At 44.0% G+C, this 67,040-nt stretch overlaps 1 protein-coding gene across 1 annotated transcript; it reads left to right on the top strand.

Annotated features, from left to right (window-relative positions):
- Positions 1-17,138: 17,138 nt before the first annotated feature.
- Positions 17,139-60,549, top strand: LOC109880613 (AP-1 complex subunit sigma-2-like). The gene is made up of 4 exons (XM_031817030.1): positions 17,139-17,252; positions 21,988-22,166; positions 39,241-39,349; positions 58,377-60,549. The coding sequence occupies exons 2-4, from the start codon at positions 21,988-21,990 to the stop codon at positions 58,671-58,673; spliced, it is 585 nt and encodes a 194-aa protein (XP_031672890.1). The 5' UTR covers positions 17,139-17,252; the 3' UTR covers positions 58,674-60,549.
- Positions 60,550-67,040: the final 6,491 nt, after the last annotated feature.

The raw sequence follows: 67,040 nt of genomic DNA on the forward strand, positions 1-67,040 counted from the left end.
GTTCCGCGGGTGATGTGGAGGTAAACCCAGGCCCTGCATGTCCCCAGGCACCCTCATTTGTTGACTTCTGTGTTCGAAAAAGCCTTGGTTTCATGCATGTCAACATCAGAAGCCTCCTCCCTAAGTTTGTCTTACTCACTGCTTTAGCACACTCTGCTAACCCTGATGTCCTTGCTGTGTCTGAATCCTGGCTCAGGAAGGCCACCAAAAATTCAGAGATTTCCATACCCAACTATAACATCTTCCGTCAAGATAGAACCGCCAAAGGGGGAGGAGTTGCAGTTTACTGCAGAGATGGCCTGCAAAGTAATGTCATACTTTCCAGGTCCATACCCAAACAGTTCGAACTACTAATTTTGAAAATTACTCTCTCCAGAAATAAGTCTCTCACGGTTGCCGCCTGCTACCGACCCCCCTCAGCTCCCAGCTGTGCCCTGGACACAATTTGTGAATTGATCGCCCCCCATCTAGCTTCAGAGTTTGTTCTGTTAGGTGACCTAAACTGGGATATGCTTAACACCCCGCCAGTCCTACAATCTAAGCTAGATGCCCTCAATCTCACACAAATCATCAAGGAACCCACCAGGTACAACCCTAACTCTGTAAACAAGGGCACCCTCATAGACGTCATCCTGACCAACTGGCCCTCCAAATACACCTCCGCTGTCTTCAACCAGGATCTCAGCGATCACTGCCTCATTGCCTGTATCCGCTACGGAGCCGCAGTCAAACGACCACCCCTCATCACTGTCAAGCGCTCCCTAAAACACTTCTGTGAGCAGGCCTTTCTAATCGACCTGGCCCGGGTATCCTGGAAGGACATTGACCTCATCCCGTCAGTTGAGGATGACTGGTCATTCTTTAAAAGTAACTTCCTCACCATTTTAGATAAGCATGCTCCGTTCAAAAAATGCAGAACTAAGAACAGATACAGCCCTTGGTTCACCCCAGACCTGACTGCCCTCGACCAGCACAAAAACATCCTGTGGCGGACTGCAATAGCATCGAATAGTCCCCGTGATATGCAACTGTTCAGGGAAGTCCGGAACCAATACACGCAGTCAGTCAGGAAAGCTAAGGCCAGCTTCTTCAGGCAGAAGTTTGCATCCTGTAGCTCCAACTCCAAAAAGTTCTGGGACACTGTGAAGTCCATGGAGAACAAGAGCACCTCCTCCCAGCTGCCCACTGCACTGAGGCTAGGTAACACGGTCACCACTGATAAATCCATGATTATCGAAAACTTCAATAAGCATTTCTCAACGGCTGGCCATGCCTTCCGCCTGGCTACTTCAACCTCGGCCAACAGCTCCGCCCCCCCCGCAGCTCCTCGCCCAAGCCTCTCCAGGTTCTCCTTTACCCAAATCCAGATAGCAGATGTTCTGAAAGAGCTGCAAAACCTGGACCCGTACAAATCAGCTGGGCTTGACAATCTGGACCCTCTATTTCTGAAACTATCTGCCACCATTGTCGCAACCCCTATTACCAGCCTGTTCAACCTCTCTTTCATCTCGTCTGAGATCCCCAAGGATTGGAAAGCTGCCGCAGTCATCCCCCTCTTCAAAGGGGGAGACACCCTGGACCCAAACTGTTACAGACCTATATCCATCCTACCCTGCCTATCTAAGGTCTTCGAAAGCCAAGTCAACAAACAGGTCACTGACCATCTCGAATCCCACCGTACCTTCTCCGCTGTGCAATCTGGTTTCCGAGCCGGTCATGGGTGCACCTCAGCCACACTCAAGGTACTAAACGACATCATAACCGCCATCGATAAAAGACAGTACTGTGCAGCCGTCTTCATCGACCTCGCCAAGGCTTTCGACTCTGTCAATCACCATATTCTTATCGGCAGACTCAGTAGCCTCGGTTTTTCGGATGACTGCCTCGCCTGGTTCACCAATTACTTTGCAGACAGAGTTCAGTGTGTCAAATCGGAGGGCATGCTGTCCGGTCCTCTGGCAGTCTCTATGGGGGTGCCACAGGGTTCAATTCTCGGGCCGACTCTTTTCTCTGTGTATATCAATGATGTTGCTCTTGCTGCGGGCGATTCCCTGATCCACCTCTACGCAGACGACACCATTCTATATACTTTCGGCCCGTCTTTGGACACTGTGCTATCTAACCTCCAAACAAGCTTCAATGCCATACAACACTCCTTCCGTGGCCTCCAACTGCTCTTAAACGCTAGTAAGACCAAATGCATGCTTTTCAACCGGTCGCTGCCTGCACCTGCATGCCCGACTAGCATCACCACCCTGGATGGTTCCGACCTAGAATATGTGGACGTCTATAAGTACCTAGGTGTCTGGCTAGACTGCAAACTCTCCTTCCAGACTCATATCAAACATCTCCAATCGAAAATCAAATCAAGAGTCGGCTTTCTATTCCGCAACAAAGCCTCCTTCACTCAAGCCGCCAAGCTTACCCTAGTAAAACTGACTATCCTACCGATCCTCGACTTCGGCGATGTCATCTACAAAATGGCTTCCAACACTCTACTCAGCAAACTGGATGCAGTCTATCACAGTGCCATCCGTTTTGTCACTAAAGCACCTTATACTACCCACCACTGCGACTTGTATGCTCTAGTCGGCTGGCCCTCGCTACATATTCGTCGCCAGACCCACTGGCTCCAGGTCATCTACAAGTCTATGCTAGGTAAAGCTCCGCCTTATCTCAGCTCACTGGTCACGATGGCAACACCCATCCGTAGCACGCGCTCCAGCAGGTGTATCTCACTGATCATCCCTAAAGACAACACCTCATTTGGCCGCCTTTCGTTCCAGTACTCTGCTGCCTGTGACTGGAACGAATTGCAAAAATCGCTGAAGTTGGAGACTTTTATCTCCCTCACCAACTTCAAACATCAGCTATCTGAGCAGCTAACCGATCGCTGCAGCTGTACATAGTCTATTGGTAAATAGCCCACCCTTTTCACCTACCTCATCCCCGTACTGTTTCTATTTATTTACTTTTCTGCTCTTCTGCACACCAATATCTCTACCTGTACATGACCATCTGATCTTTTATCACTCCAGTGTTAATCTGCAAAATTGTAATTATTTGCCTACCTCCTCATGCCTTTTGCACACATTGTATATAGACCCCCCCTTCGTTTTCTACTGTGTTATTGACTTGTTAATTGTTTACTCCATGTGTAACTCTTTGTTGTATGCTCACACTGCTATGCTTTATCTTGGCCAGGTCGCAGTTGCAAATGAGAACTTGTTCTCAACTAGCCTACCTGGTTAAATAAAGGTGTTCTCAACTAGCCTACCTGGTTAAATAAAGGTGTTCTCAACTAGCCTACCTGGTTAAATAAAGGTGAAATAAAAAATAAAAAATAAAAAAGTACTGAACCTTTCTATTCTCATAGTTTCTACAGATTGTAAATTAAAGATTTTTTTTTGCTAAAGTAATTATTACATTATTGATCGATTGACTATTACTTTTTAAAATCACCCAGCATTGCTGCAGTGTTAGTTCTAGGCAAATGTTGCAATTCTTCAGCCATTCCTGGACCTGTGACCAAAAACGAGCTACATATGGACAGTACCAAAATATCTAATGACTCTGCCTCCTTACAGCAAAATCTGCAGAGCTTTTTAGTCACTCGTAACAGGCCTGTGTTGACAGTGAATATCAAACTTGCTTCTGGAATTAATCACTTTCATATTCAAAGTCAGGACTTGGATGTATGCCCAGCTAATATTCCTCACTACGTCTGTTGATATTCCAGAGTGTGTGAGTGAGAAAGTGCCTAAGGGAAGGAGCTTAGGGATGGAACTAAGGGAATGAGCTAAGGGAATGAGCTAAGGGAAGGAGCTAAGAGAAGGAGCTAAGGGATAGAGCTGAAGGGACTAGGGGTCCAGTTGGTATTGGGCAGGTACTACCACAGGGATGCATGCAAACAGTAATTGCCTAATGAGGAAACCTGGTGCACACTATTTTATTTATTGAGTGGTGAGGGAGTAGGTAAGTATATATGGAATATGGTGTAGGAAGTGTCCCAAAGAACAATGTGTACATGTTTAAGTCTTTTTAGAAATACAGTGACAAATCCTGGCATTCCAGTGGTTAAGAAGGTAAAGAAGTAATGTGGACAGCAGTAGAGTCCAGGCTTATTCAACCTACATCTACAGGCTTCAGAAACATTGATGATCATTCACTGATTCATCATAGTTGGATGCTGTTTCGACCTATTGACGTTCCTTCCTTGAAGTAGGCCTGATCAGATCACTGATTAGGAATGAGTGGGCAGGTGAAAGCTGTGTGGTGGAGCCCTTGAGATCACCTGTCCAATGTCGAATCACTAATTACTTGCATGGAGGAAAGATACACGGAAGGAATTCCAACAGGGCCCATGTTTGTCTCAAATGGCACCCTATTCCCTATATAGTGCACTGATTTTGACCAGGGCCCATAAGGTAGGGCGCCATTTGGAACACACACACACACGTCTGTTTGATCCTGAGCAGATTGGCCCCATCCCGCTGTGCCTCGCCCTCTACCCAGAGGGGAGAGACACTCCAGGTGGGATCAGAGGCAGCATGACTCCGGGATAAACAGACACAGACACAGACACATCACCAGGCTGGCGTTCATTCTGCCCTGAAGATCATGGCCTTGTCAGCATGCTGGGGGAGCCTGAGCTTGAACACGACAACCTGTTTTAAGATTTATATAGCCATTTTTAAATATGATCGTATTTATTATTTTTTGTGCTTCAGTGCATTTTTAGCTGCAAAAGTGGGTTAGCCTAAGCTTTTCTAGTAGGCTCCAGTAGTGCGATTATGGCCTGAAATTTTGGGCATTTCTTTACGTGGTTGATTAAACAGCATGATCATTGCAAAGGTGCACCTTGAGCTGGGGACAAAAGGCCACTCTAAAATGCGCAGTTTGTCACACAACACAATGCCACAGAAGTCTGAAGTTGAGGGAGCATCATATTAGCATGCTGACTGCAGGAGTGTCTACCAGAGTACACGCCAGAGAACTGAACTCAAGCATTTCGCTACACTCGCATTAACATCTGCTAACCATGTGTATGTGACAAATAAAATTTGATTTGATTTGATTTGAATGTTCATATCTACCATAAGCCGCCTCCAACGTCATTTTATAAACCCAGCAAAAAAAGAAACATCCTCTCACTGTCAACTGCATTTATTTTCGGCACACTTAATGTGTAAATATTTGTATGAACATATGATTCAACAACTGAGACATAAACTGAACAAGTTCCACAGACATGTAACTAACAGAAATTGAATAATGTGTCCCTGAACAAAGGGGGGGTCAAGATCAAAAGTAACAGTCAGTATCAGGTGTGGCCACCAGCTGCATTAAGTACTGCAGTGCATCTCCTCCTTATGGACTGCACTAGATTTACCAGTTCTTGCTGTGAGATGTTACCCCACTCTTCCACCAAAGCAACTGCAAGTTATAGGACATTTCTGGGGGGGAATGGCCCTAGACCTCACCCTCCGATCCAACAGGTCCCAGACGTGCTCAATGGGATTGAGATCCGGGCTCTTCGCTGGCCATGGCAGAACACTGTCTTGCAGGAAATCACGCACAGACCGAGCAGTATGGCTGGTGGCATTGTCATGCTGAAGCGTAAGCATGAGATTGCCTGCAATGACAACAAGCTCAGTCCGATGATGCCGTGACACACCGCCCCAGACCATGATGGACCCTCCACCTCCAAATCGATCCCACTCCAGAGTACAGGCCTCGGTGTAATTCCTTAAACGCGAATCCAACCATCACCCCTGGTAAGACAAAACCACGACTTGTCAGTGAAGAGCACTTTTTGCCAGTCCTGTCTGGTCCAGCGACGGTGGGTTTGTGCCCATAGGCGACATTGTTGCCAGAGATGTCTGGTGAGGACCTGCCTTCAGCCCTCAGTCCAGCCTCTCTCAGCCTAATGCGGACAGTATGAGCACTGATGGAGGGATTGTGCGTTCCTGGTGTAACTCGGGCAGTTGTTGTTGCCATGCTGTACCTGTCTCGGAAGTGTGATTTTTGGATGTACCGATCCTGTGCAGGTGTTGTTACACGTGGTCTGCCACTGCGAGGACAATCAGCTGTCCGTCCTGTCTCCCTGTAGCGCTGTCTTAGGCATCTCACCGTACGGACATTGCAATTTATTGCCCTGGCCACATCTGCAGTCCTAATGCCTCCTTGCAGCATGCCTAAGGCACGTTCACGCAGATGAGCAGGGACCCTGGACATCTTTCTTTTGGTGTTAGGGTTAGGGTTAACCCTAACCCTAACCCTAAAGGCCTCTTTAGTGTACTAAGTTTTCATAACTGTGACCTTAATTGCCTACCGTCTGTAAGCTGTTAGTGCCTTTGCGACCGTTCCACAGGTGCATGTTCATTATTTGTTATGGTTCATTGAACAAGCATGGGAAACAGTGTTTAAACCCTTTACAATGAAGATCTGTGAAGTTATCTGGATTTTTACAAATTATCTTTGAAACACAGGGCCCTGAAAAAGGGATGTTTCTTTTTTTGCTGAGTTTAGAATTTGTCAGTATGTGCAACCAGCCTCACAACTGCAGACCACGTGTAACCACGCCAACCCAGGACCTCCACATCCGGCAAGTCAAATCTTATTGGTCGCATACACATATTTAGCAGATGTTATTGTGGGTGTGGTGAAATGCTTGTGTTCCTAGCTCCAGTAGTGCAGTAACATCTAACAATTCACAACAAGAAAAATAAACATAAGGAATATATAAATATTAGGATGAGCAATGTCAGAGTGGCATAGACTAAAATACAGTAGAATAGAATACAGTATATACATGTGAGATGAATAAAGCAAAAATGTAAACATTATTAGAATAACTAGTGTTCCATTATTAAAGTGGCCAGTGATTTCAAGTCTATGTACAGTATATGAAGCAGCAGCCTCTAAGGTGCAGGGTTACGTAACCGAGTGGAAGCCGCCTAGTGATGGCTATTTAAAAGTCTGATGGCCTTGAGATAGAAGCTGTTTTTCAGTCTCTCGGTCCCAGCTTTAATGCATCTGTACTAACCTCGCCTCTTGGATGATAGAGGGGTAAACAGGCAGTGGCTCGGGTGGTTGTTGTCCTTGATGATCTTTTTGGCCTTCCTGTGACATCGGGTGCTGTAGGTGTCCTGGAGGGCAGGTAGTTTGCCCCTGGTGATGCGTTGGGCAGACCGCACCACCCTCTGGAGAGCCTTGCGGTTGCGGCCGGTGCAGTTGTCGTACCAGGCAGGGATACCCAGGCGGTGATACAGCCCGACAGGATGCTCTCAATTGTGCATCTGTAAAAGTTTGAGGGTTTTAGGTACCAAGCTGTTGCGCCTTCTTCACCACACTGTCTGTGTGGACCATTTCAGATCGTCAGTGACATGTACACCGAGGAACTTAAAGCTTTCCATCTGCTCCACTGTGGCCCAGTCGATCTGGGCCCCACTGTGGCCCAGTCCCACTGCTGTTTCCTGAAGTCCACGATCATCTCCTTTGTTTTGTTGACAGTGAGTGAAAGGTTATTTTCCTGGCACCACACTCCCAGAGCCGTCACCTCCTCCCTGTATGCTGTCTCGTCATTGTTGATAATCAGTCCTACTACTGTTGTGTCGTCTGCTAACTTGATGATCGAGTTGGAGGCGTGCATGGCCACGCAGTCATGGGTGAACAGGGAGAACAAGAGGGGGCTGAGCATGCACCCTTGTGGGGCCCCTGTGTTGAGGATTAGCAAAGTTGTTTCCTAACTTCACCATCTGGGGGCGGCCCGTCCGGAAGTCCAGGACCCAATTGCAAAGGGCTGGGTTCAGACATAGGGCCGCAAGTTTAATGATGAGCTTGGAAGGTAGTATAATATTGAATGCTGAGCTATATACAGTAGGTATGATCCTTGACTAGCCTCTCAAAGCACTTCATGATGACAGAAGTGAGTGCTACGGGGCGATAGTAATTTAGTTCAGTTACCTTTGCTTTCTTGGGTACAAGAACAATGGTGGACATAGAGGCAAGTGGGGGCAGCAGACTGGGATAGGGAGAGATTGAATATGTCCGTAAACACTTTAGCCAGCTGGTCTGGACGCAGCTGGGGATGTCGTCTAGGCCGGCAGCCTTGCGAGGGTTAACACACTTAGATGTCTTACTCACGTTGGCCACGGAGAAGGAGAGCCCACAGTGTTGTCCTCAAAGCGGACGAAGGTGTTTAGCTGTCTGGGAGCTGTGTCCATGACTTGACTGGCTTTCCCTTTGTAATCCATGATTGTCTGGAGTCCCTGCTACCTACGTCTCGTGTCTCAGCCATTGAATTGCAACTCTTGTCTCTGTACTGCCATTTTGCCATTTTGGTTGCCTTACAGAGGGCATAACTGCACTGTTTGTAATCACTTGCCATGGTTGAATCCGATGGTTTGTGTTTTCAGTTGTACAAATGCTGCCATTGGTACATTTGGTACATTTCAATACCCTTATGCCTACAACCAATGCAATATAGACAAAAACAAATAACAATGAAATGAAATACCCATATAGCTAGTCATGTTTATTTTTACCCATTAAAAACACTCTTACATATCTGTCTAGATTGGAACTGTTGCTGTTAAAATAGAACAAAGCATTTTAATTCTGAACTGGAATAAACTGATTGATCACAACACAAAGATGTATTACAGAACACACACACAGGCTCAGTTTTTGATAGTGCAACTCTAAGTGACAGCACAGATGAAACATGATCAGGCCTACTGCACATCTTACTGTAGAACGTATTGTTAAAGTTGGAACTGTTAGATAAGCAGATAAGGTAGATAAGGTATAGTTTAAAAAAAATCTGATTCGAGCTTCTACTTATAAAAATCCACCTTCCCAGAAACAAGTCTCTCACTGTTGCTGCTTATTATAGATCACCTTCTGCCCCCAGCTGTGCCCTGGACACCATATGTGAATTGATTGCCCCATCTATCTTCAAAGCTCGTACTGTTAGGTGACCTAAACTGGGACATGCTTAACACCCCGGCCGTCCTACAATCTAAACTTGATGCCCTCAATCACACACAAATTATCAATGGACCTACCAGGTACAACCCCATATCCGTAAACACGGGCATCCTCATAGATATCATCCTGACCAACCAAGCCCTCTAATTACAACTCTGCCGTCTTCAACCAGGATCTCAGTGATCACTGCCTCATTGCCTGCCTCCGTAATGGGTCTACGGTCAAACAACCACCCCTCATCACTGTCAAACACTCCCTAAAATACTTCAGCGAGCAGGCCTTTCTAATCGACCTGGCCCGGGTACCCTGGAAGGATATTGACCTCATTCCGTCAGTAGAGGATGCCTGGTCGTTCATCATAAATAAGCATGCCATTTCTCCTTCACCCAAATCCAGATAGCTGATGTTCTGAAAGAGTTACAAAATCTGGACTCCTACAAATCAGCTGGGCTAGACAATCTGGACCCTCTCTTTCTAAAATTATTCACCGCAATTGTTGCAACCTCTATTACTAGCCTGTCCAACCTCTCTTTCATATCGTCTGAGATCCCCAAAGATTGGAAAGCTGCCGCGGTCATCCCCCTCTTCAAAGGGGGAGACACCCTAGACCCAAACTGTTACAGACCTATATCTATCCTACCCTGCCTTTCTAAGGTCTTCAAAAGCCAAGTTAGCAAACAGATCACCGACCATGTCGAATCCCACCGCACCTATGCAATCTGGTTACCGAGCTGGTCATTGGTGCACCTAAGCCATGCACAAGGTTCTAAACGATGTCATAACCGCCATCGATAAAAGACAATACTGTGCAGCCGTATTCATCGACCTGGCCAAGGCTTTCGACTCTGTCAATCACCACATTCTTATCGGCAGACTCAACAGCCTTGGTTTCTCAAATGACTGCCTCGCCTGGTTCACCAACTACTTCTCAGACAGAGTTCAGTGTGTCAAATCAGAGGGCCTGTTGTCCGGACCTCTGGCAGTATATGGGGATGCCACAGGATTCAATTCACTGTAAACATCAATGATGTCGCTCTTGCTGCTGGTGATTAACTGATCCACCTCTACGCAGACGACACCATTCTGTATACTTCTGGCCCTTCTTTGGACACTGTGTTAACTAACCTCCAGACGAGCTTCAATGCCATACAACTCTCCTTCCGTGGCCTCCAACTGCTCTTAAATGCAAGTAAAACTAAATGCACGCTCTTGAACCGATTGCTGCCCGCACCTGCCAGCCCATCCAGCATCACTACTCTGGACGGTTCTGACTTAAAATATGCGGACAATTACAAATACCTAGGTGTCTGGTTAGACTGTAAACTCTCCTTCCAGACTCACATTAAGCCTCTCCAATCCAAAATTAAATCTAGAATTGGCATCCTATTTCGCAACAAAGCTTCCCCTTCACTCATGCTGCCAAACATACCCTGTATAAACTGACTATCCTACCGATCCTTGACTTCGGCGATAGCACAAAATAGCCTCCGACACTCAGCAAATTGGCTGCAGTCTATCACAGTGCCATCCGTCACCAAAGCCCAATATACAACCCACCACTGCGACCTGTATGCTCTCGTTGGCTGGCCCTCGCTTCATATTCGTTGCAAAACCCACTGGCTCCAGGTCATCTATAAGTCTTTGCTAGGTAAAGCCCTGCCTTAACTCAGCCCACAATGGTCACCATAGCAGCACCCACCCGTAGCACGCGCTCCATCAGGTATATTTCACTGCTCCCCCCCAAAGCCAATTCCCCCTTTGGCCGCCTTTCTTTCCAGTTCTCTGCTGCCAATGACTGGAATGAATTGCAAAAATCACTGAAGCTGGAAACTCATCCCTCATTACCTTTAAATCACTGAAGCTGGAAACTCATCCCTCATTACCTTTAAGCATCAGCTGTCAGAGCAGCTCACATATCATTGAACATGTACATAGTCCATCTGTAAATAGCCCATCTGTCACGACTTCCACCAAAGTCGTTTCCTCTCCTTGAGGAAGGTCGGCGTCACCGGTCTTCCAGCCATCGTCGATCCACTTTTCATTTTACATTTGTTTTGTCTTGTTTTCCTACACACCTGGTTTCCATTTCCCTCATGATTTGTTGTGTATTTTAACCTCTGTTCCCCCCCATGTCTTTGTGTGGAATTGTTTGTTGTAAGTGTTTGTGCACATGTTACTGGTGCACGTCAGGTTTTTTGTACCCATATGCTGTTGTATTTTTATGCCGTTGGTTTTTGGATTAAACTGCTCCGGCTACTACCTAGTTCTGTTCTCCTGTGTCTGACTTCCCTGCCAGCAGTTACATACCCCTTTACATCCAACTACCTCATCCCAATATTGTTATTTATTTCTTTGCTCTTTTGCACCCCAGTATCTCTACTTGCACATCTATCACTCCAGTGTTTAATTTCTAAATTGTAATTACCTCGCCACTACGGCCTATTTATTGCCTTACCTCCCTAATCTTACCTCATTTGCACAGACTATATAGACTTTTCTATTGTATTATTGACTGTACATTTGTTTATTCCATGTGTAACTCTGTGTTGTTGTTTGTGTCGCACTGCTTTGCTTTATCTTGGCCAGGTCGCAGTTGTAAATGAGAACTTGTTCTCAACTGGCCTACCTGGTTAAATAAAGGCTAAATAAAATAAAAATAAAAATGTGTACAGTGTTGAGTCATCAGCATACATAGACACAGGCTTTACTCAGTGGCAAGTCCTTAGTAAAGATTGAAAAAAGTAAGCCCTGGAGAATGCCTGACTCTACCTGGATTAATGCTGGAGAGGCTTCCATTAAAGAACACCCTCTGCTCTCCTGGACAGGTAAGTCTCCATCCACAATATAGCCGGGATGTAAAGCCATAACACATTAGTTTTTCCAACAGCAGATTATGATAGCTAATGTCAAAAGCTGCACTGAAATCTAGCAAAACATGTCCAACAATTTTTATTATGAATATCTTTCAGCCAATCATCAATCATTTGTGGAAGTACCATGCATGTTAAGTGCCCTCCCCTATAAGCATGCTGAAAGGCAGTTGATAATTTGTTTCCTGTGACGGTCCAGATGAGAGCCAGTTTCATCATAGCGCTTGATTGGTTTTTGCGACTGCACTTGAAGAAACTTGTTCCGAAGTAACTGACCTTCATGTCTTAAAGTAATGATGGACTGTTGTTTCTCTTTGCTTATTGGAGCTGTTCTTGCCATAATATGGACTTGGTGTTTTACCAAATAGGGCTATCTCCTGTATACCCATCATACCTTGTCACAACACAACTGATTGGCTTAAACAAGGCACACCTGTTAATTGAAATCCATTCCAGGTGACTACTTCATGAAGCTGTGCCCTGGACACCATTTGTGAATTGATCGCCCCCCATCTAGCTTCAGAGTTTGTTCTGTTAGGTGACCTAAACTGGGATATGCTTAACACCCCGGCAGTCCTACAATCTAAGCTAGATGCCCTCAATCTCACACAAATCATCAAGGAACCCACCAGGTACAACCCTAAATCTGTAAACAAGGGCACCCTCATAGACGTCATCCTGACCAACTGGCCCTCCAAATACACCTCCGCTGTCTTCAACCAGGATCTCAGCGATCACTGCCTCATTGCCTGTATCCGCTACGGAGCCGCAGTCAAACGACCACCCCTCATCACTGTCAAACGCTCCCTAAACACTTCTGTGAGCAGGCCTTTCTAATCAACCTGGCCCGGGTATCCTGGAAGGACATTGACCTCATCCCGTCAGTTGAGGATGCCTGGTCATTCTTTAAAAGTAACTTCCTCACCATTTTAGATAAGCATGCTCCGTTCAAAAAATGCAGAACTAAGAACAGATATAGCCCTTGGTTCACTTCACACCTGACTGCCCTCGACCAGCACAAAAACATCCTGTGGCGGACTGCAATAGCATCGAATAGTCCCCGCGATATGCAACTGTTCAGGGAAGTCAGGAACCAATACACGCAGTCAGTCAGGAAAGCTAAGGCCAGCTTCTTCAGGCAGAAGTTTGCATCCTGTAGCTCCAACTCCAAAAAGTTCTGGGATACCGCGAAGTCCATGGAGAACAAGAGCACCTCCTCCCAGCTGCCCACTGCTCTGAGGCTAGGTAACACGGTCACCACCGATAAATCCATGATTATCGAAAACTTCAACAAGCATTTCTCAACGGGTGGCCATGCCTTCCGCTTGGCTACTCCAACCTCGGCCAATAGCTTCGCCCCCCCTGCAGCTACTCGCCCAAGCCTCTCCAGGTTCTCCTTTACCCAAATCCAGATAGCAGATGTTCTGAAAGAGCTGCAAAACCTGGACCCGTACAAATCAGCTGGGCTTGACAATCTGGACCCTCTATTTCTGAAACTATCCGCCGCCATTGTCGCAACCCCTATTACCAGCCTGTTCAACCTCTCTTTCATATCGTCTGAGATCCCCAAGGATTGGAAAGCTGCCGCAGTCATCCCCCTCTTCAAAGGGGGAGACACCCTGGACCCAAACTGTTACAGACCTATATCCATCCTGCCCTGCCTATCTAAGGTCTTCGAAAGCCAAGTCAACAAACAGGTCACTGACCATCTCGAATCCCACCGTACCTTCTCCGCTGTGCAATCTGGTTACCGAGCTGGTCATTGGTGCACCTCAGCCACGCTCAAAGTACTAAACGATATCATAACCGCCATCGATAAAAGACAGTACTGTGCAGCCGTCTTCATCGACCTTGCCAAGGCTTTCGACTCTGTCAATCACCATATTCTTATCGGCAGACTCAGTAACCTCGGTTTTGCCTTGTTCACCAATTACTTTACAGACAGAGTTCAGTGTGTCAAATCGGAGGGCATGCTGTCCGGTCCTCTAGCAGTCTCTATGGGGGTGCCACAGGGTTCAATCCTCGGGCCGACTCTTTTCTCTGTATATATCAATGATGTTGCTCTTGCTGCGGGCGATTCCCTGATCCACCTCTACGCAGACGACACCATTCTATATACTTCCGGCCCATCCTTGGACACTGTGCTATCTAACCTCCAAACGAGCTTCAATGCCATACAACACTCCTTCCGTGGCCTCCAACTGCTCTTAAACGCTAGTAAAACCAAATGCATGCTTTTCAACCGTTCGCTGCCTGCACCCGCACGCCTGACCAGCATCACCACCCTGGATGGTTCCGACCTTGAATATGTGGACATCTATAAGTACCTAGGTGTCTGGCTAGACTGTAAACTCTCCTTCCAGACTCATATCAAACATCTCCAATCGAAAATCAAATCAAGAGTCGGCTTTCTATTCCGCAACAAAGCCTCCTTCACTCACGCCGCCAAACTTACCCTAGTAAAACTGACTATCCTACCGATCCTTGACTTCGGCGATGTCATCTACAAAATTGCTTCCAACACTCTACTCAGCAAACTGGATGCAGTTTATCACAGTGCCATCCGTTTTGTTACTAAAGCACCTTATACCACCCACCACTGCGACCTGTATGCTCTAGTCGGCTGGCTCTCGCCACATATTCGTCGCCAGACCCACTGGCTCCAGATCATCTACAAGTCCATGCTAGGTAAAGCTCCGCCTTATCTCAGTTCACTGGTCACGATGGCAACACCCATCCGTAGCACGCGCTCCAGCAGGTGTATCTCACTGATCATCCCTAAAGCCAACACCTCATTTGGCCGCCTTTCGTTCCAATTCTCTGCTGCCTGTGACTGGAACGAATTGCAAAAATCGCTGAAGTTGGAGACTTTTATCTCCCTCACCAACTTCAAACATCTGCTATCTGAGCAGCTAACCGATCGCTGCAGCTGTACATAGTCTATCGGTAAATAGCCCACCCATTTTTACCTACCTCATCCCCATACTGTTTTTATTTATTTACTTTTCTGCTCTTTTGCACACCAATATCTCTACCTGTACATGACCATCTGATCATTTATCACTCCAGTGTTAATCTGCAAAATTCTAATTATTCGCCTACCTCCTCATGCCTTTTGCACACAATGTGTATAGACTCCCCCTTTTTTTTCTACTGTGTTATTGACTTGTTAATTGTTTACTCCATGTGTAACTCTGTGTTGTCTGTTCACACTGCTATGCTTTATCTTGGCCAGGTCGCAGTTGCAAATGAGAACTTGTTCTCAACTAGCCTACCTGGTTAAATAAAGGTGAAATAAATAAATAAAATAAAAAGCTGGTTGAGAGAATGCCAAGAGTGTGCAAAGCTGTCATAAAGGCAAAGGGTGGCTATTTTGAAGATTCTAAAATATATTTTGATTTGTTTAACACTTTTTTGGTTACTACATGATTCCATATGTGTTACTACTTGTGTTATTTCATAGTTTTGATGTCTTCACTATTATTCTACAATGTAGAAAACATTAAGAAAAACCCTTGAATGAGTAGGTGTGTCCAAACTTTTACTGGTACTATAGGTCCTGGATGGCAGGAAGCTTGGCCCAAGTGATGTACTAAGCCATAGGCACTACCCTCTGTAGCGCCTTACAGTCGGATGCCGAGCAATTGCCATACCAGGCGGTGATCCAACCGGTCAGGGTGCTCTTGATGGTGCAGCTAACCGTTACCTTCTCTTGTGAAGGCCAGACGTAAGAGAGAGAACAAAGGCTAAACCTGGTCTTAACTTCCAATGCTCCATCCCCCTGCCCAACCCCCCTCCACGCCACTCCGCCAACCGCCAGGATGCCCGGCATCAGAACATTCCAGGCATTCCCGTGATTGGCAGATAGCAGGTTGATTGGCATGTTGGACCCCGCGAACACTGGGTACTGGTAAGCACAACACAACCACCTACTAGCCTAACACATAACACACAGCTGTCTGTGCGGGTCGCTACAATATGAATGTTATCTGTTACTAGCAAGTTATCGATTTCATTAACCTTGTTTCTTAGGCTACATTAACGTAGGCCATTTTTTGGGGCTTTTCTAGGATGATTGATTGTTTTTATTGCTTTACTGGGACACTTATCAGATGTAGACATGACAGTGATATTAATGTTTGAGCTGATAGCGCAGGATGAGCTGCACACAGTGGACTTCCTATTAGGGCACACAGCCTCAGTGCTAAAAGTATAACTCTGGTTCATAGGCAGATTATTACTGCTGACAATAGCCCCTGGGACAATGCACATTTGTAGCAGTACTACGACAACTCAGCGACACAATGGTAGGGATTATCTGAGCAGGGTTTAGGTCATTGATAAAACATTGTCTCAATGCGACCTTGAAATGCGTGGAATCGGTCCAGGCACCAATATGATATGGATGGACTCCTCATTCCTGTAGCATCTTCTGTTTCCAGAAGGTGTCAAAGTTATCTTTAGCCAGATGTGTAATGGCAGTAGCCTGCTGAATCCAAGGCAAATCTGTCAAGAATTCTACATTTTAAATTGCATCAACTGCATCATTGCCTAGCTTTCCATTCCCAAATAAATATGGTGGTTTAAGGAGCAGCGTCTCGTCATTTCTTGCATGATTTACCGATCTGCAGGGTTGTCACTAGTTACCACCGCCACAAAGTCAGAAACCCCTCCCTATTTCTACAGTATCTCTTCTTCGAAAGTGATTTTAAACAACCTTAACCACACTGCGAAACTAATTCCTAACCCTAACCTTAAATTTGTACCAAAAATCAAATGTTTGTTTTCATAACTTTTTAACGATATAGCCAATATTGACTTTGTGGCTGTGCTATCTAGTGGAAATACTGCTGCAGGTGTGTTATGATGGTCGGTCACAAGGCAGCGCTGCTGCACTGAAAATGCCTTGACCACTTTGAAATGTTATACTTTTTGTAATTTCACATTGCATCTGAAACAAACTGTTGACAGACAGACATTTTTAGGCTACTATACTTTCATTTTATTGATTAGGAATTATGTATAGCTTTATCGATATATCTCAGATTTTAATCTTCAGACAACATTCGAGGATGACATTGGGGGCGATATAGTGATTGACGAACATAACAGCCTTGGCTGAAGATATTTTGAACCTAGACAGCCAAACACGGCCATGATGTAAAGCATGACCCAGAGTAGGCGGGAATAACCGATTTTATTGACCAATGAAAAATCGTAAAAGCGCCCAGAGTCCAATGGTAAATGTAGTTATCGTTTGACAACTGCTTGGGGTTGACAACAGGAGCAGTAGACGGGTATTCATTCACTGTGAATACCAAACTAACAGACTGTGCATTGAGTGAGAGTGCATCATTACCCCTTGAAGAATTGAACTAACAGTGAAAGGTAAGTCGTCTCCGGCATGATATTGTTTGACTTTTAATATACATATTTAGAACTCTCCGCCTGTTTCTACCGCTGACATAAAGTCCAAATATAACGTTACTCCGTTATGTTGGCCAAGGCAGCACAAATGCACCTCCTTAACCAAAGTCATAAACCCCGCCCATTTATACAATTTATCCTCTTAAAATTGGATTTGAACCTAACAGTAACCACACTGCTAACCTTAAATTAAGACCAAAAAGCACATTTCTGTAGCCAATTTGGACTTTGTGGCTATGGAAGCTAGTGGAAACCAGGTAGTGGCCGGTGGGGGAGAGACTATACGGTCACGCTTGGAGTTGGGACGGACGGATTTCAATCTGTCCCCAGCGAGCTCATTCAATTATTTATGCTAATTTATGCTTGTGACTCGAAACTTAAGCGAGGGTTTCAAACGTGCAGTGACGATTTTAACATGTCAATATTGGTGGTGCAAACTCAACCATAAAAAAAAAATGCATGCCACAAAGCCACTACAAAATATGTATTATTTTATTAGGCCTATCTGGTCTAAAAAGGATCCACTTTTATAGATGATATACCGACTCACAGACAGCGCATTGCGCAAAACAACCCTTGCAATATCAACTGTAATTACATGGGTCTATTACAGTAGCCTACTGAACTTTTTGTTAAAAATATTTGAATGGGAAGAGACTGTCACTGGCAAACATGATTACAGATCCAACAACATTATATAGTATCCCCTCCACGTGAAGAAAGTAAGCGAAACAATGAAATCATTCCATTGCTTAAAATTATGAATAAGATACGAATGAGACCTAAATAAGCAATATCACAATTGAGATGTACAAACTATGGCATAAGGAAACGAGTGGATACGAGGCAAGCCGTAATTTCGATTTTATTAAGACATTCATGAGCAAGTAGTCGCTATAACTATTTGTTCAGCACTTTCTGAAATGTAGAGACAGAATTCAGAACATGGGGCGTTCTAACAGTATTCTCCCTGCACAAGTCAGAACCATATGATAAGTAATGGCGGCATATCATTGTTTTGCTTGCTTACTTAAATACTGTGCAGCCGTATTCATCAACCTGGCCAAGGCTTTCGACTCTGTCAATCACCACATTCTTATCGGTAGACTCAACAGCTTTGGTTTCTTAAATGACTGCCTCGCTGGTTCACCAACTACTTCTCAGACAGAGTTCAGTGTGTCAAATAGGAGGGTCTGTTGTCCGGACCTCTGGCAGTCTCTATGGGGGTGACACAGGGTTAAAATCTCGGACCGACTCGCTTCTCTGTATACATTAATGATGTCGCTCTTGCTGCTGGTGATTCTCTGATCCACCTCTACGCAGACGACACCATTCGGTATACTTCTGGCCCTTCTTTGGACACTGTGTTAACTAACCTCCTGACAAGCTTCAATGCCATACAACTCTCCTTCCGTGGCCTCCCAACTGCTTTTAAATGCAAGTAAAACTAAATGCATGCTCTTCAACCAATTGCTGCCCGCACCTGCCCGCCCGTCCAGCATCACTACTCTGGACGGTTCGGACTTAGAATATGTGGACAATTACAAATACCTAGGTGTCTGATTAGACTGTAAACTCTCCTTCCAGACTCACATTAAGCATCTCCAATCCAAAATTAAATCTCCAATCGGCTTCCTATTTTACAACAAAGCATCCTCTTCACTCATGCTGCCAAACATACCCTGGGTAAAACTGACTATCCTACCAATCCTTGACTTCGGCGATGTCATTTACAAAATAGCCTCCAACACTCTACTCAGCAAATTGGATGCAGTCTATCACAGTGCCATCCGTTTTGTCACCAAAGCCCCATATACTACCCACCACTGCGACCTGTATGCTCTCATTGGCTGGCCCTTGCTTCATATTCGTTGCCCAACCCACTGGCTCCAGGTCATCTATAAGTCTTTACCTAGCAAAGTCCTGCCTTATCTTAGCTCACTGGTCACCATAGCAGCACCCACCCGTGGCACGCACTCCAGCAGGTATATCTCACTGGTCACCCCCAAATCCAATTCCCCCTTTGGCCGCCTTCCAGTTCTCTGCTGCCAATGACTGTAACGAATTGCAAAAATCACTGAAGCTGGAGACTCATATCTCCCTCACTAACTTTAAGCACCAGCTGTCAGAGCATCTCACAGATCACTGCACCTGTAAATATCCAACTACCTCATCCCCATACAGTTTTTTTTGTTGCTCCTTTGCACCCCAGTATCTCTACTAGCACATTCATCTTCTGCACATATCACTCCAGTGTTTAATTGCTAAATTGTAATTATTTTGCCACTATGGCCTATTTATTGCCTTACCTCCCTTATCTTACCTCATTTGCACACACAGTATATAGACTTTTTCTCTATTGTGTTATTGACTGTATGTTTGTTTATTCCATGTGTAACTCTGTTGTTTGTCACACTGCTTTGCTCTTTTTTGGCCAGGTCGCAGTTGTAAATGAGAATTTGTTCTCAACTAGCCTACCTGGTTAAATATAGGTGATTTAACTTTTAATAAAAAAAAAATATATATGCAGACATTGAAAGCTCTTGCAATATTCAATGAGGACATTTCTCTAAAACTGTCTTTAGGTTACACGTGCACCACCAATTCAGAACCGTAGGCTAAATTATGATGGGGAGACCAAATTATTAGCAGATGAGCTACTAACAGCTTGCCACACAACATACACTTATGTTCTTAGCTACAGCATACATATCTCCCTGGCAGATTTCATAATTTAGAGTGCCTTTGGAAAGTATTCAGACCCCTTGACTTTTTCCACATTTTGTTACATTTACAGCCTTATTCAAATATTGACTTAAAAAAATGTTTTACTCATCAATCTACACAGAATACCCCCATTTTTGGGGGGGGGGGAAAATGTAATAAAAAATAAAAACCAGATACCTTATTTACATAACTATTCAGACCCGTTTGCAATGATACTTGAAATTGAGTCTCTTCTCACACTCACGGCACCTCTTATCTCACACATTGACTGCTTTTATTTTTCTAATTATTAGTTCATTGTATTGTCAGAGCGTCAACTTTTCAACTGTGCTCCAAATCGTTTTGAAATCGTAGCATCTGCGCCTGCAATTTAATATCACGAGCAGAACCTTCACGAGCAGAACCTACAGACAGACCTTCAATATGTTGTAGCAGGGTAGCTTGGTGATTGGCATTTAGGCTGTTGCAACGAAAAGGCAGCATACAGACCTACAGTATGTTATAGCAGGTTCGGTAGCGTGACCTGATTTGTAGATAGGATTTTTGGATATATTTAGTCAAACAGATCGTGAACCCCAATGTGTACGTTTTGGTTCTAGAGGGGTGAGAATAAATATAACAATTATTTGGTTAGGGTTTAGGGGCAGATTCTCTCCTCTCCTCCCTGTCTCCACTAATATCCCTCCTTCTCTCCTCTCCCCCCTGTCTCCACTAATATCCCTCCTTCTCTCCTCTCCTCCCTGTCTCCTAATATCCCTCCTTCTCTCCTCTCCTCCCTGTCTCCACTAATATCCCTCCTTCTCTCCTCTCCTCCCTGTCTCCACTAATATCCCTCCTTCTCTCCTCTCCTCCCTGTCTCCACTAATATCCCTCCTTCTCTCCTCTCCTCCCTGTCTCCACTAATATCCCTCCTTCTCTCCTCTCCTCCCTGTCTCCACTAATATCCCTCCTTCTCTCCTCTCCTCCCTGTCTCCACTAATATCCCTCCTTCTCTCCTCTCCTCCCTGTCTCCACTAATATCCCTCCTTCTCTCCTCTCCTCCCTGTCTCCACTAATATCCCTCCTTCTCTCCTCTCCTCCCTGTCTCCACTAATATCCCTCCTTCTCTCCTCTCCTCCCTGTCTCCACTAATATCCCTCCTTTCTCCTCCCTGTCTCCACTAATATCCCTCCTTCTCTCCTCTCTGTCTCCACTAATATCCCTTCTTTCTCCTCCCTGTCTCCACTAATATCCCTTCTTTCTCCTCCCTGTCTCCACTAATATCCCTTCTTTCTCCTCCCTGTCTCCACTATTATCCCTTCTTTCTCCTCCCTGTCTCCACTAATATCCCTCCTTTCTCCTCCCTGTCTCCACTAATATCCCTCCTTTCTCCTCCCTGTCTCCACTAATATCCCTCCTTTCTCCTCCCTGTCTCCACTAATATCCCTCCTTTCTCCTCCCTGTCTCCACTAATATCCCTCCTTTCTCCTCCCTGTCTCCACTAATATCCCTCCTTTCTCCTCCCTGTCTCCACTAATATCCCTCCTTTCTCCTCCCTGTCTCCACTAATATCCCTCCTTCTCTCCTCTCCTCCCTGTCTCCACTAATATCCCTCCTTTCTCCTCCCTGTCTCCACTAATATCCCTCCTTTTTCCTCCCTGTCTCCACTAATATCCCTCCTTTCTCCTCCCTGTCTCCACTAATATCCCTCCTTTCTCCTCCCTGTCTCCACTAATATCCCTCCTTTCTCCTCCCTGTCTCCACTAATATCCCTCCTTTCTCCTCCCTGTCTCCACTAATATCTCTCCTCTCCTCCCTGTCTCCACTAATATCCCTCCTTCTCTCCTCTCCTCCCTGTCTCCACTAATATCCCTCCTTTTTCCTCCCTGTCTCCACTAATATCCCTCCTTTTTCCTCCCTGTCTCCACTAATATCCCTCCTTTTTCCTCCCTGTCTCCACTAATATCCCTCCTTCTCTCCTCTCTTCCAGATGCAGTTCATGCTGCTGTTCAGTAGGCAGGGGAAGCTGCGTCTCCAGAAGTGGTATGTTCCTCTGTCTGATAAGGAGAAGAAGAAGATTACCAGAGAGCTGGTCCAGACGGTTCTGGCTAGGAAACCAAAGATGTGTTCATTTCTGGAGTGGAGAGACCTCAAGGTTGTTTACAAGAGGTGAGTAGTGATAGAGCTCAAGCACGTTGTTCTCTACAGTTGAAGTTGGAAGTTTACATACACTTAGGTTGGAGTCATTAAAACACATTTTTCAATCACTCCACAAATTTCTTGTTAACAAACTATAGTTTTGGCAAGTCGGTTAGGACATCTACTTTGCATGACACAAGTCATTTTTCCAACAATTGTTTACAGACAGATTATTTCATTTATAATTCACTGTATCACAATTCCAGTGGGTCAGAAGTTTACATACACTAAGTTGACTGTGCCTTTAAACTGCTTGGAAAATTGCAGAAAATGTAATGGCTTTAGAAGCTTTTGATTGGCTAATTGACATCATTTGAGTCAATTGGTGTACCTGTGGATGTATTTCAAGGCCTACCTTCAAACTCAGTGCCTCTTTGCTTGACATCATGGGAAAATCAAAAGAAATCAGACAAGACCTCCAAAAAATTGTAGACCTCCACAAGTCTGGTTCATCCTTGGGAGCAATTTCCAAACGCCTGAAGATACCTCGTTCATCTGTACAATCAATAGTACGCAAGTATAAACACCAAGGGACGACGTGGCTATCATACCGCTCAGGAAGGAGACACGTTCTGTCTCCTAGAGATGAACGTACTTTGGTGTGAAAAGTGCAAAACAATCCCAGAACAACCACAAAGGACCTTATGAAGATGCTAGAGGAAACAGGTACAAAAGTAGCTATATCCACAGTAAAACAAGTCCTATATCGACATAACCTGAAAGGCCGCTCAGCAAGGAAGAAGCGACTGCTCCAAAACCACCATAAAAAAGCCAAATGTCCTCTGGTCTGATGAAACAAAAATAGAACTGTTTGGCCATAATGACCATCATTATGTTTGTAGGAATGTTTGTAGAAATAATGTTTGTAGGAAAATTGGGAATAATGAGGAGGATTGCAAGCCTCAGCATCATGTTGTGGGGATGCTTTGCTGCAGGAGGGACTGGTGCAAAATAGATGGCATCATGAGGAGGAATATTATGTGGATATATTGAAGCAACATCTCAAGACATCAGTCAGGAAGTTAAAGCTTGGTCGCAAATGGGTCTTCCAAATGGACAATGACCCCAAGCATACTTCCAAAGTTGTGTCAAAATGGCTTAGTCAGGGTATTGGAGGTATTTGAGTGGCCATCACAAAGCCCTGACCTCAAGTTTGTAGAAAATGTGTGGGCTGAACTGCAAAAGCGTCTGCGAGCAAGGAGGCCTACAAACCTGACTCAGTTACACCAGCTCTGCTGGTTGTAGGAAGCTTGTGGAAGGCTACCCAGAACGTTTGACCCAAGTTAAACAATTTAAAGGCAATGCTACCAAATACTAATTGAGTGTATGTAAACTTCTGACCCACTGGGAATGTGATAATAGCTGAAAAAAATAATTCTCTACTATTATTCTGATATTTCACAAACATAAAATAAAGTGGTGATCCTAACTGACCTAAAGACAGGGAATTTTTACTAGGATTAAATGTCAGGAATTGTGAAAAACTGAGTTTAAATGTATATGACTAAGGTGTATGTAAACTTCCGACTTCAACTGACTATAGTGCATTACTTTTGGCTTTGGTCAAACGTAGTGCACTATATAGGGAATAGGATGGTATTTGGGAAGCAAGCCATCCCCCAACAGGTTGCCATCCTTATCACTGTCAGAAAAGTATCTTCGGATCAGGATTTATTTGGGCTTAATTTGTTGTGCCGTACATACACACGTATTACTTCATAATGAATTAGAGCTGGGCGGTGTCCAGATTTCCATAGCGTTTCTGTACCACCCGAGGGTATACGGTATTACCTGCAGTGTACACAAGGGCTGTTATTTATTTTGTATTTTTTTGCTAACAAAGTACTAGCGAATTCCCATAGAGCAGTTAATCCCAGGCAATGCTGTCGGGGGTACGCCAAATAAAAATGTGATTCACATAAAAATATCATTTTTCAAACAGTACATTTATATTTTCCAATGGGGATATACATTTTGGGTGAGTTTTTTTTCTTTCTCGCCAGAGTAGCCTCGTTTCACTGCCAAAAATCTAATTAAACCATCTAGTGTTCAGCGAAATAACAACACAATGTCAAATACAGTTAGTCAAATAATTAACATCCAATCACATTAACCATTACTCTCTTGCGGGAAACCTTCACTCTTGTGCGGACATTGACTACACCGCTCTCGTCGCGTGCGCGAGTGTTGCAAAATAAATGTAGTATAAATAAATGTAGCGAGCCAACGAGGGTCTGCGTTGCCAAGGGCTAAAATAAAAGCAAGTTCTATTTCTGACGCAGATCACGCTGCAAGTCCTGCCTCTCCCATCACCTCATTGGTTTATAGAAGCAGGTACCCACGTGCCATCTCCTCATTGGTTATACCCGCGTGGGTGACTGAAAGACGAATGAGGTCAGTGGCGGTAATGCACCTAATTTATGAAAGTTGCCAATCACAATATAAAGTCAAGAGAAGAAAAAGCCTAGAAGGAGGAGAGATGACTAGAAATGATTTGGTTGACTGTTTTATGTGTGGCTTAATTGTCGGAGTAGAGGACCTTGTGCATTTCAGGTAAAATAACAACTCAATGTTTATGTCCCAGGACAAATTAGCTAGCAACAGCAAGCTAGCTAAATAGAACAAATTAGATAGCAAGTGCAAGCTAGCTAGCTAAATTGCCATAAAGGTTTAATGCTTTTCGACCTGTCCCCAAATAAATGTAATTGGTTCAGAGTTTGTTTTGATATTTTAACCTGCGTGTCGTGATCGATATTTTTAAAGTATTGGACAGCTTTGTGACATCAAATGGACTTGTGGTCAAGATGTTGGGTTAGGGTTAGGGTTAGGGTTGTGTTGGTATCTGTACTGATGGCACAAAAGACATGACAGGGAGATATAGTGGAGTGGTAACACGCGTGCAAGCTGTTGCTCCCGACGCCACTTGGGCACACTGCAGCATCCACCGAGAGGCTCTTGCTGCCAAGGGAATACCTGCCAGCTTGAAAGACGTTTTGGACACTACAGTGAAAATGGTTAACTTTTATTAAAGCAAGGCCCCTGAACTCTCGTGTATTTTCTGCATTATGCAATGATAAGGGCAGCAACCATGTAACGCTTTTATAACATATAGAAGAGCGCTGGTTTTCAAGGGGCAAAGTATTGACACGTTTAAAAAAAATTGAGAGACGAGTTTTAAGTTTTCTTTACTGACCATAATTTTCTCTTGTCTGAACACTTGCATGACGACTTTCTCACATGACTGGCCTATCTGGGTGATGTTTTTTCTCGCCTGAATAATCTGAATCTAGGATTACAGGGACTCTCCGCAACTACATTCAATATGCGTGACAAAGTTGAGGCTATGATTAAGAAGTTTGAGCTCTTTTCTGTCTGCATTAACAAAGACAACACAAAGATATTTCCATCATTGTATCATTTTTTGTGTGCAAATAAACTCAAGCTTACGGACAATGTCAAATGTGATATAGCGAAGCACCTGACTGAGTTGGGTGTGCAATTACGCAGGTACTTTCCCAAAACGGACGACACAAACAACTGGATTCGTTATTCCTTTCATGTCCTGCCTCCAGTCCACTTACCGATATCTGAACAAGAGAGCCTCATTGAAATTGCAACAAGCTGTTCTGTGAAAATTGAGTTTAATCAGAAGCCACTGCCAGATTTCTGGATAGGGCTGCGCTCCGAGTATCCTGCCTTGGCAAATAATGCTGTTAACATAGCTGGGATATGTGGGACGCTAGCGGAAAATGCAGAGCGCCAAATTCAAATAAATTACTATAAAAATCAAACTTTCATTAAATCACACATGCAAGATAGCAAATTAAAGCTACACTTGTTGTGAATCCAGCCAACATGTCAGATTTCAAAAAGGCTTTTCGGGGAAAGCAAACGATGCTATTATCTGAGGATAGCACCTCTGTAAACAAAGAGAGAAACCATATTTTAACCCTGCAGGCGCGACACAAAACGCAGAAATAAATATATAATTTATGCCTTACCTTTGACGAGCTTCTTTTGTTGGCACTCGAATATGTCCCATAAACATCACAAATGGTACTTTTGTTGGATTAATTCCGTCGATATATAAATTTATTTGGCGCGTTTGATCCAGAAAAACACGTGACTACAAAATATCTCAAAAGTTACCTGTAAACTTTGCCAAAACATTTCAAACTATTTTTGTAATACAACTTTAGTTATTTTTTAACGTAAATAATCGATAAAATTGAAGACTGGATGATCTGTGTTCAATACAGGAGGAAAACAAACTGTAGCTAGCTTTCTGGTCACGCGCCTCCATCTAACAGTAACACATGAAGTGACCCTCGTTCAAGATGGCCGTACTTCTTTATTACACAAAGGAATAACCTCAACCAATTTCTAAAGACTGTTGCCATCCAGTGGAAGCGATAGGAACTGCAAGAAGGTCCCTGGATTCCCAATGAAACCCATTGGAAAGAGAGTGACCCAAAAAAAACTATCTGAATGGTTTGACCTCGGGGTTTCACCTGCTAAATAGGTTCTGTTATACTCACAGACATGATTCAAACAGTTTTAGAAACTTCAGAGTTTATCTTATCTTCTGGGGGTGAGTAGCAGGCAGTTGAATTTGGGCATGCATTTCATCTGGACGTGAAAATACTGCCCCCTGTCACCAAGAAGTTAAGACACTGATGCCCTTTGCAACCACGTAGCTATGTGGGAGTGGATTCTCGGCCCTCCCTAGCATGAAAACCAAATACAGGCACAGACTGTGTGTGGAAAAAGATTTAAGACTGAGACTCTCTCCAATACAAAGTTATACAGAGTTATGTGCATCCATTCAAGCACAACCATGTCATTAACCTGTGGCGAGTTATTCACAATTTTTGATGAACAAATAAGGTTTTATATGTGAGATGGCTAAATAAAGAGCAAAATTGTTGATTATTATTATTTGTGCCCTGGTCCTATCAGAGCTCTTTGTCACTTCCCAGGAGCCGGGTTGTGACGACAACTCGCACTCATTCTTATGTTTAATATATGTATCATTGATAAGAGGGAGTAGTTCTGAAACATTGATAAGAGGGAGCAGGTCTACTGAAACATTGATAAGAGGGAGCAGGTCTACTGAAACATTGATAAGAGGGAGCAGGTCTACTGAAACATTGATAAGAGGGAGCAGGTCTACTGAAACATTGATAAGAGGGAGCAGGTCTACTGAAACATTGATAAGAGGGAGCAGGTCTACTGAAACATTGATGAAAGGGAGTAAGATGAGTTAAGATGGAGATTAAAATATTTACTAAACATTATTTAAAAAATTCTAAAAAGTAACACTGAAATAACAATAACGGGGCTGTATACAGAGGGTACCGTTACCGAGTCAGTGTGTGGGGGTACAGGTTAGTCAAGGTAATTTGTACATGTTGGTAGTGGTAAAGTGACTATGCATAGATAATAAACAGAGAGTAGCAGGCAGCAGTGTAAAAACAAAGGGATGGGGGGTCAATGTAAATAGTCCTGGTGGCCATTTATTTAATTGTTCAGCAGTCTTATGGCTTGGGGATAGAAGCTTTTAAGAAGCCTTTTGGACCTTGACTTGGCACTCCGGTACCACTTGCCGTGTGGTAGCAGACAGAACCGTCTGTGACCTGGGTGACTGGAGTCTTTGACAATTTTTTGGGCCTTCCTCTGACACAGCCTAGTAAATAGGTCCTTGATGTCAGGAAGCTTGGTCCCAGTGATGTACTGGGCCGTACGCACTACAATCTTTAGCGCCGCCACGATCAGCTCCTTTGTCTTGCTCACGTTGAAGGAGAGGTTGTTGTCCTGGCCCGACAGTGCCAGTTCTCTGACCACCTCCCTATAGGCTGTCTCATCGTTGTCGGTGATCAGGTCTACCACTGTTGTGTTGTCAGCAAACTTAATGATGGTGTTGGAGTCGTGCTTGGCCACGCAGTCGTGGATGAACAGGGAGTACAGGAGGAGAATAAGCACGCACCCCTGAGGGGCCACAGTGTTGAGGATCAGCTTGGCAGATGTGTTGTTGCCTACCCTTATCCCCTGGGGGCCCGTCAGGAAGTCCAGGATCCAGTTGCAGAGGGAGGTGTTTAGTCCCAGGGTCCTTAGCTTAGTGATGAGCTTTGTGGGCGCTAGGGTGTTGAACGCTAAGCTGTAGTCAATGAACAGCATTCTCACATAGGTGTTCCTTTTGTCCAGGTGGGAAAGGGAATTGTGGAGTGCTATTGAGATTGCATCATCTGTGGATCTGTTTGGGCAGTATACGAAATGGAGTGGGTCTAGGGTTTCTGGGATGATCTTGTTGATGTGAGCCATGACCAGCCTTTCAAAGCACTTCATGGCTACTTACATGAGTGCTACGGGTCAGTAGTCATTTAGGTAGGTTACCTTCGCTTTCTTGGGCCCAGGGACTATGGTGGTTTGATTGAAACATGTCGGTATTACAGACTCGGTCAGAGAGAGGTTGAAAATGTCAGTGAAGACATTTGCCAGTTGGTCCGCGCATGTCCTGGTAATCTGGCTGTCCCTGCGTACTTGTGAATGTTGACCTGTTTAAAGGTCTTGATCACATCGGCTACGGAGTATGATAACACAGTCGACCGGAACAGCTGGTGCTCTCATGCATGCTTCAGTGTTGCTTCCCTGGAAACAAGCATTAAAGGTATTTAGCTCGTCTGGTAGGCTCATGTCACTGGGCAGGTCACTGCTGGGTTTCCCTTTGTAGTCTGTAATAGTTTTCAAGCCCTGCCACATCCAACGAGCTTCAGAGCCGGTGTTGTAGGATTCAATCTTAGTTCTGTATTGACACTTTGCCTGTTTGATGGTTTGTCTGAGGGCATAGCATCCAGATTAGTGTCCCGCTCCTTGAAAGCGTCAGCTCTAGCCTTTAGCTTGGTGCGGATGTTGCCTGTAATCCATGGCTTCTAGTTGGGATATGTACATATGGTCGCTGTGGGGACGACGCTGTCGATGCACTTATTGATTAAGCCGGTGACTGAGATGGTATACTCCTCAATGTCATTGGATGAATCCCAGAACATATTACAGTCTGTGCTAGCAAAACAGGCCTATAGCGTAGCATCCGCTTCATCTGACCACTTACGTATTGAGCGAGTCACTGGTACTTCCTGCTTTAGTTTTAGCTTGTAAGCAGAATTCTATCCTCCAGATTCATGGTCAGATTTGCCAAATGGAGGGAGAGATGTGTATGCGTCTCTGTGTGTGGAGTAAAAGTGGTCTAGAGTTTATTTTTCCTCTGGTTGCACGTGAAATGCTGGTAGAAATGAGGTAAAGCGGATTTAAGTTTGCCTGCATTAAAGTCCCCGGCCACTAGGAGCGCCGCTTATGGATGAGCATTTTCTTGTTTGCTTATGGCCTTCTACAGCTCGCTGAGTGCGGTCTTAGTACCAGCATCGGCTTGTGGTGGTAAATAGACGGCAACGAATAATATAGATAAACTCTCTTGGTAGATAGTGTGGTCTACGGCTTGTCATGAGGTACTCTAAGTCAAGTGAGTAATACCCCGAGACTTCTTTAATATTAGACATTGCACACCAGCTGTTATTTACAAATAGACACACACCTCCACCCCTTGTCTTACCAGACGTAGCTGCTCAATGCATGGAAAACCCAGCCAGCTATATATTCTCTGTGTCTTCGTTCAGCCACGACTTGGTGAAACATAATACATTACAGTTTTTAATGTCCCGTTGGTAGGATAGTCTCGATCATAGATTATCCAGTTTATTTTCCAGTGATTGCACGTTGGCCAATGGAAGGGATGGTAAAGGTGGTTTGCCCACTCGCTGACGAATTCTCAAAAGGCACCCCGACTCTTTATTTCTGTCTTTTCTTCATGCGGATGACGGGGATTTGGGCCTGGTCTTGGGGAAACAGTATATCCTTCAGTATATCCTTCGCATTAACGAAAAAAATCTAAGGCCAGTTTGAGGTGAGTAATCGCTGTTCTGATATCCAGAAGGTATTTTCGGTCAAAAGAGACGGTAGCAGCAACACTACAGTGGGGAAAAAAAGTATTTAGTCAGCCACCAATTGTGCAAGTTCTCCGACTTAAAAAGATGAGAGAGGCCTGTAATTTTCATCATAGGTACACTTCACCTACTAAAAAAAATCCAGAAAATCACATTGTAGGATTTTTAATGAATTTATTTGCAAATGATGGTGGAACATAAGTATTTGGTCACCTACAAACAAGCAAGATTTCTGGCTCTCACAGACCTGTAACTTCTTCTTTAAGAGGCTCCTCTGTCCTCCACTCGTTACCTGTATTAATGGCACCTGTTTGAACTTGTTATCAGTATAAAAGACACCTGTCCACAACCTCAAATCAAATCAAATGTATTTATATAGCCCTTCGTACATCAGCTGATATCTCAAAGTGCTGTACAGAAACCCAGCCTAAAATCCCAAACAGCAAGCAATGCAGGTGTAGAAGCACGGTGGCTAGGAAAAACTCCCTAGAAAGGCCAAAACCTAGGAAGAAACCTAGAGAGGAACCAGGCTATGTGGGGTGGCCAGTCCTCTTCTGGCTGTGCCGGGTGGAGATTATAACAGAACATGGCCAAGATGTTCAAATGTTCATAAATGACCAGCATGGTCGAATAATAATAAGGCAGAACAGTTGAAACTGGAGCAGCAGCACGGCCAGGTGGACTGGGGACAGCAAGGAGTCATCATGTCAGGTAGTCCTGGGGCATGGTCCTAGGGCTCAGGTCCTCCGAGAGAGAGAAAGAAAGAGAGAAGGAGAGAATTAGAGAACGCACACTTAGATTCACACAGGACACCGAATACGACAAGAGAAGTACTCCAGATATAACAAACTGACCCTAGCCCCCCGACACATAAACTACTGCAGCATAAATACTGGAGGCTGAGACAGGAGGGGTCAGGAGACACTGTGGCCCCATCCGAGGACACCCCGGACAGGGCCAAACAGGAAGGATATAACCCCACCCACTTTGCCAAGGCACAGCCCCCACACCATTAGAGGGATATCTTCAACCACCAACTTACCATCCTGAGACAAGGCTGAGTATAGCCCACAAAGATCTCTCCGCCATGGCACAACCCAAGGGGGGGGCTCCCACTCAGGTGACGCACCCCTTCCAGGGACGGCATGAGAGAGACCCAGTAAGCCAGTGACTCAGCCCCTGTAATAGGGTTAGAGGCAGAGAATCCCAGTGGAAAGAGGGGAACCGGCCAGGCAGAGAGAGCAAGGGCGGTTCGTTGCTCCAGAGCCTTTCCGTTCACCTTCCCACTCCTGGGCCAGACTACACTCAATCATATGACCCAATGAAGAGATGAGTCTTCAGTAAAGACTTAAAGGTTGAGACCGAGTTTGCGTCTCTGACATGGGTAGGCAGACCGTTCCATAAAAATGGAGCTCTATAGGAGAAAGCCCTGCCTCCAGCTGTTTGCTTAGAAATTCTAGGGACAATTAGGAGGCCTGCGTCTTGTGACCGTAGCGTACGTGTAGGTATGTACGGCAGGACCAAATCAGAGAGATAGGTAGGAGCAAGCCCATGTAATGCTTTGTAGGTTAGCAGTAAAACCTTGAAATCAGCCCTTGCTTTGACAGGAAGCCAGTGTAGGGAGGCTAGCACTGGAGTAATATGATCAAATTCTTTGGTTCTAGTCAGGATTCTAGCAGCCGTATTTAGCACTAACTGAAGTTTATTTAGTGCTTTATCCGGGTAGACGGAAAGTAGAGCATTGCAGTAGTCTAACCTAGAAGTGACAAAAGCATGGATTAATTTTTCTGCCACATTTTTGGACAGAAAGTTTCAGATTTTTGCAATGTTACGTAGATGGAAAAAAGCTGTCCTCGAAATGGTCTTGATATGTTCTTCAAAAGAGAGATCAGGGTCCAGAGTAACGCCGAGGTCCTTCACAGTTTTATTTGAGACGACCATTAAGATTAATTGTCAGATTCAACAGAAGATCTCTTTGTTTCTTGGGACCTAGAACAAGCATCTCTGTTTTGTCCGAGTTTAAAAGTAGAAAGTTTGCAGCCATCCACTTCCTTATGTCTGAAACACATGCTTCTAGCAAGGGCAATTTTGGGGCTTCACCATGTTTCATTGAAATGTACAGCTGTGTGTCATCCGCATAGCAGTGAAAGTTAACATTATGTTTTCGAATAACATCCCCAAGAGGTAAAATAGTGAAAACAATAGTGGTCCTAAAACGGAACCTTGAGGAACACCGAAATTTACAGTTGATTTGTCAGAGGACAAACCATTCACAGAGACAAACTGATATCTTTCCGACAGATAAGATCTAAACCAGGCCAGAACTTGTCCGTGTAGACCAATTTGGGTTTCCAATCTCTCCAAAAGAATGTGGTGATCGACGGTATCAAAAGCAGCACTAAGGTCTAGGAGCACGAGGACAGATGCAGAGCCTCGGTCCGATGCCATTAAAATGTCATTTACCACCTTCACAAGTGCCATGATGGGGTGTAAAACCAGACTGAAGCATTTCGTATACATTGTTTGTCTTCAGGAAGGCAGTGAGTTGCTGCGCAACAGCCTTTTCTAAAATTTTTGAGAGGAATGGAAGATTCGATATAGGCCGATAGTTTTTTATATTTTTGGGTCAAGGTTTGGCTTTTTCAAGAGAGGCTTTATTACTGCCACTTTTAGTGAGTTTGGTACACATCCGGTGGATAGAGAGCCGTATATTATGTTCAACATAGGAGGGCCAAGCACAGGAAGCAGCTCTTTCAGTAGTTTAGTTGGAATAGGGTCCAGTATGCAGCTTGAAGGTTTAGAGGCCATGATTATTTTCATCATTGTGTCAAGAGATATAGTAGTAAAACATTGAGCGTCTCTCTTGATCCTAGGTCCTGGCAGAGTTGTGCAGACTCAGGACAACTGAGCTTTGAAGGAATATGCAGATTTAAAGAGGAGTCCGTAATTTGCTTTCTAATAATCATAATCTTTTCCTCAAAGAAGTTCATGAATTTATCACTGCTAAAGTGAAAGTCATCCTCTCTTGAGGAATGCTGCTTTTTAGTTAGTATCAGTATCAGTATCAAAAAGGAATTTTGGATTGTTCTTATTTTCCTCAATTAAATTAGAAAAATAGGATGATCGAGCAGCAGTAAGGGCTCTTCGGTACTGCACGGTACTGTCTTTCAAAGCTAGTCGGAAGACTTCCAGTTTGGTGTGGCGCCATTTCCGTTCCAATTTTCTGGAAGCTTGCTTTAGAGCTCGGGTATTTTCTGTGTACCAGGGAGCTAGTTTCTTATCAAATCAAATCAAATCAAATTTATTTATATAGCCCTTCGTACATCAGCTGATATCTCAAAGTGCTGTACAGAAACCCAGCCTAAAACCCCAAACAGCAAGCAATGCAGGTGGAGAAGCATTATGAGAAATGTTTTTAGTTTTTAGGGGTGCAACTGCATCTAGGGTATTGCGCAAGGTTAAATTGAGTTCCTCAGTTAGGTGGTTAACTGATTTTTGTCCTCTGGCGTCCTTGGGTAGACAGAGGGAATCTGGAAGGAAATCAAGGAATCTTTGTGTTGTCTGTGAATTTATAGCATGACTTTTGATGTTCCTTGGTTGGGGTCTGAGCAGATTATGTGTTGCAATTGCAAACGTAATAAAATGGTGGTTCGATAGTCCAGTATTATGAGGAAAAACATTAAGATCCACAACATTTATTCCATGGGACAAAACTAGGTCCAGAGTATGACTGTGACAGTGAGTGGGTCCAGAGACATGTTGGACAAAACCCACTGAGTCGATTATGGCTCCGAAAGCCTTTTGGAGTGGGTCTGTGGACTTTTCCATGTGAATATTAAAGTCACCAAAGATCAGAATATTATCTGCTATGACTACAAGGTCCGATAGGAATTCAGGGAACTCAGTGAGGAACGCTGTGTATGGCCCAGGAGGCCTGTAAACAGTAGCTATAAAAAGTGATTGAGTAGGCTGCATAGATTTCATGACTAGAAGCTCAAAAGACGAAAACGTCATTTTTTTTTTGTTGTAAATTTTAATTTGCTATCGTAAATGTTAGCAACACCTCCGCCTTTGCGGGATGCACGGGGGATATGGTCACTAGTGTAGCCAGGAGGTGAGGCCTCATTTAACACAGTAAATTAATCAGGCTTAAGCCATGTTTCAGTCAGGCCAATCACATCAAGATTATGATCAGTGATTAGTTCATTGACTATAATTGCCTTTGAAGTAAGGGATCTAACATTAAGTAGCCCTATTTTGAGATGTGAGGTATCATGATCTCTTTCAATAATGACAGGAATGGAGGTGGTCTTTATCCTAGTGAGATTGCTAAGGCGAACACCGCCATGTTTAGTTTTGCCCAACCTAGGTCGAGGCACAGACACGGTCTCAATGGTGATAGCTGAGCTGACTACACTGACTGTGCTAGTGGCAGACTCCACTATGCTGGCAGGCTGGCTAATAGCCTGCTGCCTGGCCTGCACCCTATTTCATTGTGGAGCTAGAGGAGTTAGAGCCCTGTCTATGTTGGTAGATAAGATGAGAGCACCCCTCCAGCTAGGATGGAGTCCTTCACTCCTCAGCAGGTCAGGCTTGGTCCTGTTTGTGGGTGAGTCCCAGAAAGAGGGCCAATTATCTACAAATTCTATCTTTTGGGAGGGGCAGAAAACAGTTTTCAACCAGCGATTGTGTTGTGAGACTGCTGTAGAGCTCATCACTCCCCCTAACTGGGAGGGGGCCAGAGACAATTACTCGATGCCGGCACATCTTTCTAGCTGATTTACACGCAGAAGCTATGTTGCGCTTGGTGATCTCTGACTGTTTCATCCTAACATCGTTGGTGCCGACGTGGATAACAATATCTCTATACTCTCTACACTCGCAAGTTTTAGCTTTAGCCAGCACCATCTTCAGATTAGCCTTAACGTCGGTAGCCCTGCCCCCTGGTAAACAGTGTATGACTGCTGGATGATTCGTTTTAAGTCTAATACTGCGGGTAATGGAGTCGCCAATGACTAGAGTTTTCAATTTGTCAGAGCTAATGGTGGGAAGCTTCGGCATCTCAGACCCCGTAACGGGAGGAGTAGAGACCAGAGAAGACTCGGCCTCTGACTCCGACTCGCTGCTTAATGGGGAAAACCGGTTGAAAGTTTCTGTCGGCTGAATGAGCGACACCGGTTGAGCGTTCCTACAGCATTTCCTTCCAGAAACCGTGAGAAAGTTGTCCGGCTGCGGAGACTGTGCCAGGGGATTTATACTAACCTCAAACAGTCACACTCCAAACTCCACTATGGAGTGGGGGGGGGGGATCTAGTGAATGACCTGCAGAGAGCTGGGACCAAAGTAACAAAGCCTACCATCAGTAACACACTACCCCGCCAGGGACTCAAATCCTGCAGTGCCAGACGTGTCCCCCTGCTTAAGCCAGTACATGTCCAGGCCCGTCTGAAGTTTGCTAGAGAGCATTTGGATGATCCAGAAGAAGATTGGGAGAATGTCATATGGTCAGATGAAACCTAAATAGAACTTTTTGGTAAAAACTCAACTCGTCGTGTTTGGAGGACAATGAATGCTGAGTTGCATCCAAAGAACACCATACCTACTGTGAAGCATGGGAGTGGAAACATGCTTTGGGGCTTTTTTTCTGCAAAGGGACCAGGATGACTGATCTGTGTAAAGGAAAGAATGAATGGGGCCATGTATCGTGAGATTTTGAGTGAAAACCTCCTTCCATCAGCAAGGGCATTGAAGATGAAATGTGGCTGGGTCTTTCAGCATGACAATGATCCCAAACACACCGTCCGGGCAACGAAGGAGTGGCTTCGTAAGAAGCATTTCGAGGTCCTGGAGTGGCCTAGCCAGTCGCCAGATCTCAACCCCATAGAAAATCTTTGGAGCGAGTTGAAAGTCCGTGTTGCCCAGCAACAGCCCAAAAACATCACTGCTCTAGAGGAGATCTGCATGGAGGAATGGGCCAAAATACCAGCAACAGTGTGTGAAAACCTTGTGAAGACTTACAGAAAATGTTTGATCTCTGTCATTGCCAACAAAGGGTATATAACAAAGTATTGAGAAACTTTTGTTATTGACCAAATACTTATTTTGCCACCATAATTTGCAAATAAATTCATTAAAAGAAAATGTGATTTTCTGGATTTTTTTTTTCTCATTTTGTCTGCCATAGTTGAAGTGTACCTATGATGACAATTACAGGCCTCTCTCATCTTTTTAAGTGGGAGAACTTTCACAATTGGTGACTGACTAAATACTTTTTTGCCCCACTGTATGTACAAAATAAGTTACAAACAATGCGAGAAAACAAATAGAATAGCACAGTTGGTTTGGAGCCGGTAAAATGGCAGCTATCCCCTCCGGCGACAATATGTAAAATACCAGTTTAAAGTTTAAAATACTACATTAAAGTCCCATCCAAAAGACGGCACCTTACACAGGGCGATATCCCCAATCACTACCCAGAGGTATTGGAATACAGACCAGAGGAAAGAGTGCCTCTTACTGGCCCTCCACTTCCAGCAGCATCTGGGACCGATCAGGACATACCCTGCTTAGCTTCAGAGGCAAGTCAGCAGTGGAATGCAGGGTGGTATGCTGCTGGTAGCCATACGGTGCATACGGAAAGTATTCAGACCCCTTGACTTTTTCAAAAAAAATTTAGGTTACAGTGTTGTTCTAAAAATGTATATATATATATTTTTTCCTCATCAATCTATACACAACACCCCATAATGACTAAAGTGAAAACAGGTTGTAATTTATTTTTGCAAATGTACACTACCGGTCAAAAGTTTTACAACTCATTCAAGGGCTTTTCTTTATTTTTACTATTTTCTAAATTGTAGAATAATAGTGAAGACATCAAAACTATGACATAACACATAAAAAAGTGTTAAACAAATCAAAATATATTTCATATTTGCGATTCTTCAAATAGGTCTTGATGACAGCTTTGCCCAATCTTGGCATTGTCTCAACCAGATTCATAAGGTTGTCACCTGGAATGCATTTCAATTAACATGTGTGCCTTCTAAAAGCTAATTTGTGGAATTTCTTTCCTTCTTAATGCATTTGAGCCAATCAGTTGTGTTGTGTTGTGTTGTGATAAGGTAAGGGGGCGGGGGGGGTATACAGAAGATAGCCCTATTTGGTAAAAGACTAAGTCCATATTATGGCAAGAACAGGTCAAATAAGCAAAGAGAAATGACAGTCCATCATTACTTTAAGACATGAAGGTCAGTCAATACGGAAAGTTTCAAGAACTTTGAAAGTTTCTTCAAGTGCATTCGCAAAAACCATCAAGTGCTATGATGAAACTAGCTCTCATGAGGACTGCCACAGGAAAGGAAGACCCAGAGTGACCTCTGCTGCAGAGGATAAGTTCATTAGAGTTAACAGCATCAGAAATTGCAGCCCAAATAAATGCTTCACAGAGTTCAAGTAACATACATCTCAACATCAACTGTTCTGAGGAGACTGAGTGAATCAGGCCTTCATGGTCGAATTGCTGCAGAGAAACCACTACTAAAGGACACCAATAAGAAGAGGAGACTCACCTGCATGAAGAAACGTGAGCAATGGACATTAATTAGATCGGTGGAAATTTGTCCTCTGGTCTGGAGTCCAAATTTGATTTTTTTGGTTTCAACTGCCGTGTCATTGTGAGACGCGGTGTGGGTGAACGGATGATCTCTGCGTGTGTATTCTTCACCGTAAAGCATGGAGGAGGAGGTGTTATGATGTAGGGGTGCTTTGCTGGTGACACTACCTGTGATTTATTTAGAAATCAAGGCACACTTAACCAGCATGGCTACTACAGCATTCTGCAGTGATACACCATCCCATCGGGTTTGTGCTTAGTGGGACTACCATTTGTTTTTCAACAGGACAATGACCCAACACACCCTATTTTACCAAGAAGGAGCGTGATGGAGTGCTGCATCAGATGACCTGGCCTCAACAATCACCCGACCTCAACCAAATTGAGATGGTTTGGGATGAGTCGGACCACAGAGTGAAGGAAAAGCATCCAACAAGTGCTCAGCATATGTGGGAACTCCTTCAAGACTGTTGGAAAAACATTCCAGGTGAAGCTGGTTAAGAGTGTGCAAAGCTGTCATCAAAATGAGGGTATTTGAAGAATCAAAAATAAAATATATTTTTTGGTTATGATTCCCTATGTGTTATTTCATAGTTTTGATGTCTTCGTTATTATTCTACACACATTCAAAACAACGCAGGAGTGGCTTCGGGACAAGTCTCTGAATGCTGATGAGAGAGGAGAGGATAGGCAGAGGGGAGAAGAGGCAGAGGGGGGGAGAAAAAGGGGAGAAATAGAGGCAGGGGAGGGGGAGAGGGCAGATGAAGGGAGGGGAGAAGCAGAGGAGAGGCAGATGAAGGGAGATGAAAGGAGAGTCAGATGAAAGGAGAGTCAGATGAAGGCAGAGGGAGGAGAGGCAGAGGAGAGAGAGGAGGGGGAGAGGCAGATGAGGAGAGGCAGATGAGAGGGAGGAGAGGCAGGGGAGAGGCAGATGAGAGGCAGAGGAGGGAGGAGAGGAAGGGAGAGGCAGGGGAGAAGCAGATGAGAGGCAGAGGAGGGAGGAGAGGAAGGGAGAGGCAAAGAAGAGAGAGTGGAGGGGAGGAGAGAGAAGGGGGAGGAGAAGAGAGAGGAGAACAGGGGAGTGGAGAGGTAGAGGAGGAGGCAGAGGGGATGAGGAGAGGCAGAGGGGAGAGGGGAGGAGGACAGGGGAGTAGAGCTGGAGGTGAGGGGAGTGGCAGAGCAGAGCAGAGGAGTGGAGGAGAGGGTAAGTGAGAGGCAGAGGAGAGTGGGAGGAGTGGAGAGAGTGACAGAGAGCTTTGCCAACAGTGCCATACCAACTCCATCCCTCTCTCACCTCCTCCATCTCGACAGACTCAGCTCTGTCCTGTTCCTCATGCTCCCATGTTGTTATTCTGTTTCTGCTGTGCCATCGAGGACCAGGACACCAAGCTGTGAGTGTTATTAAAAGGTGTGTGTGTGTGGGGGGTTTCAGGTATGCCAGCCTGTATTTCTGCTGTGCCATAGAGAACCAGGACAACGAGCTGATCACACTAGAGATCATCCACAGATATGTGGAACTACTGGATAAGTACTTTGGCAGTGTACGTATCCATCTATTCTCTACTCTTTATTCTCTACTCCCTATTTCCTACTCCCTATTTCCTACTCCCTACTCCCTATTTCCTATTCTCTACTCTCTATTCCCTACTCTCTATTCCCTACTCCCTATTTACTACTCCCTATTCCCTATTCCCTACTCTCTATTCCCTACTCTCTACTCCCTACTCTCTATTCCCTACTCTCTATTCCCTACTTCCTACTCTCTATTCCCTACTCTCTATTCCCTACTTCCTACTCTCTATTCCCTACTCTCTATTCCCTATTCCATATTCCCTACTCCCTACTCTCTATTACCTACTCTCTATTCCCTACTCTCTATTCCCTACTCTCTATTCCCTATTTACTACGCTCTACTCCCTACTCCCTATTCCCTACTCTCTATTCCCTACTCCCTACTCTCTATTCCCTACTCTCTATTCCCTACTCTCTATTCCCAACTCTCTATTCCCTATTCCCTACTCTCTATTACCTACTCTATATTACCTACTCTCTATTCCCTACTCCCTACTCTCTATTCCCTACTCCCTATTTACTACGCCCTACTCTCTATTCCCTACTCCCTACTCCCTATACCCTACTCCCTATGCCCTACTCTCTATTCCCTACTGCCTACTCTCTATTCCCTACTCTCTACTCTCTATTCCCTACTCCCTACTTTATATTCCCTACTCCCTACTCTCTACTCCCTATTCCCTACTCTCTATTCCCTACTCTCTACTCTCTATTCCCTATTCCATATTCCCTACTCCCTACTCTCTATTACCTACTCTCTATTCCCTACTCTCTATTCCCTACTCTCTATTCCCTATTCCCTACTCCCTATTTACTACGCCCTACTCCCTATTCCCTACTCTCTATTACCTACTTCCTACTCTCTATTCTCTACTCTCTATTCCCTATTCCATATTCCCTACTCCCTACTCTCTATTACCTACTCTCTATTCCCTACTCTCTATTCCCTATTCCCTACTCCCTATTTACTACGCCCTACTCTCTATTCCCTACTCTCTATTCCCTACTTTCTATTCCCTACTCTCTATTCCCTAGTCTCTATTCCCTACTCTCTATTCCCAACTCCCTACTCCCTATTCCCTACTCTCTATTCCCTACTCTCTACTCTCTATTCCCTATTCCATATTCCCTACTCCCTACTCTCTATTACCTACTCTCTATTCCCTACTCTCTATTCCCTACTCTCTATTCCCTATTCCCTACTCCCTATTTACTACGCCCTACTCCCTATTCCCTACTCTCTATTACCTACTTCCTACTCTCTATTCTCTACTCTCTATTCCCTATTCCATATTCCCTACTCCCTACTCTCTATTACCTACTCTCTATTCCCTACTCTCTATTCCCTATTCCCTACTCCCTATTTACTACGCCCTACTCTCTATTCCCTACTCTCTATTCCCTACTTTCTATTCCCTACTCTCTATTCCCTAGTCTCTATTCCCTACTCTCTATTCCCAACTCCCTACTCTCTATTCCCTATTCCCTACTTTATATTCCCTACTCCCTACTCTCTACTCCCTATTCCCTACTCTCTATTCCCTACTCCCTACGCTCTATTCCCTACTCCCTATTCCCTACTCTCTATGCCCTACTCTCTATTCCCTATTACCTACTCTCTATTCCATATTCCCTACTCCCTACTCTATTCCCTATTCTCTATTCCCTACTCTCTATTCCCTACTCCCTACTCTCTATTCCCTACTCCCTATTTACTACGCCCTACTCTCTATTCCCTACTCCCTATACCCTACTCCCTATTCCCTACTCTCTATTCCCTACTTCCTACTCTCTATTCCCTACTCCCTACTCTCTATTCCCTACTCTTTACTCTCTATTCCCTACTCCCTACTTTATATTCCCTACTCCCTACTCTCTACTCCCTATTCCCTACTCCCTACGCTCTATTCCCCACTCCCTATTCCCTACTCTCTATGCCCTACTCTCTATTCCATATTCCCTACTCCCTACTCTCTATTCCCTACTCTCTATTCCCTATTCCCTATTTACTAATCCCTATTCCCTACTCCCTACTCTCTATTCCCTACTCTCTACTCCCTACTCTCTATTCCCTACTCTCTATTCCCTACTCCCTACTCTCTATTCCCAACTCCCTACTCTCTATTACCTACTCTCTATTCCCTACTCCCTACTCTTTATTCCCTACTCTCTATTCCCTACTCCCTACTCTCTATTCCCTACTCCCTACTCTCTATTCCCTACTCCCTATTTACTACGCCCTACTCTCTATTCCCTACTCCCTACTCCCTAAACCCTACTCCCTATGCCCTACTTTCTATTCCCTACTCTCTATTCCCTACTCCCTACTCTCTACTCCCTATTCCCTACTCTCTATTCCCTACTCTCTACTCTCTATTCCCTATTCCATATTCCCTACTCCCTACTCTCTATTACCTACTCTCTATTCCCTACTCTCTATTCCCTACTCTCTATTCCCTATTCCCTACTCCCTATTTACTACGCCCTACTCCCTATTCCCTACTCTCTATTACCTACTTCCTACTCTCTATTCTCTACTCTCTATTCCCTATTCCATATTCCCTACTCCCTACTCTCTATTACCTACTCTCTATTCCCTACTCTCTATTCCCTATTCCCTACTCCCTATTTACTACGCCCTACTCTCTATTCCCTACTCTCTATTCCCTACTTTCTATTCCCTACTCTCTATTCCCTAGTCTCTATTCCCTACTCTCTATTCCCAACTCCCTACTCTCTATTCCCTATTTCCTACTTTATATTCCCTACTCCCTACTCTCTACTCCCTATTCCCTACTCTCTATTCCCTACTCCCTACGCTCTATTCCCTACTCCCTATTCCCTACTCTCTATGCCCTACTCTCTATTCCCTATTACCTACTCTCTATTCCATATTACCTACTCCCTACTCTATTCCCTATTCTCTATTCCCTACTCTCTATTCCCTACTCCCTACTCTCTATTCCCTACTCCCTATTTACTACGCCCTACTCTCTATTCCCTACTCCCTATACCCTACTCCCTATTCCCTACTCTCTATTCCCTACTTCCTACTCTCTATTCCCTACTCCCTACTCTCTATTCCCTACTCTTTACTCTCTATTCCCTACTCCCTACTTTATATTCCCTACTCCCTACTCTCTACTCCCTATTCCCTACTCTCTATTCCCTACTCCCTACGCTCTATTCCCTACTCCCTATTCCCTACTCTCTATGCCCTACTCTCTATTCCATATTCCCTACTCCCTACTCTCTATTCCCTACTCTCTATTCCCTATTCCCTACTCCCTATTTACTAATCCCTATTCCCTACTCCCTACTCTCTATTCCCTACTCTCTATTCCCTACTCCCTACTCTCTATTCCCTACTCTCTATTCCCTACTCCCTACTCTCTATTCCCAACTCCCTACTCTCTATTCCCTACTCTCTATTCCATATTCCCTACTCTCTATTACCTACTCTCTATTTCCTACTCCCTACTCTTTATTCCCTACTCTCTATTCCCTACTCCCTACTCTCTATTCCCTACTCCCTACTCTCTATTCCCTACTCCCTATTTACTACGCCCTACTCTCTATTCCCTACTCCCTACTCCCTATACCCTACTCCCTATGCCCTACTTTCTATTCCCTACTCTCTATTCCCTACTCCCTACTCTCTACTCTCCCTATTCCCTACTCTCTATTCCCTACTCTCTACTCTCTATTCCCTATTCCATATTCCCTACTCCCTACTCTCTATTACCTACTCTCTATTCCCTACTCTCTATTCCCTACTCTCTATTCCCTATTCCCTACTCCCTATTTACTACGCCCTACTCCCTATTCCCTACTCTCTATTCCCTATTTCCTACTCTCTATTCTCTACTCTCTATTCCCTATTCCATATTCCCTACTCCCTACTCTCTATTACCTACTCTCTATTCCCTACTCTCTATTCCCTATTCCCTACTCCCTATTTACTACGCCCTACTCTCTATTCCCTACTTAATATTCCCTAGTCTCTATTCCCTAGTCTCTATTCCCTACTCTCTATTCCCAACTCCCTACTCTCTATTCCCTATTCCCTACTCTCTATTACCTACTCTCTATTACCTACTCTCTATTCCATATTCCCTACTCTCTATTCCCTATTCTCTATTCCCTACTCTCTATTCCCTACTCCCTACTCTCTATTCCCTACTCCCTATTTACTACGCCCTACTCTCTATACCCTACTCCCTATACCCTACTCCCTATTCCCTACTCTCTATTCCCTACTTCCTACTCTCTATTCCCTACTCCCTACTCTCTATTCCCTACTCTCTACTCTCTATTCCCTACTCCCTACTTTATATTCCCTACTCCCTACTCTCTACTCCCTATTCCCTACTCTCTATTCCCTACTCCCTACGCTCTATTCCCTACTCCCTATTCCCTACTCTCTATTCCCTACTCTCTATTCCATATTCCCTACTCCCTACTCTCTATTCCCTACTCCCTATTTACTACTCCCTATTCCCTACTCCCTACTCTCTATTCCCTACTCTCTATTCCCTACTCTCTATTCCCTACTCTCTATTCCCTACTCTCTATTCCCTATTCCCTACTCTCTATTCCCAACTCCCTACTCTCTATTCCCTACTCTCTATTCCCTATTCCCTACTCTCTATTCCCTACTCCCTACTTTCTATTCCCTACTCTCTATTCCCTACTCCCTATTTCCTACTCTCTATTCCCTATTCCATATTCCCTACTCCCTACTCTCTATTCCCTACTCTCTATTCCCTACTCTCTATTCCCTACTCTCTATTCCCTACTCCCTATTCCCTACTCCCTACTCTCTATTCCCAACTCCCTACTCTCTATTCCCTATTCCCTACTCTCTATTACCTACTCTCTATTCCATATTCCCTACTCCCTACTCTCTATTCCCTACTCTTTATTCCCTACTCTCTATTCCCTACTCCCTACTCTCCATTCCCTACTCCCTATTTACTACGCCCTACTCTCTATTCCCTACTCTCTATTCCCTACTCTCTATTCCCTACTTCCTACTCTCTATTCCCTACTTCCTACTCTCTATTCCCTACTCTCTATTCCCTACTCTCTACTCTCTATTCCCTACTCTCGATTCCCTACTCCCTACTTTATATTCCCTACTCCCTACTCTCTACTCCCTATTCCCTACTCTCTATTCCCTACTCCCTACGCTCTATTCCCTACGCTCTATTCCCTATTCCATATTCCCTACTCCCTACTCTCTATTCCCTACTCTCTATTCCCTATTCCCTACTCCCTATTCCCTACTCTCTATTCCCTACTCTCTATTCCCTACTTCCTACTCTCTATTCCCTATTCCCTACTCTCTACTCCCTACTCTCTATTACCTACTCTCTATTCCCTACTCTCTATTCCCTATTCCCTACTCCCTATTTACTACGCCCTACTCCCTATTCCCTACTCTCTATTCCCTACTCTCTATTCCCTACTCTCTATTCTCTACTCTCTATTCCCTACTCTCTATTCCCTAGTCTCTATTCCCTACTCTCTATTCCCAACTCCCAACTCTCTATTCCCTACTCTCTATTCCCTATTCCCTACTCTCTATTACCTACTCTCTATTCCCTACTCTCTATTCCCTACTCTCTATTCCCTACTCCCTACTCTCTATTCCCTACTCCCTATTTACTACGCCCTACTCTCTATTCCCTACTCCCTACTCCCTATACCCTACTCTCTATTCCCTACTCTCTATTCCCTACTCCCTACTTTATATTCCCTACTCCCTACTCTCTACTCCCTATTCCCTACTCTCTATTCCCTACTCCCTACGCTCTATTCCCTACTCCCTATTCCCTACTCTCTATTCCCTATTCCATATTCCCTACTCCCTACTCTCTATTCCCTATTAGCCTACTCCCTATTTACTATGCCCTACTCCCTACTACCTATTCCCTACTCCCTACTCTCTATTCCCTACTCCCTACTCCCTATTCCCTACTCTCTATTCCCAACTCCCTACTCTCTATTCCCTACTCTCTATTCCCTACTCTCTATTCCCTACTCTCTATTCCCTACTCTCTATTCCCTACTCTCTGTTCCCTACTTCCTACTCTCTATTCCCTACTCTCTATTCCCTATTCCATATTCCCTACTCCCTACTCTCTATTACCTACTCTCTATTCCCTACTCTCTATTCCCTATTCCCTACTCCCTATTTACTACGCCCTACTCCCTATTCCCTACTCTCTATTCCCTACTCCCTACTCTCTATTCCCTACTCTCTATTCCCTACTACTCTCTATTCCCTACTTCCTACTCTCTATTCCCTACTCTCTATTCCATATTCCATATTCCCTACTCCCTACTCTCTATTCCCTACTCCCTACTCTGTATTCCCTACTCCCTATTTCCTACTCTCTATTCCCTACTCCCTACTCTCTATTCCCTACTCTCTATTCCCTACTCTCTATTCCCTACTCCCTATTCCCTACTCCCTACTCTCTATTCCCAACTCCCTACTCTCTATTCCCTACTCTCTATTCCCTATTCCCTACTCTCTATTACCTACTCTCTATTCCATATTCCCTACTCCCTACTCTCTATTCTCTACTCTTTATTCCCTACTCTCTATTCCCTACTCTCTATTCCCTACTCCCTACTCTCCATTCCCTACTCCCTATTTACTACGCCCTACTCTCTATTCCCTACTTCCTACTCTCTATTCCCTACTCCCTGCTCTCTATTCCCTACTCTATTCCCTACTCTCTATTCCCTACTCTCTACTCCCTATTCCCTACTATCTATTCCCTACTCCCTACGCTCTATTCCATACTCTCTATTCCCTATTCCATATTCCCTACTCCCTACTCTCTATTCCCTATTCCCTACTCTCTATTCCCTACTCTCTATTCCCTACTTCGTACTCTCTATTCCCTACTCTCTACTCTCTATTCCCTATTACATATTCCCTACTCCCTACTCTCTATTCCCTACTCTCTATTCCCTAGTCTCTATTCCCTACTCCCTACTCTCTATTCCCTACTCTCTATTCCCTACTCTCTATTCCCTACTCTCTATTCCCTACTCCCTATTCCCTACTCCCTATTCCCTATTCCCTACTCTCTATTCCCAACTCCCTACTCTCTATTCCCTACTCTCTATTCCCTATTCCCTACTCTCTATTACCTACTCTCTATTACCTACTCTCTATTCCATATTCCCTACTCTCTATTCCCTACTCTCTATTCCCTACTCTCTATTCCCTACTCTCTATTCCCTACTCCCTACTTTCTATTCCCTACTCTCTATTCCCTATTCCATATTCCCTACTCCCTACTCTCTATTCCCTACTCTCTATTCCCTACTCTCTATTCCCTACTCTCTATTCCCTACTCTCTATTCCCAACTCCCTACTCTCTATTCCCTATTCCCTACTCTCTATTACCTACTCTCTATTCCATATTCCCTACTCCCTACTCTCTATTCCCTACTCTTTATTCCCTACTCTCTATTCCCTACTCTCTATTCCCTACTCTCTATTCCCTACTCCCTACTCTCCATTCCCTACTCCCTATTTACTACGCCCTACTCTCTATTCCCTATTCCCTACTCTCTATTCCCTACTCTCTATTCCCTACTTCGTACTCTCTATTCCCTACTCTCTACTCTCTATTCCCTATTACATATTCCCTACTCCCTACTCTCTATTCCCTACTCTCTATTCCCTAGTCTCTATTCCCTACTCCCTACTCTCTATTCCCTACTCTCTATTCCCTACTCTCTATTCCCTACTCTCTATTCCCTACTCCCTATTCCCTACTCCCTATTCCCTATTCCCTACTCTCTATTCCCAACTCCCTACTCTCTATTCCCTACTCTCTATTCCCTATTCCCTACTCTCTATTACCTACTCTCTATTACCTACTCTCTATTCCATATTCCCTACTCTCTATTCCCTACTCTCTATTCCCTACTCTCTATTCCCTACTCTCTATTCCCTACTCCCTACTTTCTATTCCCTACTCTCTATTCCCTATTCCATATTCCCTACTCTCTACTCTCTATTCCCTACTCTCTATTCCCTACTCTCTATTCCCTACTCTCTATTCCCTACTCTCTATTCCCTACTCTCAACTCCCTACTCTCTATTCCCTATTCCCTACTCTCTATTACCTACTCTCTATTCCATATTCCCTACTCCCTACTCTCTATTCCCTACTCTTTATTCCCTACTCTCTATTCCCTACTCTCTATTCCCTACTCTCTATTCCCTACTCCCTACTCTCCATTCCCTACTCCCTATTTACTACGCCCTACTCTCTATTCCCTACTCTCTATTCCCTACTTCCTACTCTCTATTCCCTACTCTCTATTCCCTACTCTCTACTCTCTATTCCCTACTCTCTATTCCCTACTCCCTACTTTATATTCCCTACTCCCTACTCTCTACTCCCTATTCCCTACTCTCTACTCTCTATTCCCTACTCTCTATTCCCTACTCCCTACTTTATATTCCCTACTCCCTACTCTCTACTCCCTATTCCCTACTCTCTATTCCCTACTCCCTACGCTCTATTCCCTACGCTCTATTCCCTATTCCATATTCCCTACTCCCTACTCTCTATTCCCTACTCTCTATTCCCTATTCCCTACTCCCTATTCCCTACTCTCTATTCCCTACTCTCTATTCCCTACTTCCTACTCTCTATTCCCTATTCCCTATTCCCTACTCTCTACTACCTACTCTCTATTCCCTACTCTCTATTCCCTATTCCCTACTCCCTATTTACTACGCCCTACTCCCTATTCCCTACTCTCTATTCCATACTCTCTATTCCCTACTCTCTATTCTCTACTCTCTATTCCCTACTCTCTATTCCCTACTCTCTATTCCCTACTCTCTATTCCCTACTCCCTACTCTCTATTCCCTACTCCCTATTTACTACGCCCTACTCTCTATTCCCTACTCCCTACTCTCTATTCCCTACTCTCTATTCCTACTCTCTATTCCCTACTCTCTACTCTCTATTCCCTACTCTCTATTCCCTACTCTCTACTCTCTATTCCCTACTCTCTACTCTCTATTCCCTACTCCCTACTTTATATTCCCTACTCCCTACTCTCTACTCCCTATTCCCTACTCTCTATTCCCTACTCCCTACGCTCTATTCCCTACTCCCTATTCCCTACTCTCTATTCCCTATTCCATATTCCCTACTCCCTACTCTCTATTCCCTATTAGCCTACTCCCTATTTACTACGCCCTACTCCCTACTACCTATTCCCTACTCTCTATTCCCTACTCCCTACTCTCTATTCCCTAGTCTCTATTCCCTACTCCCTACTCTCTATTCCCTACTCTCTATTCCCTACTCTCTATTCCCTACTCTCTATTCCCTACTCCCTATTCCCTACTCCCTATTCCCTATTCCCTACTCTCTATTCCCAACTCCCTACTCTCTATTCCCTACTCTCTATTCCCTATTCCCTACTCTCTATTACCTACTCTCTATTACCTACTCTCTATTCCATATTCCCTACTCTCTATTCCCTACTCTCTATTCCCTACTCTCTATTCCCTACTCTCTATTCCCTACTCCCTACTTTCTATTCCCTACTCTCTATTCCCTATTCCATATTCCCTACTCCCTACTCTCTATTCCCTACTCTCTATTCCCTACTCTCTATTCCCTACTCTCTATTCCCTACTCTCTATTCCCAACTCCCTACTCTCTATTCCCTATTCCCTACTCTCTATTACCTACTCTCTATTCCATATTCCCTACTCCCTACTCTCTATTCCCTACTCTTTATTCCCTACTCTCTATTCCCTACTCTCTATTCCCTACTCTCTATTCCCTACTCCCTACTCTCCATTCCCTACTCCCTATTTACTACGCCCTACTCTCTATTCCCTATTCCCTACTCTCTATTCCCTACTCTCTATTCCCTACTTCGTACTCTCTATTCCCTACTCTCTACTCTCTATTCCCTATTACATATTCCCTACTCCCTACTCTCTATTCCCTACTCTCTATTCCCTAGTCTCTATTCCCTACTCCCTACTCTCTATTCCCTACTCTCTATTCCCTACTCTCTATTCCCTACTCTCTATTCCCTACTCTCTATTCCCAACTCCCTACTCTCTATTCCCTACTCTCTATTCCCTATTCCCTACTCTCTATTACCTACTCTCTATTACCTACTCTCTATTCCATATTCCCTACTCTCTATTCCCTACTCTCTATTCCCTACTCTCTATTCCCTACTCTCTATTCCCTACTCCCTACTTTCTATTCCCTACTCTCTATTCCCTATTCCATATTCCCTACTCTCTACTCTCTATTCCCTACTCTCTATTCCCTACTCTCTATTCCCTACTCTCTATTCCCTACTCTCTATTCCCTACTCTCTATTCCCAACTCCCTACTCTCTATTCCCTATTCCCTACTCTCTATTACCTACTCTCTATTCCATATTCCCTACTCCCTACTCTCTATTCCCTACTCTTTATTCCCTACTCTCTATTCCCTACTCTCTATTCCCTACTCCCTACTCTCCATTCCCTACTCCCTATTTACTACGCCCTACTCTCTATTCCCTACTCTCTATTCCCTACTTCCTACTCTCTATTCCCTACTCTCTATTCCCTACTCTCTACTCTCTATTCCCTACTCTCTATTCCCTACTCCCTACTTTATATTCCCTACTCCCTACTCTCTACTCCCTATTCCCTACTCTCTACTCTCTATTCCCTACTCTCTATTCCCTACTCCCTACTTTATATTCCCTACTCCCTACTCTCTACTCCCTATTCCCTACTCTCTATTCCCTACTCCCTACGCTCTATTCCCTACGCTCTATTCCCTATTCCATATTCCCTACTCCCTACTCTCTATTCCCTACTCTCTATTCCCTATTCCCTACTCCCTATTCCCTACTCTCTATTCCCTACTCTCTATTCCCTACTTCCTACTCTCTATTCCCTATTCCCTATTCCCTACTCTCTACTACCTACTCTCTATTCCCTACTCTCTATTCCCTATTCCCTACTCCCTATTTACTACGCCCTACTCCCTATTCCCTACTCTCTATTCCCTACTCTCTATTCCCTACTCTCTATTCCCTACTCTCTATTCCCTACTCTCTATTCCCTACTCTCTATTCCCTACTCCCTACTCTCTATTCCCTACTCCCTATTTACTACGCCCTACTCTCTATTCCCTACTCCCTACTCCCTATTCCCTACTCTCTATTCCCTACTCTCTATTCCCTACTCTCTACTCTCTATTCCCTACTCTCTATTCCCTACTCTCTACTCTCTATTCCCTACTCTCTACTCTCTATTCCCTACTCCCTACTTTATATTCCCTACTCCCTACTCTCTACTCCCTATTCCCTACTCTCTATTCCCTACTCCCTACGCTCTATTCCCTACTCCCTATTCCCTACTCTCTATTCCCTATTCCATATTCCCTACTCCCTACTCTCTATTCCCTATTAGCCTACTCCCTATTTACTACGCCCTACTCCCTACTACCTATTCCCTACTCTCTATTCCCTACTCCCTACTCTCTATTCCCTACTCTCTATTCCCAACTCCCTACTCTCTATTCCCTACTCTCTATTCCCTACTCTCTATTCCCTACTCTCTGTTCCCTACTTCCTACTCTCTATTCCCTACTCTCTATTCCCTACTTCCTACTCTCCATTCCCTACTCTCTATTCCCTATTCCATACTCCCTACTCTCTATTACCTACTCTATTCCCTACTCTCTATTCCCTATTCCCTACTCCCTATTTACTACGCCCTACTCCCTATTCCCTACTCTCTATTCCCTACTCCCTACTCTCTATTCCCTACTCTCTATTCCCTAGTCTCTATTCCCTACTCCCTACTCTCTATTCCCTACTCTCTATTCCCTACTCTCTATTCCCTACTCTCTATTCCCTACTCCCTATTCCCTACTCCCTATTCCCTATTCCCTACTCTCTATTCCCAACTCCCTACTCTCTATTCCCTACTCTCTATTCCCTATTCCCTACTCTCTATTACCTACTCTCTATTACCTACTCTCTATTCCATATTCCCTACTCTCTATTCCCTACTCTCTATTCCCTACTCCCTACTTTCTATTCCCTACTCTCTATTCCCTATTCCATATTCCCTACTCTCTACTCTCTATTCCCTACTCTCTATTCCCTACTCTCTATTCCCTACTCTCTATTCCCTACTCTCTATTCCCTACTCTCTATTCCCAACTCCCTACTCTCTATTCCCTATTCCCTACTCTCTATTACCTACTCTCTATTCCATATTCCCTACTCCCTACTCTCTATTCCCTACTCTTTATTCCCTACTCTCTATTCCCTACTCTCTATTCCCTACTCCCTACTCTCCATTCCCTACTCCCTATTTACTACGCCCTACTCTCTATTCCCTACTCTCTATTCCCTACTTCCTACTCTCTATTCCCTACTCTCTATTCCCTACTCTCTACTCTCTATTCCCTACTCTCTATTCCCTACTCCCTACTTTATATTCCCTACTCCCTACTCTCTACTCCCTATTCCCTACTCTCTACTCTCTATTCCCTACTCTCTATTCCCTACTCCCTACTTTATATTCCCTACTCCCTACTCTCTACTCCCTATTCCCTACTCTCTATTCCCTACTCCCTACGCTCTATTCCCTACGCTCTATTCCCTATTCCATATTCCCTACTCCCTACTCTCTATTCCCTACTCTCTATTCCCTATTCCCTACTCCCTATTCCCTACTCTCTATTCCCTACTCTCTATTCCCTACTTCCTACTCTCTATTCCCTATTCCCTATTCCCTACTCTCTACTACCTACTCTCTATTCCCTACTCTCTATTCCCTATTCCCTACTCCCTATTTACTACGCCCTACTCCCTATTCCCTACTCTCTATTCCCTACTCTCTATTCCCTACTCTCTATTCTCTACTCTCTATTCCCTACTCTCTATTCCCTACTCTCTATTCCCTACTCTCTATTCCCTACTCCCTACTCTCTATTCCCTACTCCCTATTTACTACGCCCTACTCTCTATTCCCTACTCCCTACTTCCCTATTCCCTACTCTCTATTCCCTACTCTCTATTCCCTACTCTCTATTCCCTACTCTCTACTCTCTATTCCCTACTCTCTATTCCCTACTCTCTACTCTCTATTCCCTACTCTCTACTCTCTATTCCCTACTCCCTACTTTATATTCCCTACTCCCTACTCTCTACTCCCTATTCCCTACTCTCTATTCCCTACTCCCTACGCTCTATTCCCTACTCGCTATTCCCTACTCTCTATTCCCTATTCCATATTCCCTACTCCCTACTCTCTATTCCCTATTAGCCTACTCCCTATTTACTACGCCCTACTCCCTACTACCTATTCCCTACTCTCTATTCCCTACTCCCTACTCTCTATTCCCTACTCTCTATTCCCTACTCTCTATTCCCAACTCCCTACTCTCTATTCCCTACTCTCTATTCCCTACTCTCTATTCCCTACTCTCTATTCCCTACTCTCTGTTCCCTACTTCCTACTCTCTATTCCCTACTCTCTATTCCCTACTTCCTACTCTCCATTCCCTACTCTCTATTCCCTATTCCATACTCCCTATTACTACGCCCTACTCCCTATTCCCTACTCTCTATTCCCTACTCCCTACTCTCTATTCCCTACTCTCTATTCCCTATTCCCTACTCTCTATTCCCTACTTCCTACTCTCTATTCCCTACTCTCTATTCCCTACTTCCTACTCTCTATTCCCTACTCTCTATTCCCTATTCCATATTCCCTACTCCCTACTCTCCATTCCCTACTCCCTACTCTGTATTCCCTACTCCCTATTTCCTACTCTCTATTCCCTATTCCCTACTCCCTATTTACTACGCCCTACTCCCTATTCCCTACTCTCTATTCACTACTCCCTACTCTCTATTCCCTACTCTCTATTCCCTACTCCCTACTCTCTATTCCCTACTCCCTACTCCCTATTTACTACGCCCTACTCCCTATTCCCTACTCTCTATTCACTACTCCCTACTCTCTATTCCCTACTCTCTATTCCCTACTCCCTACTCTCTATTCCCTACTCTCTATTCCCTACTCTCTATTCCCAACTCTCTATTCCCTACTCCCTACGCTCTATTCCATATTCCCTACTCCCTACTCTCGATTCCCTACTCTCTATTCCCTATTCCCTACTCCCTATTTACTACGCCCTACTCCCTACTCCCTAGTCTCTATTCCCTACTCCCTATTCCCTACTCTCTATTCCCTACTCCCTACTCTATTCCCTACTCTCTATTCCCTACTCTCTATTCCCTATTCCCTACACTCTATTCCCAACTCCCTACTCTCTATTCCCTACTCTCTATTCCCTATTCCCTACTCTCTATTACCTACTCTCTATTACCTACTCTCTATTCCATATTCCCTACTCTCTATTACCTACTCTTTATTCCCTACTCTTTATTCCCTACTTTTTATTCCCTACTCTCTATTCCCTACTCTCTATTCCCTACTCCCTACTTTCTATTCCCTACTCTCTATTCCCTACTCCCTACTCTGTATTCCTTACTCCCTATTCCCTACTCTCTATTCCCTATTCCATATTCCCTACTCCCTACTCTCTATTCCCTACTCTCTATTCCCTACTCCCTACTCTCTATTTACTACGCCCTACTCTCTATTCCCTACTCCCTATTCCCTATTCCCTACTCTCTATTCCCTACTCTCTATTTCCTACTCCCTATTCTCTACTCTCTATTCCCTACTCTCTATTCCCTATTCCCTACTCTCTATTCCCTATTCCCTACTCTCTATTCCCTATTCCCTACTCCCTATTCCCTATTCCCTATTCCCTACTCCCTATTCCCTACACTCTATTCCCAACTCCCTACTCTCTATTCCCTACTCTCTATTCCCTATTCCCTACTCTCTATTACCTACTCTCTATTCCATATTCCCTACTCTCTATTCCCTACTCTTTATTCCCTACTCTTTATTCCCTACTCTCTATTCCCTACTCCCTACTTTCTATTCCCTACTCTCTATTCCCTACTCCCTACTCTGTATTCCTTACTCCCTATTCCCTACTCTCTATTCCCTATTCAATATTCCCTACTCCCTATCACCTACTCTCTATTCCCTACTCTCTATTCCCTACTTCCTACTCTCTACTCTCTATTCCCTACTCTCTATTCCCTATTCCCTACTTTATATTCCCTACTCCCTACTCTCTACTCCCTACTCCCTACGCTCTATTCCCTACTCCCTACTCTCTACTCTCTATTCCCTACTCTCTATTCCCTACTCTCTATTCCCTACTCTCTATTCCCTATTCCCTACTCTCTATTCCCTACTCTCTATTCCCTTCTCTCTATTCCCTACTCCCTACGCTCTTTTCCCTATTCCCTACTCTCTATTCCCTACTCCCTACGCTCTATTCCCTACTCCCTACTCTCTATTCCCTACTCCCTACTCTCTATTCCCTACGCTTTATTCCCTACTCTCTATTCCCTATTCCATATTCCCTACTCCCTACTCTCTATTCCCTACTCTCTATTCCCTATTCCCTACTCTCTATTCCCTACTCCCTACTCTCTATTCCCTACTCTCTACTTTTTATTCCCTACTCTCTATTCCCTACTCCCTACGCTCTATTCTCTATTCCCTATTCCATATTCCCTACTCCCTACTCTCTATTACCTACTCTCTATTCCCTACTCCCTACTCTCTATTCCCTACTCTCTATTCCCTACTCTCTACTTTCTATTCCCTACTCTCTATTCCCTACTCCCTACGCTCTATTCCCTACTCCCTACTCCCTACTCTCTATTCCCTACTCTCTATTCCCTATTCCCTACTACCTATTTACTACGCCCTACTCTCTATTCCCTATTCCCTACTCTCTATTCCCTACGCTCTATTCCCTACTCCCTACGCTCTATTCTCTATTCCCTATTCCATATTCCCTACTCCCTACTCTCTATTACCTACTCTCTATTCCCTACTCTCTATTCCCTACTCCCTACTCTCTATTCCCTACTCTCTATTCCCTACTCTCTACTTTCTATTCCCTACTCTCTATTCCCTACTCCCTACGCTCTATTCCCTATTCCCTACTCTCTATTCCCTACTCTCTACTTTCTATTCCCTACTCTCTATTCCCTACTCCCTACGCTCTATTCCCTATTCCCTTCTCTCTATTCCCTACTCTCTATTCCCTATTCCCTACTCTCTATTCCCTATTCCCTATTCCCTACTCTCTACTTTCTATTCCCTACTCTCTATTCCCTACTCCCTACGCTCTATTCCCTATTCCCTTCTCTCTATTCCCTATTCCCTACTCTCTATTCCCTATTCCATATTCCCTACTCCCTACTCTCTACTCCCTACGCTCTATTCCCTACTCTCTATTCCCTATTCCATATTCCCTACTCCCTCTCTCTATTACCTACTCTCTATTCCCTACTCCCTACTCTCTATTCCCTACTCCCTATTCCCTACTCCCTACTCTCTATTCCCTACTCCCTACTTTATATTCCCTACTCCCTACTCTCTACTCCCTATTCCCTACTCCCTACTCTCTATTCCCTACTCCCTACTCTCTATTCCCTACTCCCTACTTTATATTCCCTACTCCCTACTCTCTACTCCCTATTCCCTACTCTCTATTCCCTACTCCCTACGCTCTATTCCCTACTCTCTATTCCCTACTCTCTACTTTCTATTCCCTACTCTCTATTCCCTACTCCCTACGCTCTATTCCCTATTCCCTTCTCTCTATTCCCTATTCCCTACTCTCTATTCCCTATTCCATATTCCCTACTCCCTACTCTCTACTCCCTACGCTCTATTCCCTACTCTCTATTCCCTATTCCATATTCCCTACTCCCTCTCTCTATTACCTACTCTCTATTCCCTACTCCCTACTCTCTATTCCCTACTCTCTATTCCCTACTCCCTACTCTCTATTCCCTACTCTCTATTCCCTACTCTCTACTTTCTATTCCCTACTCTCTATTCCCTACTCCCTACGCTCTATTCCCTATTCCCTACTCTCTATTCCCTACTCTCTACTTTCTATTCCCTACTCTCTATTCCCTACTCCCTACGCTCTATTCCCTATTCCCTTCTCTCTATTCCCTACTCTCTATTCCCTATTCCCTACTCTCTATTCCCTATTCCCTACTCTCTACTTTCTATTCCCTACTCTCTATTCCCTACTCCCTACGCTCTATTCCCTATTCCCTTCTCTCTATTCCCTATTCCCTACTCTCTATTCCCTATTCCATATTCCCTACTCCCTACTCTCTACTCCCTACGCTCTATTCCCTACTCTCTATTCCCTATTCCATATTCCCTACTCCCTCTCTCTATTACCTACTCTCTATTCCCTACTCCCTACTCTCTATTCCCTACTCCCTATTCCCTACTCCCTACTCTCTATTCCCTACTCCCTACTTTATATTCCCTACTCCCTACTCTCTACTCCCTATTCCCTACTCCCTACTCTCTATTCCCTACTCCCTACTCTCTATTCCCTACTCCCTACTTTATATTCCCTACTCCCTACTCTCTACTCCCTATTCCCTACTCTCTATTCCCTACTCCCTACGCTCTATTCCCTACTCTCTATTCCCTACTCTCTACTTTCTATTCCCTACTCTCTATTCCCTACTCCCTACGCTCTATTCCCTATTCCCTTCTCTCTATTCCCTATTCCCTACTCTCTATTCCCTATTCCATATTCCCTACTCCCTACTCTCTACTCCCTACGCTCTATTCCCTACTCTCTATTCCCTATTCCATATTCCCTACTCCCTCTCTCTATTACCTACTCTCTATTCCCTACTCCCTACTCTCTATTCCCTACTCCCTATTCCCTACTCCCTACTCTCTATTCCCTACTCCCTACTTTATATTCCCTACTCCCTACTCTCTACTCCCTATTCCCTACTCTCTATTCCCTACTCCCTACTCTCTATTCCCTACTCCCTACTTTATATTCCCTACTCCCTATTCCCTACTCTCTATTCCCTACTCCCTACGCTCTATTCCCTACTCCCTATTCCCTACTCTCTACTTTCTATTCCCTACTCTCTATTCCCTACTCCCTACGCTCTATTCCCTATTCCCTACTCTCTATTCCCTATTCCCTACTCTCTATTCCCTACTCTCTACTTTCTATTCCCTACTCTCTCTTCCCTACTCCCTACGCTCAATTCCCTATTCCCTACTCTCTATTCCCTATTCCATATTCCCTATTCCCTACTCCCTACTCTCTATTCCCTACTCCCTACTCTCTATTCCCTACTCCCTACGCTCTATTCCCTACTCCCTACGCTCTATTCCCTATTCCCTACTCTCTATTCCATATTCCCTACTACCTACTCTCTATTCCCTACTCTCTTTTCCCTACTCTCTATTCGCTACTCCCTACTCTCTATTCCCTACTCTCTAATGATTACAAAAGTGATTCTGATCCAACCATTAATGCATACATTGTTGTGCCCCTGGCCTGAGAGGATGGAAGTTCAATATGTACTTAGATGTAGAAGGCTAATGTCAACTAGCTAACGTGTCCCATGAAAGGAAATTAGGCTAGCGAGGACTGTATGACAGTCACAGACCGTTTTGTCAACATTGGTGTATCTAGGGTTATGTTAGTCAACATTTTTCTTCTACACACATTTATACATTTGACATTTTAGTTATTTAGTGGATGCTCTTGCCCAGAGCCACTTGCAGACTGAGTGCACACGTTCGTACCGGTCCCCCGTGGAAAAGTGGAGGCAGCTCCTGTTTTCTTTGCGACTTGTGGTAACTTTACGTAGTTCTAAATCAGTAGTTGTTTAGTTGTCTGAAAATGTGGGAAACATTACCTTGCTTCACCATGCTGTCATTTTTTATTAAGGTATCTTTGACAAATGGGTACTTTTTCCACCACTGTGTGTGTGTGTGTGTGTGTGTGCTCTAGGTGTGTGAGCTGGACATCATATTTAACTTTGAGAAGGCCTACTTCATCCTGGATGAGTTCTTGCTGGGAGGAGAGGCTCAGGACACGTCTAAGAAGAATGTACTAAAGGCTATAGAACAAGCTGACCTACTGCAGGAGGTAAAATACCTCACTGACCCCAAGACAGGGACCTCTCTAATCTACGATAACCCAGACATCTCTCTCTCGCTCACTCTTTCACTACTGCCTTGTTCTCTATGCTATGATTTACAGAATGTAGACTTTCAGATCCATCTCTTCCCAGGTACAGTCCATTAACCCTGCAGGAGCCAGACCACATAGCCTTTAGCATCAGACCCAGGGTACATAGCCTTTAGCATCAGACCCGGGGTACATATCCTTTAGCATCAGACCCAGGGTACATAGCCTTTAGCATCAGACCCAGGGTACATAGCCTTTAGCATCAGACCCAGGGTACATGGCCTTTAGCATCAGACCCAGGGTACATGGCCTTTAGCATCAGACCCAGGGTACATAGCCTTTAGCATCAGACCCGGAGTACATAGCCTTTAGCATCAGACCCGGGGTACATGTCCTTTAGCATCAGACCCGGGGTACATGTCCTTTAGCATCAGACCCGGGGTATATGTCCTTTAGCATCAGACCCGGGGTACATGTCCTTTAGCATCAGACCCGGGGTACATGGCCTTTAGCATCAGACCCGGGGTACATGGCCTTTAGCATCAGACCCGGGGTACATGGCCTTTAGCATCAGACCCAGGGTACATGACCTTCATATTTACTGGATTGGTTCAACAGTGCAGAAGAGAACCGCCCCCGACAGTTTTTTTTCTCTCTGCTCAGCTGACCACTGAGAAACCTCTCTGATTGGCAGGTTGTGTGTTTGTAGATCCAGAATGGGGACTGGGGAGGTTTACCTAATGAGGAGATTTTATAGCGGACTGGAGTACCTCCCCTTTACACCAGGTCCTGCTGGGTAAATACCATGGTGCAATGAGTTCAGAGTGGAGTGTTGTATGACAGATAGTCAGCCAGTCATTTAGCATGGTGTGAACCAGCCAGCCAGTTGGTCAGTCAGTCAGTCTGCATGGTGTTCAGAGTGGAGTGTTGTATGACTGATACAGTCAGCCAGTCATTTAGCATGGTGTGAACCAGCCAGCCGGTCAGTTCCTCTACATGGTGTGATCCAGCCAGTCAGTTACTCTGCATGGTGTGAACTAGCCAGCCAGAATGGTGTGAACCAGCCAGTCAGTTACTCTGCATGGTGTGAACCAGCCAGTCAATCATCAGTCTGCATGTTATGAATCAGCCAGTCAGTCATCAGTCTGCATCGTGTGAACCAGCCAGCCAGTCAGCTTGGTGTAAGCCAGCCAGTCAGTCAGTCAGTCTGCATGGAGTGAACCAACCAGTCAGTCAGTATGATGTGAACCAGCCAGTCAGTCAGCCAGCATGGTTGTCAGCCAGCATGTGAATCAGTCAGTCAGTAGTCAGTATGGTGTGAACCAGCCAGCCAGTCAGTCAGTCATCAGTCTGCATGGTGTGACCCAGTCAGCATGGTGTGAACCAGGCAGCCAGTCAGTGTCATCATTCTGCATGGTGTGAACCAGCCAGTCAGTCAGCATGGTGTAAACCAGTCAGTCAATCACCAGGTCCTGCTGGGTAAATACCATGGTGCAATGAGTTCAGAGTGGAGTGTTGTATGACAGATAGTCAGCCAGTCATTTAGCATGGTGTGAACCAGCCAGCCAGTTGGTCAGTCAGTCACTCTGCATGGTGTTCAGTGTGCTGTATTCGGTGACTGCATGTAGCATACTGTTTACCTTGTAATGCTATGGGGAAAGTAGATGGCAACAGCCAGTCAGTCATCATCGGACATGAACCCAAACTGGACGGGTTTTGGCCATGTCTGAGTATCTAAGTGTTCAGCAGGGGGCATATTTCAGAGGAGGGGAGAAAACATTCCAGTGAAATGAGAATGGGGGCTTAGGTCGCTAGGAGTAGTGTATGCCATTAATATGGAGGAAGGAAGGCATACCTCAGGGCTTATGATGAAACTATTTTAATGAAACTGTGGAGCAGCTCAGTGGTATTGTAGAGTAAGCGACCACAACGCTTTGTTAAAATACTGGCGTCTGAGCCGATTCTAAATACACACTCAGCACTACATGAATAAGGAAAGTTTTTCTCTGTATACTGAATGGATAAGAAAAGTTTCTCTCTGTATACTGATTGGATAAAGAAAGTTTTTCTCTGTATACTGATTGGATAAGGTTTAAGGGGCGGCAGGGTGGCCTAGTGGTTAGAGCGTTGGACGAGTAACCGAAAGGTTGCAGGTACAAACCTGTCGTTCTGCCCCTGAACAGGCAGTTAACCCACTGTTCCTAGGCCGTCATTGAAAATAAGAATTTGTTCTAACTGACTTGCCTGGTTAAATAAAGGTTAAAAAAAGGGAGCTCTGCTTACCATGCATACAGGTTCTTAAAGTTTGGGTTGAGTGACAAAATAAGAGGTCAACAGCAGGTTGCATGTTTTATTTTCTCCTTTTCCACCGCTATTCAAAACCTCAGACTTCTCTTAAGACTGGTCAAAGGATAAGAAGCACACGGGAGGACACAATGAAATATACAAACGAACAAAAACAGATTTCGGTGCAGGGTCGAGGGAAGCGCGACTAGGGCGGAAATTTTGCCAGCCGGTGATTGTCAAGCAAATAACTGCCGGTCTCAAGGTAATTAACCGTTACTGAACATAAACACATTTAGCATCATCTCCTGGCTTCCACACCTTTGGAACATTTAAAAAAAGACTAATAAATCCATGTGATATAGTCTACACCATCACAATAAATCCATGTGATATAGTCTACACCATCACAATAAATCCATGTGATATAGTCTACACCATCACAATAAATCCATGTGATCTAGTCTACACCATCACAATAAATCCATGTAATATAGTCTACACCATCACAATAAATCCATGTGATATAGTCTACACCATCACAATAAATCCATGTGATATAGTCTACACCATCACAATAAATCCATGTGATATAGTCTACACCATCACAATAAATCCATGTGATATAGTCTACACCATCACAATAAATCCATGTGATATAGTCTACACCATCACAATAAATCCATGTGATATAGTCTACACCATCACAATAAATCCATGTGATCTAGTCTACACCATCACAATAAATCCATGTAATATAGTCTACACCATCACAATAAATCCATGTAATATAGCCTACACCATCACAATAAATCCATGTAATATAGTCTACCTACACCATCACAATAAATCCATGTAATATAGTCTACTTACACCATCACAATAAATCCATGTAATATAATCTACCTACACCATCACAATAAATCAATGTAATATAGCCTACACCATCACAATAAATCCATGTAATATAGACTACACCATCACAATAAATCCATGTAATATAGTCTACCTACACCATCACAATAAATCCATATAATATAGTCTACACCATCACAATAAATCCATGTAATATAGCCTACACCATCACAATAAATCCATGTAATATAGTCTACACCATCACAATAAATCCATGTAATATCATCTACCTACAGCATCACAATAAATCCATGTAATATAGCCTACACCGTCACAATAAATCTATGTAATATAGCCTAAACCATCACAATAAAACCATGTAATATAGACTACACCATCACAATAAAACCATGTAATATAGACTACACCATCACAATGAATCCATGTAATATAGTCTACCTACACCATCACAATAAATCCATGTAATATAGTCTACACCATCACAATAAATCCATGTAATATAGTCTACACCATCACAATAAATCCATGTAATATAGTCTACACCATCACAATAAATCTATGTAATATAGTCTACACCATCACAATAAATCCATGTAATATAGACTACACCATCACAATAAATCCATGTGATATAGTCTACACCATCACAATAAATCCATGTGATATAGTCTACACCATCACAATAAATCCATGTGATCTAGTCTACACCATCACAATAAATCCATGTAATATAGTCTACACCATCACAATAAATCCATGTAATATAGCCTACACCATCACAATAAATCCATGTAATATAGTCTACCTACACCATCACAATAAATCCATGTAATATAGTCTACTTACACCATCACAATAAATCCATGTAATATAATCTACCTACACCATCACAATAAATCAATGTAATATAGCCTACACCATCACAATAAATCCATGTAATATAGACTACACCATCACAATAAATCCATGTAATATAGTCTACCTACACCATCACAATAAATCCATATAATATAGTCTACACCATCACAATAAATCCATGTAATATAGCCTACACCATCACAATAAATCCATGTAATATAGTCTACACCATCACAATAAATCCATGTAATATCATCTACCTACAGCATCACAATAAATCCATGTAATATAGCCTACACCGTCACAATAAATCTATGTAATATAGCCTAAACCATCACAATAAAACCATGTAATATAGACTACACCATCACAATAAAACCATGTAATATAGACTACACCATCACAATGAATCCATGTAATATAGTCTACCTACACCATCACAATAAATCCATGTAATATAGTCTACACCATCACAATAAATCCATGTAATATAGTCTACACCATCACAATAAATCCATGTAATATAGTCTACACCATCACAATAAATCTATGTAATATAGTCTACACCATCACAATAAATCCATGTAATATAGACTACACCATCACAATAAATCCATGTAATATAGTCTACCTACACCATCACAATAAATCCATATAATATAGTCTACACCATCACAATAAATCCATGTAATATAGTCTACACCATCACAATAAATCCATTATTTATTTTAGACCGGTCTAAAGAAATATGATATGAAGAAAATGTTGTCTATTTCAGAAGAACAGAATAGCATACTCTTAATTGTCTTATGTTAGGGCCTGATGTGGCTGTAACAAAGAAACAGGTCCTCCTATATGCTTCATGTAGAGTTATTCATGTAACTTTAGTTGTTCTAAGTCACTTGAAAGGCATGAGCTCTGCTTAGTTTTCTGCGCAGGCTGTAAACACTTCATCAGTCTCTCATTCACAATGAGACAAGAACTTGATAATGCCTCGAATTTCCCGGCAACATCCCCTTTGTGTGGCTGTAATTCCCCTCCCCCCCAAAAACATACTTATGATAGATCCCAAATTAATACAACCACTAGCATCCCAAAAACTTTTTTCAGCAATGAGTTTGACGCAACAGATCAGAACGTTTAACTTAAAATGTTATTAAACTATTAGGCTATTTCTTCACATTATAATTGCAGCAATACGCACACAGCAGTAAGCTATAAGCGCACACAGCAGTAGGCTATTATGTTCCAAAATGCAATACATTTGCTCAAACACCATTCTCAAAAGTGACCGCAAATGCGAATATGCATCTAATGCTTTTATTACAAAGGGGCATTTTTATGGTGAAAATGATCTTCCCCAAACTTGAAACTCAGGTTGTTGTCCTGGCACCACACGGCCAGGTCTCTGACCTCCTCCTGTCAAATCAAATGTATTTATAAAGCCCTTACATCAGCTGATATCTCAAAGTGCTGTACAGAAACCCAGCCTAAAACCCCAAACAGCAAGCAATGCAGGTGGAGATGCACGGTGGCTAGGAAAAACTCCCTAGAATGGCCAGAACCTAGGAAGAAACCTAGAGAGGAACCAGGCTATGAGGGGTGGCCAGTCCTCTTTGGGCTGTGCCAGGTGGAAATTATAACAGAACATGGCCAAGATGTTCATAGATGACCAGCAGGGTCAAATAATAATAATCACAGTGGTTGTCGAGGGTGCAACAGGTCAGCACCTCAGGAGTAAATGTCAGTTGTGTTTTCATAGACAATCATTCGGAGTATCTCTACCACTCCTGCTGTCTCTAGAGAGTTGAAAACAGCAGGTCTGGGACAGATAGCACGTCCGGTGAACAGGTCACGACGTTGCTGGTGTCTCGACATTGTCGGTGATCAGGCCTACCACTGTGTCATCTGAAAATGTAATGATGGTGTTGGAGTCGTGCCTGGCCGTGAAGCTATGAGTGAACAAGGAGTACAGGAGGGGAATGATCCCCAAAGATCCATCACATCTCACGAAAAAATTTTCAACATACATCTGTAAAATGATAGTCTAGAAACTAAAGTTGTCTTCCTTTCAGGCTTCCATGTCTTCTCCCTGGACCTCCTCAATGTCCACCTCTTGAACAGACTCTGAGGCCTCATCTTCACTGTCCCTTTCCAACCTTCTTGAGTTTGGCTCGTTGTCAGGCTCAAAAAGCCTCAAATTTGCTCAGATGACCAGCAATGTTTCAACTCTTGTATTGGTCAGCCTGTTGCGTGCTTTGGTGTGTGTGTTCCCAAACAAGGACCAGTTGCGCTCTGAGGCGGCTGATGTTGGTGGGATTTGGAGGATGATAGAGGCAACAGGGGAAAGAGCCTCAGATCCACAAAGTCCCTTCCACCAGGTGGCCGATGAGATATGTTGGCACAACTGCCATATTTCATCTCCATCCCAAAGCCCTTGCTTGGAAGTGTACTTCGCCAGACTGCCAAGAACCTTGCCCTCATCCAGGCCAAGGTGGGGAGACACGGTAGTGATGACACCATAGGCCTTGTTGATCTCTGCACCAGACAGGATGCTCTTGCCAGCATACTTGGGATCCAACATGTACGCTGCGGTGTGTATGGGCTTTAGGCAGAAGTCTTCATGCTTTTTGATGTATTTCAGAACTGCAGTTTCCTCTGCTTGGAGCAACAGTGAAGTGGGCAGGGCAGTATGGATTTATTATCTCACATCTTCAAGCAGAGTTTGAACATCAGACAGGATGGCATTGTCTCCTTCATTCCGTGTAATGGCTACTGCTATAGGTTTCAGGCGTTTCAGGCTGCTTACCACTCTCTCCAAAATACATCATCCAGGAGGATCCTCTTGATGGGGCTGTCCATATTGGCAGACTGTGATATGGCCATTTCTCGGAGAGACTCCTTTACCTCCAGGAGACTGTTAAACATGATGACAACACCACCCCAACGGGTGTTGCTGGGCAGCTTCAATGTGGTGCTCTTATTCTTCTCACTTTTCTTGGTGAGGTAGATTGATGACCATTCACATACCTAACCATTTCCTTGGCTCTCTTGTAGAGTGTATCCATTGTATCAGTGCCATGATGTCCTTGAGGAGCAGACTCAATGCATGAGCAGCACAGCCAATGTATGTGATGTGAGGGTAGGACTCCTCCACTTTAGACCAAGCAGCCTCATGTTCGCAGCATTGTCTGTCACCAGTGCAAATACCTTCTGTGGTCCAAGGTCATTGATGACTGCCTACAGCTCATCTGTAATGTAGATATCGGTTTGTCTGTTGTCCCTTGTGTCTGTGCTCTTGTAGGATACTTGTTGAGGGGTGGAGATGATGTAGTTAATTATTCCTTGCCCACGAACATTAGACCACCCATCAGGGATGATTGCAATACAATCTGCTTTCTCTATGATTTGCTTGACCTTCACTTGAACTCTGAACTCTGCATCTAGCAAATGAGTAGATAAAGCATGTCTGGTTGGAGGGGTGTATGCTGGGTGAAGAACGTTCAGAAATCTCTTCCAATACACATTGCCTGTGAGCATCAGAGGTGAACCAGTTGCATACACAGCTCGAGCAAGACATTCATCCGCATTTCTCTGACTACGTTCCTCCATTGAGCCTAAAAAATGTATGATTCTTGGAGGACCATGAGCTGTTGCTATCGATAAGGTGTCTGATTCATAATTTACACCTCAAATAGAAGTAGAGGGACTTTTGTCAGAGGTTGCTTGTTGTGAGCGCTGAGGGAACTTTATGCACTTGGCCAGATGTTTCTGCATCTTTGTTGCATACTTCACATGATTTGGCACAGTATTTGCAAATGTACACAGCTTTTCCTTTACATTAGCTGCAGTGAAATGTCTCCACACATCAGATAGAGCCTGTGGCATTTTCCTGTAAAGATTAGGAAAAAATAAGTAAAAAAACAACAAATACAATTCCATGTACAGATAAATAGTTAGATTAGATTAAACAACTCCTTTGTAAGATAAATGTTTTAATATGAAACATGTATGGAAACAGGTGAATTAACACTCCTCAATTAGCAGTCTCAATCAAGGTAAAACCCACATGGTAGCAAAAACAAACTAGCAGAAATTAACAAGTTAGAAATGATTTAAACACACTTCGCTGTAGGCTACTAATTACTAATGAACAAAAAAGCATGCATGTCATAAAATATATTCACCCTACCCAGTATTGTAATCAAAACTTAGCAGAAAGCATGTAGTCCTTGGCTCAGACAGTGTAGTAGTGTGGGCTCAATAGCATCTCATTAGTGTGCAAGATCTTGAGAATCAGCTGTGCATGTGATGGAATAATGCACTGTGCATGCAGAGGGTTGCAATTCCATTGAATTGGGGATAGTTGAACCACAATATGCTACAAGACCTAGGCCTTAAGGCCTTATGTGTATCCCACATAAAAAGGTTCACTGTTAGAAGCTAACTTTTTTGATGAATTTAAGC

This window comes from Oncorhynchus kisutch, unplaced genomic scaffold (assembly GCF_002021735.2).
Source record: "Oncorhynchus kisutch isolate 150728-3 unplaced genomic scaffold, Okis_V2 scaffold916, whole genome shotgun sequence".
In the NCBI taxonomy this organism is placed as follows: Eukaryota; Metazoa; Chordata; class Actinopteri; order Salmoniformes; family Salmonidae; genus Oncorhynchus; species Oncorhynchus kisutch.

Coding starts and splice junctions, on each gene's coding strand:
- LOC109880613 (XM_031817030.1), top strand. CDS start 21,988: ATGCAGTTCATGCTGCTGTTCAGTAGGCAGGGGAAGCTGCGTCTCCAG. Junction 22,167..39,240: donor CTCAAGGTTGTTTACAAGAG/GTGAGTAGTGAT, acceptor GGGGGGTTTCAG/GTATGCCAGCCTGTATTTCT. Junction 39,350..58,376: donor TGGATAAGTACTTTGGCAGT/GTACGTATCCAT, acceptor TGTGTGCTCTAG/GTGTGTGAGCTGGACATCAT.